Here is a 62,205-nt window from a genome sequence, read left to right as displayed (position 1 = left end):
TGGGCTGTATGGCCGTGGTCTGGTGGGTTTTGTTCCTAACTTTTCGCCTGCATCTGTGGCTGGCATCTTCAGAGATGTATCACAGAGAAAAGTCTGTTTCACACTGTGTCTAAGTGAGAAGGGAAAGTTTAGTGTGGTATATTGTCCATGTCTCAGGGTGGGGAACCAATCATTAAGTGTTTGGGTGGACAATACACTAGTACCAAATGTTTGTGTAAATGGAGACTAGATGCTTGAGCTTTGATAAATACATAAGCCTTTGGGAGGTTCTGAAGTAGTGTAATAATCCCTCAAATTGTTTCCCCCAATTCATATATTGAATATTTTGCAAAGTAAAACTTGAGTAAACTTAATAGTGTGTTTCCTCCCCAGATATTCTCAGGTTTCTAAGTGTTGCTTTGCTTAAATTTGTGCTGTTTAGTCTTCATTCAGTCTTTTTCTCTGGGTTTCAGAAGTTTCGTCAGCTGCTGTTTGTGTTGTAGTCATGCTGCAAATTTAACCACAATTAAATTGAAACATTCATGAACCTAGCTTATGCCTCTGTCTTGCTCCTTCCCCTTCTGTGGAATGCAGTGAAGGAAATCTACTCCAACCCGTATTGATATATTAATTCTGTTTACTGCAATAGTTTCCTATTCTTACCGGGATTTTGTATCTGAAATGCATGTAGGGTTTAGAATGCCAGATAGTGGTGAATTAACTGGTCAATAAAAGGATGTGCATTCCTATGTCATAGGGAGCCAGAATTAATATCTAACTGGAATTACTTTATCACATTCTGCATGAGATGGGAAGGAAAGGAGGAAAGAGCGACGTGCACAAGCCTGGCAACAAGCAAGGTAGGTTGACATTTTTAACTGTCATGGTAAATGTGTCACTTAAATGCATCCAAGATGAGAGTGTAGTGCAGGGGTGGCCAACCTATGGCACTCCAGATGTTCATGGACTACAATTCCCATCAGCCCACCAGCCCATGCCAGCATGGCCAATTGCAGTCCATGTACATCTGGAGTGCCATAGGTTGGCTACCCCTGGTCTTTCCCACATTTGAATGCTAATACACTGTTACAGGGTTTTTTTAAAGAACACAGTGAAAAATCTAACAGGACTGTGTACATGTACCATACCAAACAAATTTATAGTAATGTGCCTCAATGGTCATTTCTGCTGTGAAACATCTTGAGGATGTTTTAAAAAACAGTTTTGGGGAAGGTTCGCACAGCAGTATCTCCCAAAATGTCTTTAGAATGTTTTCTTTCAACCTGAGTTTTTCAGAAATTGCTAAACTAGGGATCTTTTCCTCCCAACCTGGGTTGAAGATGTTTCCTGCCTGCTGAGCGAACAAAAGCAGGCAGGAAATGCTTTATTTTCTCCTGACCGAACCTCTGACTTTAATTTTCCCTGTTAACAACATTATTAAGCATTACCAAAAAACCATAACAGGAAAAATGAGCAAATCAGATGAAAATAGGCTTTACATCTCTTACAATCAGGACCTGCAATAAAAACTGGGCTGTAGTCTTTAACACCATAGGATCGTTACTATTCAATAGTTTTACAATACTCGCTTTAGGAGAGCAGTTATGTGTAATCCCTGATAGTAAAGCATCCCAGAAAAGATTGTATTTTGGGCAGCTAAATAATGTATGTTCAAGTGTTTCAGTAAGTGTTTCAATTTGGACAGACTCTATCCGATAGAGGAATATTACCAAATGGGCTCTGTAATAGAGCTGGAGAGACCACATTACATCTGGCCCTAGTAAGGGCCCATCACTGCTTAGGATCAGATAGCTGCAATAAGTACCTAACCATCTTGCAAACAACCATAGTAATACCAAAGTATAAAGGGGAGCATGTTGTTCTTGCTTGGCTCAGTAAAAGTTGTTGCTCTTGATCAAAGTGTCTTTATTTAATTTCCCTTAATATTTCTTGGGATTTGACCATGACAAGGACCTCCATGATAAACCAAGAATGGTGAGTTTGCCTAAAATTGTCCTCCACCCACTCAGAAACTTGAAGGTCTGGTAAGGTTCTATAGAGTAGGCTACTAGACTCAGTAGAAAAATATAAAATAACTCAGAACTTAAAGGTAATTAACCATAAATAGCCCTAGTTATTAAAAGGTGCAAACCAGTCTCTAGGCACAAGACCACATATGACACACAGTGTGATACCCCGAACATTTTTATAGAGAAATTATGATTGAACCCTCTCTACTGTATTGCTCCATGAGCCGATCCATAAAGGCACCTCATACAGGAGATGCATAGGAAAGAAAGGGGGGATATAAATCCAACTCTTCTTCTTAAAATGTCCGCAGGACAATTTATTTCTGCTGTGCAGAAAGGACCCCTGATTCATATCCTATACTAAGAAAATCTGAGTGTTTGAAATTGAAAATATTTGCATTTTCCCCTCTTATTTATTAATGTGGTGGTCTGGTATGGGGGATTCAGGTGGGAAGTTAGCAATGGGTAGAGAAGTGCTATACCCAGTCAGGAAAAATCTCTGCAGCTGTTCAGTTTTCAGAAATCTTTCCAGTACTTTATGGTTTCGAGAATTAAAATTAGATTAGAAACTTGGTTGTGTTTTTAAAAGAACAAAAGCTGAGATTTCTAAGAGCCTGAATTCTGCCTCCATTGCTCATTCAGTGTTTCTTTCTGGGTTGCTGAACAACAGTATACAAACAGCCATGATTTATTTACTGTCCTCACCTATTATAGCATTTTTATAGCTACAGGGAGATCTTGAGGGATACATTGCAGAGATGCTTACAGTAGTTTTAGGATGGAACCTGGCATCAGCTTCATAAAGTATGTTCTCTCTCTCACACACACATATCCCTTTTACATTTTTTCTCTCTTTCAGACATTTTGTCAGGAGGTGGGCAGTGTGTTCAAAATTGCATACCAGTGGGTTGGTTTTTTTTAAAGAACTAGAGAAGGAAAACAGTGGTGACTGGATCTGAATATAAGGATGAATTGATTCATCTTGAGGTTTAATTTTTTACTTACATTTATATTCTGTCTTTTTTGTATAGTGGATTTTGAGGCAATGTACTTACATGTATATAATTATCCCAGGTGGTGTCTTATCCAGGTATTGACCACCCCCAGACCTCCTTAGCTCCAGCAATTTTCATATTATATAGCAGGGCTTATAATATGAAAGCCCTGAAGCTTTAATAGTGCAGGATTTAAAATAAAAAGCATTAAAAGAAATAAAGTATTTACATTTGCCTTGTTTTATTGTGATGATTCTGTAGTGAATGATACAGATAGCTCCATTCTTTGTTATTGGTTAATTGATTTAAGCCATCATGAAATCTTGTCATAAAGAGTATGTGGAAGCAGCATTTTCCAGGTTACTGGAAAGAATGTACATCAGAAATATTTTTCCCCTAAAGCTTGGTAAATTTCTAGTATTCTGAATGAATTCAGTATCCTACAGTTTTGTAGCTGAGTAGAGGTATGATTTTCATTACTTTTGGGGCAAGACTAGCTATTGTCTTGCCCTCCCTTTTACTGTTGCCACCACTCCCTAGGATAAAATCCAGCTCCCCTCTCTCTCTGGTGGGTCGCCCGAAGACAGATCAACAGGAATATATAACTATAGCATGTCAAGGTGGATAGGGACTTGTGCAGTCTCTCTCTAATTAAACAACTTTATTTCTACAAGTCACAAATTTGGTTCTACAAGAAACACAACTAGGTGTGCAATGGACATAAAAAGACCTTTACTAATAGGAACTTACAGCCCATGTTATGTATATTCTTTGTTAGCTGCATGATGCCCCTGCCCCAGGCACATCTGCAACCCTCTTTAGAATAATTTCCCTCTTGTCATTCTTCATGGGTAAACATCCAAGACAGGCAACTCCATGATGGCCTCCAAATTTCGAAAGCATACTAATGTATACTCTCAAACAAAGGAACAGCTCCCCTTTTCAGAACCCACCCAAGCCCACCAGCCGTGGACTTTCCAGTCAAGAGATGTTAACACATCAGAGGGCCAGCTTGTTTCCTTCTCAATTGGAAAAGGATGGCCTCTTTGGCAAAGAGCACCTTCTCTCTTTCCTCTCATCCACAGATACACCAGGGTCCCTTTCCATCGCTATGACTGTCACAGCATCTCTTGCTTCCAACCACCTCTCATCACAATAGGTGATCTTGGTTTTCAGTTCTATGAATTGGATCCAGCCAGCTTTTTAGTTGGTGAAAAGGGGAGGGGGGACCCCTTACCGCCAGGAAAGTCATAACAGGAATCAAGGAAGCTGCTTGGACAAAAGCCATTTGAGGCAGGGACTGTTGTAAGGGAGAATTGGGCACGGCTAAACGAAATCTTGGCTGGATAATCCATAGTTAATTTCATTTGAAGAGCTTGAATTTAAATTAAGTCCAACAGAAGTTTTAAAAAATTAAACACACCCTTTCACTCTGGGTCAATGTGGTTTCTCCAGTCCTTCAACTTGTGTATTAGGTGGCAGGATAATAACCAGATTCTTTTTAAAAAAATCAGATTTCTTATTCAGGCAGACTTGAGAAAATATGTAACTTACATCTGCTTAAAGACTAAATAACATACTAAGCATTTTGTGATAAAATGTAATGAAGACATTGGAAACAATTTTCTCTAAACCTGAACATATTTGATAAATATTTAAACTTGGTTGAACTTTCAGATAAAGTACCTTAAATAGAATTGCTTAAACACAGCCTCCCTATCCACAACTTTCTACGTATCTCTTCCATTTTTGAGCAATCTGTGTTTGAATTAATTACATAGAATAGTACTTAGGGAAACCTGAGTAGCAATTCAGTTACAACAACATCCATATACCACAAGAAAGCTACAGTTCCATTGTAATACAACTGGATGTGTAGTAGACATGATGAAACCTGAATCATGCTTAACGTGTGCAAAGTAATTGTAAAAAGTTACTAATTCAATATACTTGCACAAAAGAGAGTGGGAAAATTGAAACCACTCAATCCACATAGGTTAAACACACACAGGTTTGTTCATACAGCCCTGTTGTCAAATGGATGTTGCTTTTGACCCTGGCACCAGGGGGACATATGGTGCCTCTTCACTCGTGCCTATGTACAAACCTAGTTCATAAAGCAATAAAAGAACATTCAAACTCACTAAACACAAACTTGCCAGTTACAGACTTATTCTTCAAGCCCATAACCAAAATTATGCAAAATATTCTTTGTCAAAAGTGGTTCCGATTTTTTTTGTTCGCAAGAATTTTGATTTCAAATTAATCTAATAAACATTGTCAGAGCCTAGCATTTATACATATATATTTATTCTTTTCTTAATAGTTTGTAAAAGTTTGAAAATGTATGCAGGACAGTTTTTCCCCTCAAAGCAAGAAGTTCCTTAAACAGTACTAGTAACGTAGAAATCAACATAACCAAGCCAGTCTTTTGAAATCCAACTTTAGCAGGCTGGTGGGTTCTTTGATAGGAGTGTGAGTTTGACTATTAATGAATCAAATAATTAAATAAAAAGCAATAATTGTTATTCCAGTCTCTGGCTGTCTAGTGTACTTAGGGGTTAAAGGAAGGGGAAGAGGGTGAGATAACATTAAGGCTTTGCTCATGCCCTTTTCCACTTACTGTATGCTGTGGGTACTATAGCCCAGCCAGGCTGATCTGGACTAGCAGGCAGAGGATTTATCTCTCCTTTTCTAATATGTCCAGAATGCCACACTGAATTATGGAACTACTATGTCTCCTTCAGTGCAGAAAAACGCAGTACTGTAGCCATGGTATGAGATGTTAAAGGAAGCTGTAAGTAGAAGAGATAGTAGCCCTCTCACACACTGCACACTAATTGGGAGAGGAGTAGAAGGACCTGGTAGATTGTATGTGTGTGTGAGGAGACTAACAGAAACAACAAAACTGTTTTTGAAAAGAAAAAACAGACCACCACCACCACCCACCCACACAAACAAACTGCCTTAACTGGTTGGTTGAAAAGATAAGTATTTTCCAAAAGGGCTATTTCCCCTTTTAAAAATCTAATGTATGTTCATAATCTATCTTGCCTGCAAATAACTCTTCCTAAAAGTAGTTCTTATACAAATGTTGACAATGCGTTTACACCCACATATTCACCAAAGCATTCTTGAAATCATTACTGACATTCTAAAGAATTTTATATGGTAGAGGAAATGTTATCTGAGATTATATTACTTTTAATTGGAAAGGATATTTAAGTAGCTACCAGAATTTAATGCCAGGAGCAGCTCTGTATTTTCTCTATATACATAAACTTGATGTCAAGTAACTTGAACTATAAACTTTACTGAGAGATATTAAATATACATATATGAGGGCAGCTTTGGGACAAGCTCTGCAATACTTATCTGAGAAAACTTCCATTTATTTCAATAGAAGTTTTTCTTGAAGAAGGCAGAATAGTAGCCCTTTGTAAGCAAACAAATTTGCAACTTTGTGCAGTAGAACAAAAGAACATTTGTACCATAGAGGACTTGGTTTGCCTGGTGAGATTTAAAATGATCTCCTGGAACCTCCCATTCACTGATTGGAGTCCAAGAAATCTCTGCAAATGGCTCGAATAACATCCGGAACAATCTGCTCAAGTCCTGTGAACTCTCTTGAGAAGAAGGTGTGTGTTTCCTTTGGTTCAGATGCCATATCTTTTAGATCATCCATTGGGGCCCAAGCAATACCGATGGGGAATACAGTTATACCTGTGACAAAGTGGTCAAGGAGTATTGTTTTAAAATGTATTTGAAGTTCAAACAAATATGAAAACTGTTAGTTCAAATTCCACAGAACTAGCTGTGTTAGTCCACTACAATATTGTGGCTTCCGAAACACAAACTTAAAATATGTTTCTATGCCTTATGAAATTGTTAGTTTATTTAGGGTGCCACAAGACTTTCTAGATTTGCATTTTCATGAAGTCTCTGTCAGACTTTAGTCCTCTGTTACATGTTAAGAGTGAAATGATGTTTCAGCACCACGAAGCAAAAAATATTTTGGATCCTAAATTAGTCTTTATGACTGCAGTGTCCAGATATGTAGTGAGGCACACTGACCCAGAACACAAAAAAATGTTTGTGACCTTCAGAATGATTGTACAATAGTGTATACATAGAAACTAGTAGGTTAGGGGCAGGGATGCAGTTTAAAGGGATCTGAAAAGCAGGCTCTGAATCATGCTAGAAAAATTTGGCATGATTCAGGTCACTTGGGACCCATTTCAGACCCACTGTCAATCCTGAGAAGTAGCAGGGATTTTTCAGGTTTTGAGCTAAAAGACCCCCAAATTTTTGAATAACCCCCCAAAAGGCAATATTAGGGATCAGCTTTGGGGGATTTTCCCCCCCAAAATTTCCAGTTCTATTAAAACCAACCAACCAAATTAAATTAAAAATTGGGTCTACCCTTGGCAATTAGGAAGAAATTTCCTCTAATTCTCACAGCTTCAGAAACAGGATTTTACAGAATACTACTTCTCTTACCCCCGAGCATCTTGGGCACTTTAGTTATCTCAAACTTCTTAACATACTAATACCAAATTAGGCATGAAGAAAGCCACAGCAGTCAAACTGGTTTAAAACTGGCTTGATAGGTTTCATACCTGGCAGTATGTTCTGTGAACACTGAAGAAAAGTATTGACTTATTTTTAATCCGTAACATTCGTTTACCTGCTTTTTGAGCAGCAGCAGCAGGCCCTCTGACATCATCATAAGACTGGCCATCAGTCAAAATCACCAGGAAGTTCTTGTTGGGTCCATTTCTCACAGGTCCAAAAATATTTCTGGTTATGTATGTAATGGCTTCTCCAGTAGCAGTTCCACCACTCATATAACTAACTCCTCGAACAGCAGCAAGAACCCTCTCTTTTGTGATGTAGTCTGTAAAGCTGAACTCAGTGCGCTGATCGTAAGTGAACTGTACCACTGCAATTTTGGAACCAATATCTGTGATCTCGAACGCTTTGGCAACGTTTCCAATAAATTCAAGCATGAGACGGAAGTTACTGTCGCCCACACTGCTGGAACCGTCAATCAGGAAAGCTACGTTGACTGAGTTGTAGCAAGTCTTGCTGCAGAGCATTTGTTCATGAGCGCATAGTTTTTGAATGAGAGGTTTCACATATTTTGTTGTACCAAACCAGGTGGGTATGCTGTAGGAGAAGAAACCATTGTTTCGACAGACAGCCTGTTTATGAAACAAAACAGCCATGAATTGTGGGACCTCTGATTTTATTCAAGATAGTATTTATTTGGGGGCACCAAAATGTCCCCACAGGATCTGCACACACCTCTTTTTGCTTTGCCTGATGTTTCTGTCACTCCCTCAGTCCTCCCCCTTTCCTCTGCAATGCTCCTGCAAAAGTGCTGTATAGTGCTAACTGCCAGGCTGCCCTCAGCCCAGAACCCCCGTCATGCCTTCCCCTCCCTGTCTCAATCCAGCAGTGTGGTGCAAGGATACAGCATAAATTGACTGGGAAAGTGAAAATGGCCTTCAAAAGGCTTTCAATAGGATAATGTGGAAACAGTCAACCTCAGAGGTTTGTGTATGTGTCCACACACTTTGTCTGCTTATGTCTTCCCTTTTTCATTTTCACAGCGTTTAAAGCACAATATTTAGAAAACATGTTGCAGTTACCTGTAACAGTTGTTCATTGTTTTCTGTGCAGGCACACATTGGGACTGTGCATGTACAGACCAGATCCTTGGAAGATTTTTTTTAGCTTAAATGTCCAGCCTAGAGACACAGCTGGGAAGCCCCTTCCCTCTGGAGCATTCTAGTAGTAACCATTTTCCTGTTCAAACACCCATGTGCTCCAGAGGGAGGTACATCCCTTCCCCTGTTCTCCTGAGCTGTTGGGATAAACTGCTGCAAAGGAAGGATTAAATGAGAACTCACAATGGGGTTAGAGGCAGAGAATGTGTTCCTGCACAGAAGACAACTTGATGAATAACAGTTACAGGTAAGTGTAACACTGTTTTCATTGTCATTAGTCTGTGCAGTCCCATATTGGGGGATTAGCAAGCTAATTTACCAGGAGGTGGAGAGCTTGTAGCATTTCTGTCCTTACTGATGTATCCTCTCTTATGTTGATGTCCACATAATAATGTATCAGCAGGTGATCATGTAGCAGCTTTGCAGAGCTCTGCTAGTGGACTGCCTCATGAACAAGCAGCTAAAGTGACCTGTGCCCTTCTAGAATGTGCACTAACCTGAAGAGGACAAGGAAATCTAACTTTTTTAAAAAAAAAATTAGATTTGTATCCCACCCTTTCCTGGCTATATTCAGGCTCAGGGCAGTTAACTAATAAACCAGTTAAAATACATATTATGCAATATATAAACCATTATTAAACCTTATTAATGGTTAAATTCCAATTAGCACCCTTAACATTAAATACAGTGATGAGGATAACCAGTCAGGGAGGTGGGGAGATAAAGGGAAGGGAAGGCAGAATCAAAAATATCAAAAACAAGTGAGGGAATCAAAGTAAGAGTAGGGGTAGGGAGGCTAGCTAAGATGTAACTGTCACTGCCTCAACCATAGGCCTGGCAATCTGATAGGGAAGATGGTCCATCTGCACAGTGTCTGTGATAAGGCAGCCTTCCCCTTTGAGGGACCTGCAAAACTAGCAAATAGTTCTGGAGCTTTCCTGAACAGACTTGTTCTCTTTCAATAAAATAACAAACTCTTTTCAAATCTAAAGTGTGCAAAGCTCTTTCAGCCATAGCAGAAGGAAAATTACAGGAAGTGAAATATTCAGTGTCGCATAAAATCTTTACACTGCCTTGGAGAGGAAGTGTAGTCTGGGTCTTAAGATTTTGTTTATGAAAGTTGAGGTCTGCCTTAAAAACTGCAAGCTCCTCCATCCGTCTACTTGAAATAATAGTTGAGAAAGAAATGTAAGGCTCAAAGGAGGCCTGCGCTAGGTAGGTTAACACTACCATCAGTGGCTGGGAAACAATGGAAGTCCTGGGAGAGGGGGGGTAGAGATTGCGTGACTTATAGGGAAAAGTATTGCCCTAGGTCAGTGGTGGCGAACCTTTGGCACTCCAGATGTTATGGACTACAATTCCCATCAGCCCTTTCCAGCATGGCCAATTTGGAGGTGGCCAATTTGCCATGCTGGAAGGGGCTGATGGGAATTGTAGTCCACAACATCTGTAGGCCAAAGGTTCACCACCACGGCCCTAGGTGATACCAAAAGACTGTGCCATCAGTCAGTTCTTTTTAATTTGTGGCAAGATTCATCAGCTTTGACAGAAAACAATGAGGAATCCTCAAAAGATAAGTTTACTCTGGATCTGGGGTCAGATGGGAGCACCATGGAATGAAGCTGTGTGTAAATTCTCAAAATGAATACATACGTCATAGCCCTTGCTGAAGAATCAGTTGCATGCTAGTGTTTACATGCTGCTTTGATAGTCTCAGGGCGGCAGTCTGAATGAGCTTTGCCAAAGATTTCTCATCATCTGGTAATTGGTCAAGGTGGCAGAACAATCTTACGTTGTTAGAGATAGAATGGAATGACATCTCTGTCACCTATTAAGCAACGCCGCACATTTATGTTAGCACGCCTCAACAGCTTCCCATCAACGGATACTTCTGGGAGATACCTCCAAATTCCCAAACAACAGAGACTATGCCGTTGCGGATATGGATCTCCTGAAACCATATCTCATATCCTCCTGGAATGTCATCTCATATCCTCCTGGAATGCGCATGATTTTAATCCACCCTTTGTTGCTTCCAAGGCTTAATCACTCTAAATTCCAGACCACTAGCTTTTTGTTAAATGATTGTAGTCCATCGATTACCTTGGCAGTGGCTAAGTTCTTGGAAAACATTTTAAATACCAATATTTAAATGATCTGAATTGTAAGTGTATTTGCAGTTTTGTATGCCATTAAAGGTTGAAATTGATAGAATGGAAACAATGAGGAAATTCTCTACTCACCTTGTCAATAAAGCCAACATCACGAACCATCCCAAGTTCTTCAGGTGCAGGTTTGGCAATGGACACAATGAATACATTAATACCATATTCTCTGGCCACTATGCCAGCTTCTTCGATATCATCTGATGGCCAACCATCTATAAAGACTACGATGATTTTAGGAATCCCTTTACGTACCCCATTTTCTACAGAAAAGAATCTTTGTGCTGTGTGTTTCAAGGCTTTTCCTGATTTGGGAGAAAAAATGTAGATTTATATAATTATTTGTTTTCATCATTATTGTAACCACAGTTTTCTCTGAGATTTATTCTCAAATTGAATGGCACCAAGGTATTAAAATTTTATGGTAATTGTATGGGTTTTATAACATTGTTATCATATCATAAATTATTTGCTGTAAACCACCTTGAGTCCTTTTGGGGAAGGGCACCCTAGATGTTGAATGAATGAATGTGATCTTCCCTTACCAATAGCTTGGCACAGAAACCAGTGCACATTATCTAGCCACCAAAAATGCAAGTTTATTAGGCAGCCCCCCATTTTCATTAACAGAAAGCAGAGACTCTGAAAAGTATTCTCCTTACTGAAAGCCACAACCTGTTTAATAGATTAGGGAGAATTCATAAACATAACACTCACAGCTCTTAGTAATTTTTTTCTCCAAGCAATTTACTTTTGTAATTGAAAAACAACTTCCCAGTTGTTAATAATTTAGTTTTTATTTACTGGCAGTTATATGGAATCAGTTGGAAAAGACCCCAAGGCCAATCAAGTCCAACCCCCTGCAATGCAGGAACACACAATCAAAGCTCTCCTGTCAGCCTCTCTTAAAAAATCTCCAAAGAAGGAGACTCCACACTTCGAGGTAGTGCATTCCACTGCCTAACAGCCCTGACTATCAGTCCCAACTGAGATTTTAGATTGTGGGGTTTTTTTAATAGTTGCTTTCTCTACATTGTAAACTGTCTTGAGTAGAAAGGTGGCTAACAGATGTTCTAAATAAATAAACTTCAGAAAGAAAATTTGAGGGGTCTAATCAATGGTTAAATTTTACTTACACTCCCATGTTGGGTCTGTCTGTTTAAAGCTGCTATTGCTGTTGTAGAGGATGAGGAGGGTGGCAGGAGAAATCCTCCTAAGCTCCCTTATCAGGGAATGTTCCTTCATCTAAACAGTGGAATTGCCTCCACATGGTCTGTGTAAGCAGCATCTTTGATTCTGATGTGAATAATGGCTGAAGCTGGATTTCCCCCCTTTATCCACTTACAGTTTTAAAAACGGGAAAGTCTGTTAGGCGAGGTAGGAGGATGGACAATGCAGCCCCTGCTTATTCTTCCATCCCACAACTCATGAACCAATCTGGGAGGCATGAGGGCAAGATTAAAGCATGCTCTGGAACTGAGAAGATTTAGGAAGGAGCAGCTGTGTAAATCCAAGCCTTCCCTTCCCAGAAGGCATCCTGGAATGACAGGAGAATCAGATGGTGGGAAATCAACAGGCCTGTGGGTTGCTGTTTGAGGACTGAGAAGGGCAGGCAACACAGCTGGTACTTCATTTTATCATTTCCTAAAAGTGTATGTATGTTTAGCATAAGTAGTGGGTTGAAGGCTAACATAATGCTTACGAGTTCCCGTAAATGTACATGTGTAAAATGTTAGGTCTAATTAGGCTCTCTGGGAAGCAGGGGCGAACCTGGGCAAACTGGAGCCCGGGGACAAAACCTGAGTTTGGCGCCCCCCGCCCCCTCCCCCCAGTAAATGGGCGGCCACCCTCCCCCACCATGAACAAACAATGATTGTTTGCACCAGTTCACAAAACACCTCCCACTCCCAGCAAAACATACATGGCTCTCTCCCCACCAACTCTTTTCCTAATTTCCTAATCACAACAACCCTATGAGGTAGGTTGTTAGCCTGAGAAACAACTCCAAGCCAGTGCAAGTGATTATCAAGCATGTAAATCTCTCACAAATCACCCCCACCAAAACATTTACCGAACAAATGTCAGCATCATCTCTCACAAAACACCTCCAGCGGAATCCACCCCCAAACAGCATCACTTTCAGTGGTGTTTAAACTAGGGAGCTCAGATTCTTCTTTTAAATCCACCTTAAAGGGAGAATCTGAGGTCCCCGGTTAAAACAAAATTGAAAGTGATGCTGTTTGGGGGTGCATTCTCCCCCACCCTGAAACAACATCACTTTTGAGGGTTGGAGATTTAGATGAAACAAATACCAGATTCAGCCGGAATCTGGGCAAATTTGGACAAAAAGTGTCCGATTATGTCCTGCCCAAATATGAACAAATGTGCATGCAAGGTATTTGGGCTTTTGGGGGGGGGGATATTTTTGGTGTTTTTCGGCCTGCAGGGAGGGCATTTTTAAAGCTAGCGGCACCATGATTTCAGGGCATCATCCAGAGACTGCCCTGATGATACCACCCAAGTTTGGTGATGTTTGGTTCAGGGGAAGCAAAGTTATGGATGCCCAAATGGAATACCCCCTTCCCCATTGTTTTCAATGGGAGCTAACAGGAGATGGGGGCTGCCCATTTGAGGGACCATAACTTTGGTCCCCCTGAACCTAACTTCACCAAACTTGGGTGGTATCATAAGAATAGTTACCAGATGATACCCTGAAATTTTGGTGTCACTAGCTTTAAAAATACACCCCTTACGGGCACCCCAAGAAATTTGCCCAAGATTTTTTGTTTTGCAGTGACTTTGCTCCATTGTAGCCGATGGGGAATTTCTGAGTGTGTAGGCAGGCTGCACATTTCTGAAGATAGAGGCACCAGACTTTCAAGGTGGCTCTAGGAAGCCCTCCTGGTAATAGCATCCAGGCATAGAGACCTTTGCTTCTGAGGGTTCAATTTTATGGGCCCCCAAAAGGCTTATTTTGTTCCATGCTCCTGCCCATGAAGCCTGCGGGCTGAGTTCTCTCAGAACTCTCTCAACTCCCCCCCCCTCCACTCCAGAAGCAAAGCTCACCAAGCTTGGATGCTATTACCCAAGGCCTCTTGGAGCCACCTTGGAAGTCTGGCGCCTTTATCTTAAAAAATGTGTGGTCAGTGCTTACACACTCAGAAACACTCAGAAAACATTATTTTTCCCACCATAGACTTCAATGGGGATTTCTGTTATGCCCAGCTGGCGCTGTGGTAGAGGTTTCAACAGGAGGCAATGTGGTAGTGGTCTTGCTCTGGGTGGGGGCACTAAAGTTTGCCTGGGATGGCCGAATCAGGCATCAGGTTCACCTTCAACTTGGTGCCCACAGCATTTTAGCAAATTTGGTTGGTTCCTTTTAGGAGACACACACCAGCAGCCCTGCAGGAAATGCCCCCACCCAGAGCAAGACCCCTACCACAGTGCCTCCCATTGAAACCTCTACCACAGAGCCATCTGGGCATAACAGAAAGCCCCATTGAAGTCTATGGTGGTAAAAGTAATTTTTCCCACCACAGAACTTGCTGAAGAGCCTGGGAGATTCTGGGGAATTTCTGAGTGTGTAAGCACTGACCACACATTTTTTAAGATAGAGGCGCCAGACTTTCAAGGTGACTCCAAGAGGCATTGGGTAATAGCATCCAAGCTTGGTGAGCTTTGCTTCTGGAGTGGGGGGGGGAACGAGCTGAGAGAGTTCTGAGAGAACTCAGCCCGCAGGCTTTCATGTGCAGGAGCGGGGAAACATAATAAGTCTTTTGGGGGCCCATAAAATTGAACTTTTGCTTTGCTTCCCCTGAACCAAACATCACCAAACTTGGGTGGTATCATCAGGACAGTCCGTGGATGGTACCCTGAAAATTTGGTGTTGCTAACCTTAAAGATGCGCTCCCTGCAGGCCAAAACGTAAAAAACACTAAAAAAATTTAAAATCACACAAACGACCCTGAAATGGTGGCGCCACCCCACGTAACCAAATGGGGGGCGCCCAGGGACAAAGGGTACCCCCTGTCCCTAGGCAGGAACGCCACTGCTGGGAAGCATGTTTCCTTTGTCCCTTGTTAAATGGAGCTATATATTGTATGCCAGATTGTTTCATGTACAAATGTCCTTTGTTAAATATATTGTATTCTGTAAATTACATAAAACATTTTCCCCATCTAGAACAGAAGCAGTAGGTTTTCCCAAGTACAGATAGGTAAAATGCCATATCATGATATCCCAAAGAAGATAAACTGCATAGTTCTTAACATTCTTATCTTTCGTTTTCATGGGCTTATAATTACCTGTATTGGAATTGCCTCCTCTGAAGCCTATCTCTCTTATGGCAAACAAAGCATCTTTTGCTAGAGTGAAGTTTTTCAGGTAAAACTCAATTTTTGGATGCTCACTGTAAAAAAAATGACAACGAAACAGGAAAAACTGTCAAGATAGCCCACACTTTCCTTTAAGAGAAAATATTCAGTGTGTTTTGAATTCACGTGTTATTAAAATATTCTGAAAACTAATTTAATTATATATTGATGAGACTGTTTTCTTCTGCTTTCTATATACTTTAGCAAGGGATATTATTAGCAAATGAAACACACCAGACCTAAAATCATGTGCCTATTTTTATGCATATTTATTCAGAGGTAAATTCCACTGAGTTCAATATAATTTGTACTTAAATAAATAGGTGCTTGCCTGCCACCTTAACATCATGCTTTAAAATAATTCAACTATGATTCACTTCTATTGTGGATATAGCTCCCCCCTGGAAGGTTATAATCAACAAGGAATTTGAAGGAACACTGAGGGGAAGAGAAGTGTGTTCAATATATATCTGTAATAGTAAAATGTGTCCCCACATGCAGACAGTTTAATCCATGAATTGGGGTCAAATTGACATTTTCCTGCAGACTTGGAGGACCCAGCTCCCTCCAGGTTTGTAGAAAAATGTGATTTTTAAACAATTACTAGTTTTAATTCCCTCTGAAATGAAAGACTGTTCTCTGTGCAAGCACAGAGAATAAACCTTCCAGCATGGCTGCTGATGAGTGCGGCACAACCTGGAAACTGTACTGGGCTTCACAAGCTGTGACAGAACCCAGGAGCTTCAGCGGGCCCATTGACAGCTATGACAGTGCCTGGGAGCCATGGTGGGCCTCACAAAAAAGTGTGTGGGGAGCTGGGATTTCCCCTCACAAGTCTTGCAGACCCACACTTGTTCTTCTCTATTTCTATCCAGCCGCTTTCAAAGTCATTCATTCTCTAAGCATAGGTAAACTGCACAGACAAAGCAGGAGGGTTGGAAAAGGATGGACAAACAGTCCATTCATTTTAAGGACCTATTGCAAGACCTGTCCATGTTCACGTAAAAAAAACAAAGTTCAAACACTTGCACTTTTGAGCTCTCTCAGAATCCTCAGTAATGCCCATGAGAATGCGGCTCAGATATTGTACTTAATAAAGCTGTATGAAATTTTTCAAACATATCAAGAATAAATATAAGTTCTTTCATTTTAAGAGTCTTACTACAAATTAGCAAACAGTGTTGTGTTCTAGATTGGCTCCACTGGCATACCATAGTGGTGGGCAGAGGGGGCCAATCTCCCATACACCACTTGCAAGGGTCACATGGGGGGTGCATTCAGTCGCTCCTTCCCCACTGCGCCACAAGCCTCTGCCCACCCCCCAGGTCTGCTGGCTGTTCTCCAGCCTGCTTGCCACCTGCCCAGCTCACTCACCTGCTTGCCGCCCGCCAGTTGGAGAGGTAGGCAAGAGGCTGAGGGCACCCTTTCCTCCACCCCTCCCCCAGGCTGCAGTTTTGGGGGTAGGGCACAATTGGGGGAGGTCAATTTCAGAACTTGCCTAGGCATCATTTTCTGAACGTACGCCACTGATCTCCTACTGTCCTAGGTGAAACCTGATACAAGTACAGTTTTGGTGAAGTTTGGTTCAGGGGGTCCAAAGTTATGGACTCCCAAAGGGGGTGCCCCATCCCCCATTGTTTCCAATGGGAGCTAATAGGAGGTGGGGGATACACCTTTGAGGGTCCATAACTTTGGACCCCCTGAACCAAATCTGGGTGGTATCATCAGGAGAGTCTCCTAAAGATACCCTGAAAGTTTGGTGCTGCTAGCTTAACAATTGCACCCCTGACAGCAGGCACTCCCCAAATTCCCCCAGATTCTCCTTTTAAATCCATCCACTTCAGCATGGATTTAAAGGGAGAATCTGAGGTCCCCAGTTTGAACATTTCAAGTAATGCTGTTTCAGGGTGGGGGAGAATCCACTCCCAAACAGCATCACTTTCAATGTTGTTTTAACTGGGGACCCTAGATTCTCCCTTTAAGGTGGATTTAAAAGGAGAACCTGGGCTCCCTAGTTTAAAAACCATTGAAAATGATGCTGTTTGGGGGTGGATTCCAGCATCACAGTGGCCACCCATGGGGGGGTGAGCAAAAGTCAGATTTTGCACTGGGCTCCATTTTCCCTAGCTAAGCCTCTGCCCAGAGGAGAGGGCAGAAGGGGCCGCCGGCTGCCGGCTGGGAGCCCATCCGGCAGGGAGCGCGGGGCAGGGGAGTCTGCTGGCCTTGGAGAGCTGCTTTTATAAGCACTGAGGCTGGGGGTGGGGCTTGGGAGGTGTGGCCATGCCCCCAGGGGCGGGTGAGGGCATGCCCCCCTAACTCACCCATAAAAAATCTATACCTACGTTCCTGTGCAAGTACCAAATAATTTCACTAGGAAATACTGTCCAACTCCTTATTTGACCTTGTATTTTCAATGTTAGTCTTTTAAACTTGTTGAGGGCCTGTGGCGGAAAAATCCTTCCATTCCCCTTTAGCATTTTCTGCCTGTGAGCTACCCCTTGGTGACTCATAACTATACCTAACAGTTGCTTTCTTTTCCTACTACTCACACTGGGCCTATTCTCTGCATTCACGATCTGTGTCAGTAGAATAAATACTGTGTGAACCTTTAGGGTAGAGGTTTAGCTGTACAATCTGTGTTGATCATTGAATATCACAGGCACAGGGGGATGTTAGAACTTATGTCAGTTGAAAGGTAGTGCTACCACATAGATGATTTTTTTTAAGCAACTGGAAGTTCTGTAGTCAATAAACTCTGGGTCAAAATGCTGAACCTCTGGTTGTGGCCCACCCACCATGGTAGAGGAAGGGGAGGGCACTGATATCTGGTTGTGGCTCACCCTGGGGGGCTGGCATCTGATTGTGGCCCACCCACCCTGGGGGGAGGGGTTTATATGGATATTTTCACAATTGCCCTTCATCATTCATAGATTTTAATAAGCTTTGTTCATACACCTTGTAAGTTTTTCCATTTTACCACCAACCACAAATAAAATGACCATATCATTTGGTCCAAGTCAGAAAGGCAATTTAACTAATTCAAGGTGCACTACTTCCAGTTCAAGTCCTGACCTGCCTTAATCTCTTGTATATTTTTTTCCATCATGGCTGACCCTTAAACACAAACACTTGCCTTGGCTCTGCAAAAGTTTTCAGAACAATTGCTCATTTTTGGAAAATAGAAGACACTAATTCCCTAGAATGAAAAGTTTGCAGTACAAATGTGGTCAACAAGTTTATTTGGGATCATTATTTTTGGTTAAAACTTTTATGGGGCAACTCATCATCAGCATAGTAAACAGGCAGTATAAATTCTTCCAGATGTTTTGGACACTTTTATTCATGTATTTCTTTAAGTGTTCATTTTCACACTTCATTCATACAGTAAACTATCATTGTTTTGTTGGCAGGCACTGAACATAGCAGAGTTCATTACTTAGTAAAACATTTTGACAAAGAGAAAGCAGAAAGAAAGCCTCCACTTTGATTCTCACAGATGTTTTAACTTTTAGAAGAAAAAGATTTATAGCTGCCTTTTTTCCTCTTTACCCCAGAAATGAATGCCAGAGTAGTTACAGCATTCAGAATTTGCCATCACACAAGACCAGATGTAGGGATGTTAATGAAGATCCCCAATAAACTGAAGTAAATGTTTAAAGCCAGCAGAGTTGATCTGTAATGCTGTATTCCAATCCAAACTATTACACAGATCACAGATTTTTTAAAAGTTACTTTCTTTGGAAATGTCATCTATAATAACTGACATACCAAAATGAATAAACCTTCTAAGTATTATCATACAATGCAGGACAATCACAGCTTTGAAACATCTGTCTATCGGCGCATATGATGGCGGATGATTCTATACTATAGTCTGGCAACTGCTTGTTTAAGTGAAATATAGAGTTATTTCTTCCTGTTTAGTTCAATGTTTTGTCTAATTTGCAATTCCAACTACAAGCAAGCATGACATCTGTGTGTATGTGTACATGAGCAGAATTTGGCATTCAGTTGTTGTTAAATAGCAGCAACAATAACAAGTGGTAGTTCTTCCAGCTGTGCAGAACAGCTTGGAAAATGTGTGACCAATGTCTGGGAGAGATCAAAAAACAAAAGCAGACCTGGCAGAATATGTAGTGGTCAGGATGTGGCTTCAGTAAAGTGCATGGTTACCTGGTTTCTTAGATGGCTATCACTTTATGTCCCTGTCTGCTACAGCTTAACTTTATACTCAATCTGCACATAATTCCTCTAAAATCCTGCCCCTGGGTTTCTGCTCTTGTTAACACTAAAATGAATCTTAGAGACAAAAGATCTTTTAGAGTTCACAAACCAAGAGCCATATTCTGAGATAATAATGTCTTTGGTTCTTTTGGGTAGTGTATAACTATCCCACACTTTATAGAATCAATAGGTTGCACTAAGGTCACAACAGCAATTTTTTTTATTCTTATTCTTTATTTGGAGTTACTTGATGATATTTTTCTCATGCACTGCTTGGATTTCATTCAGTCTTCAATGGGTAGGGCACAGTTAGGCACTGAATATGTTTTGAAGCATAACAGCATTTAAGAGCTTTTTGATCATGTTGACTGCAATTGCCATATCTGTATTACTTGCATCATACCCTAAGCACAACAGGGTAAGCTCTAGCACCCGAGAAGGAGCGATCTGCCAAATAGGATGTATTTCTGGTACCTGGCTTGTACAACTCCCACATGTGGTCCTTCAGATCCAACTCCCAGCATCACCGCTAGTTTCCCAACAAAGTTCTTCTGCAAATTAAATCTACGCTGCCCAATATTGTAGCTTCCATCAATCAGAAAAGCAATATCCGCTTTACAGTCTGTGAACACCCAAGATAGTTAGATTAACTTATGGGTAAATTAACATGGGGGATTTGTTTTGCATGGTATGCCTGTACAGTCTCCTACCTTGGTTTCCAGACTTTTTCTCAAGAGGCTTCTTAGGTCGTTTACCTAAAAAAGAAAAAGAAGAAAGAGGAACATCGTGAGTTATTTACATGGAAGTAACTTTAACAATACAGTGGCATGACATAAAAGCTAAATGCAGAGGGCATTAAACGCTGGATTAGATTTGTATTTGCTTTTTCTCCAAAGATCTCAGTGGCTAACATGGGACTTTCCCCATTCTATTCTCACAACCAAATGAAGCTGAATAAAAGATAAGCTACTGGCCCATAGTGAGCCTTTTTACAAAAGAGGGATGTGAACCAAGTTTCCTAGTTCAAGGTCAACTCGCTATGCCACACAGGCTGTGTATACGTTACACTTTTAATGCTTGATATAATTGTGTTTATTATTAGTTTTGCTGATTTTAACAGTATTGTTTTTGTTGTATTTTTAAAATTTTTGTAGTTTGCTTTGAACCTTTACAAGAAAGGAGCAGTGTAAATGAAACAATGAAGAAATAACTATATAAAGCCTTACAATCAGTAATTGAATGGAAGTCAGAAAATAAGTCTATACTGTTGATACTGAAGAAGTGAAGAAGCTCTTTTCCCATTCTTTTATTTGCTGAAAGCCCCCCCCCCCCAAATCTGCAAAGCTTTTGTCTGTGAATGCCCTCTGACCTCCTGAAGCCTTGTTTGTGGGTCATAGGATGGTAAACATGGGGGCCCCAGCGGGTTTCCCACCCAGACACTGACCAGACCCACTTAGCTTCAGCAAGGATTCTGTGTCATGTTACCTTCAGATCATGCCTTGGAATCTTTTTTGACCTGCTGCCTCTAATCCCCAACTTTCCCTGCCCCCTTGCACTATCTTAACACATTGCCCAGTGTGTGTGGGCATTTGGAATAATTACATTTTGTGGGATTCCAGTATTCGGTATTCTATGCATGTATGATATCCTGACTGCTTAAATATATTTCTATATTCCTCTGAATAGATCTCTGTTTTTCAACAATATAAAAATCTCAGTTTTTATTCTAAACCTATTCTGAGCTTTGTCTCTTTATCATAGATCCCTAAAATAGAGAATGATGGTCTTAATCCAGATCTGGATGTTTCCTCTAGACAGGTATTAAAACTAAGTCAATAGATTCTGCCAGGAGTAAGCAACAGCAGAGAAGAGGTTTCTTTCATCTACTTGGATGTTTTAGCATGACTCTGTAGGGACTGTAGGGCTCATTCACACATCACACAGAAAAACACTTCAGGGTCTGCAACCTGCGGCTCTCCAGTTGTTCATGGACTACAAATCCCATCAGCCCCTGCCAGCATGGCCAATTGTAGTCCATGAACATCTGGAGAGCCACAGGTTGCAGACCCCTGAGCCCCACAACCAGCTCCTCCTGTTGGAGGTGGGCTTTCACAAGTGACACTATTGTTCATTGTGGGATAATAGTTAATGTGATACAGATAGGATTGCTAATTCCAGCTTGGGAAATTTCCGGAGGTTTGGATGTGAAGCTTATAGGGGGTGAAGGGAGCTAAGGACATCTGATTCCATACAGTCTGCTCTGCAAAGCTGCCTTTTTGTCCATGGAAACTGATCTGTAGTTTGGAGATCAGTTGCAAATCTCTTTCTCTGTCTCACACACACATACACTCTCACACTCTTTTAATCTGATTTGCAGATAAAGTATCCCCTTTGTGACAATGCTAAGATGTGTCCAGAGGTCAGAATCTTGCCAGGCTCTGCTTTCTGCAACACATGGTACAGTACTGGCAGAAACTGCACTGTGTCCTTCTATGCAGTTCTTAAATGTTCAGAAGTCTTCTTACCCAGACCTCAGCAGCAATCCTATTTATAACTCAACTTTCAGAGACAGACAGAAGCCTTTATTGGCATTATCTGGCATTATCTGGTGGAACTTGCAGAGTCAGATTTTATATAGTACAGTTTGTTCTGAGTTCAAAGCAATCATGTGTGTGTGTGTGTGTGTGTGTGTGTGTGAGAGAGAGAGAGAGAGAGAGAGTGACTGAGTGAGAGAGAGAGAGAGAGAGAGAGAGAGAGAGAGAGAAATATGGTAAGACAAAGACCCACGGGAATTCATGTTTTTGTTCAGGGGCAAAACATGCAGATTTGATCGGACTGCAGGCAAAGCAAAGTTTACCAATAGGCTCAAGCTACGATATTAGGTTGCTTCTACAGTGTCAGATTCTGTCATTTTTGAACAGCAGATCTATTGTGCCTTGAAACTTTTAAAACTTAGAGTGACCTTAGGTAGCACAGAGCGGATGGGGATGAGGGTGAGAGAAGAAAGTACTGAAGATAAAGTCATCTTATGTCAACAGATACTGTTGTGTACTTTCTATGAAAGTTATACCATATAGGATGCATACTATATAATAATGATAGGCATAATATTTCCTTACTTGAAAACTCTTGATTGGAAAGATCATCTTTTGAGGGAAATATTTTACCTGCTGATGGGCGTGCTGTTGAAACTGGCCGTGCAGCTGCTTCAAGGATTCTAGAACTTGGTCCTATTGCCGTAATGAAAAAGAAACCCATCTTGTTACCTTAGTATCAAATGATTTTGCATTTGAAGTTATTTGTTCTGTTGAATGGACTAGTGGTTAATTAATGCAATTCACTTTAGGAGAACAGACTTGTTAAGCGGATTATGTAAGTGAACAAAGTGACTGACAAAGCAGATATAGTTTTAAAATTATTCAGTTAAACCTTTCAGATATAAATTCTTTATTATCCTATTTGGAAATCCTACATCCTCCGAATATCCCCATCCTGAATTCTTAGGGCCTTGACTAAGGTAATTCATCTTCTCTCTCCCCTTCTTTTTCTTTACAGAACGGCAGCTTCTTTCAATTTTCCATCCCTCGTGATGCATAAATAGTCTTCATTAGGCTGTATTAAGAGTTTTATTGTTTTTCTTTTGTTTATCTTTTATTTTCCTGAATTTCTTTTGGAATTTGTTTTCAAAGGAATGTCTTGAAAACATTCCTTAAAGAAAAAAAATGTAAGCTGAATGTTTAAACTGTACTTTATCTAAATTGTATTTGGGATATTTTAATGTGTTTTTTGGTAAGCTGTTTCATGTCCCCATTGGGGAATAAAACAAAGTAGAAAGACTAAATAAAAATTTAAAAAAATCTGAACTTGAGAGGGACCATTAAGACTAAACAGTATTCAGTGCCTCAAAATAAGGATCAGAATCCAAATTTTAATTAATATATTTATGAAGACCTCTAGTGTCCTATGGTTTATGGATTACAATTTGTATTAAGTTGTTGTTCAAGTGATTTTCTGCATGATGGGTTAGATCCAGTGATTTGACAGCAGAAGGTGCTGACAGTTGCAGATTGTCCCAATTTCCTCCTGCCATCAGGGACAATTTCTAAAATTGGTTCTTGTGATTGCAGGATGTCTGTGGAATAACAGCCATGCATATCAGTGGGCTATCATAAGGAGGAGAAAGGGATGAACCCTCTTATGCCAGCAAACCTCCATTGAAGAAAGAGAGAACAATTTTGCCTCCTCACCTCACCTTAGCCTCATGACCCATATTGCCATTGTTCCATGTGGATCCAATTCTATGTGCAAACAAAAAAATTTCTAGAAATATTATGTACCTGTATCTATTTTTCTTCTTTTTTTCCCAAAAGGCAATACTGTAGTCTTTGAAGTTTGAAAGCATGAAAAGAAACCATAACTACTTTAACTGACTATGAATTAGAATAGTATTATGATTAGAGGTTTGGATGGCTTATACAGTAAATTTTGCATAATTAGTTAACATAAATCAAGAACACAAATCCAATATGTAAAAAGATTTGAAACTCTTGTATGTTTGTGTAGTTTATTTTTGGTGTTGCTGGTTTACTCTATTTAAAGCATTTGTATGCTACTTCTTGACCCAATGTAGGATCCCTTAAGCACCAAACAATCTCAATTATTGTTCTAAGAACAAGCAACATTTTGGAAACTGCATAATCAACTGTTTGCATTTTTTACCATAGGCTGCTAGGAAAAAAGGAGATTCCTACATGAAAAATACAGTTGTCCCTTCCACAACACAGGGGTAAGGAGTGCAACACCCCCTGTAACCTGGAAAATTGGATAATTTTTTTAAGGAGTTCCTTTGTGCAGCTGTGTTCCTTTGTGTGGCAGGGCAATGTGGATCAAAGAATGTCAGGGTGGCCAGGTGGTATCTGCCACCTTTTTTCATTGTGCTTGTGTTGGGGGTGAGGTCTGGTGCTGACTGACTGTGTGGAAAGTTGCAATATGGAAGGGAAAACTGTACTGAAATAATGAAGCTTAATTTGATTAGTACTCACATCATGCATTAAGTTAGTCTGAAATTCTCCTTTACAACATATTTACTGTGGCTAAAGAAAGCAGAATTTGAAACTATGATGAAAATCACTGTTAACTGATCTCCGCTTTTCCTGTGATGATCAATTCAAAATAAATTGGCAAAACAGTAAAACCTTCTTACTCACTTACTGGAAACTGAGAATGAGGATGACCATTTGCCAAGCCCTTGGGACTGGATTCCGTTAGCGTATATTGCAGAATAGCTCTCTTGCCCTGCTAACTTTTGCATTATTACAGGTCCACCTGAACTAGTAATCACACCTCTGGGACAAACAGAAATAAATTAGTTGTTATTGTCACCATTGTAATTGCTTTTAGACACATATTTCAATTTTGCAAAGACATGTTGAGCATCTAGCCTGAGCATGTTATTTTACAAAGGGTTTGTAAAACCTTGATTGGGTTGACTTTTAAATGTCTATGAGTAAGCAAGATATATTACCACTGTTTCAAGGCTATAATATTATAGTAAAAATAAGTCCTAAATGTATCTACTCGGTAAAAACGGGACTTTTCTTCCCAACAGTTTGGATTTGATACTGTGACTTCCCTGGATTTACTGGATAGTGATGTGCAGATAGTGTTAAAGTGAAATTCTGTGCATTTTTTACTTGGGAGTAAGTTCTACTGAACTCAGTTTGACAAGCTCACCAATTATATGATTCACCAAGGATACAGAATAAATACACTGAAACTGATAATTTTGAAGCATGCAAAATGTTCTCAAGATCTATTTTGGAGCAACTGCACCTTTATATAGTGGAACTCACTCCACAACTCGTGGATAGCCACATTTGCAATTACCATCAACCACATTTCCTTCCATTCCTGACGTGAGGCCTGTACCTTAGGAGGCTTTCCAGCTTACCTGTTCTTCTGGTAAGGGCTAATTCAAGGTGGAAACCACCTGTCAAGCACAAGCCCCACCAAGCAAGGACCCTACCCACTTTCCTGAAACATGGGGAGGTGGCATACTGGGGAATGGTGTTCAGAAGGGTCATAGGTAGCATGTCAAGGAGCCACATGTGGCTCTAAAGACACTGTGTGAGTATCATTACCATTACAGCTCAACCATAATTACTATAGGTGCACAATTGCCTGAGCAATCAATAGCCTCTGAGGTTTTGCAGTTGTTTACGTTTGATAGTGCCAATGGTATATACTTTTGAATCACCGAATCATTAAATAAGCGTGTAGAACAGTTGAGTGAACTGTGGTACCAGCACATCAGAGGTTCTGGTGGTGTTCCACATACATAAGTAGGCCATTGCATTCATTAACGAGTTCCTTTTGCAAGCTATGATTTGGTAGTGTCACCATAAAATCATAGTGCAACACAGTTCTGAGTACAAATGAGCTTTGATAAAGCAGGCAGTTTAACTGTGAAGCTAAGCATCCTAATGTGTATCAACATGAATAAGTACAATTAATGTTTTCTGTTTACTATGGTGGGATTGCAACTGAAGGGTAATGTAGCAGATATCACTAAAATATTTCATTTTGTAAATGCTAATTTAGATGTCTTCCATCTTTACTGTCAAAAATAGATGATAAAAGATCTGTTTTATATATTCTAAATCAACATATTTGCTTTGTGGAATAGTAATAAATAATTTTAAGCATACATCATTCAAACTTCTCAAGTAATAACTTGCAAGTATTTGGCATGTTATTTTATAGGGGTAAAACTATGAAACATATTAAAAGGAACTCCCCCGCTCCTCTATGTAGAAAGAACTAAAATAAATTATATTCTCTGAAGCAGTTTCAGATAGAGAAAAACATAGTTGAGGTGGACAACAGTAATGCAGTAGAAGGAAAAGTAAAATATGGATTTTATGTATATGTAATATATATCTCTTTTACATACTATTTAAAAAAAACCATTGTTTTTTGCAAATGCAAAAGGTTTTTTTTATAGCCACAAACCTTTTGTAACATTTAAACCCTGAACCTCTCTCTAGAGACCAGATTTACATAAATGAAGACAACCGCCAACACACAGTGTATTCAGACCACTCAAACATGTTGGCATTTCTCATGAATTGAATTATCATAAGTGCTGTGGTCCCCAAAGTGCAAGTGCCTTTAAACTGCCTGGAACCAGACTACTTGTGGAAGCGCCTTCTATCATATAGACCAGTGATGGCGAACCTTTTCGAGACCGAGTGCCCAAATTGCAACCCAAAACCAACTTATTTATCGCAAAGTGCTAACACAGCAATTTAACCTGAATACTGAGGTTTTAGTTTAGAAAAAACAGTTGGCTCAGAGGCGCGTGTTACTTGGGAGTAAGCTTGGGGAACCAACCGTGCAACACTTCGAATGGGTGAATCACGACCCTAGGAGGGTATTCTCAGAAGCAAGCTCCATTACCAGCAACCAAGCTTACTCCCAGGTAAAGGATCGTGCTCAGGCCAGCCTAGATGTGTGTGGGGGGGGGGGTTCCGCCCCTCCACATGATGAACTGTGTGCACGTGTGCCCACATAAAGGGCTCTGAGTGCCACCTTTGGCACCCGTGCCATAGGTTCGCCACCACTGATATAGACTAGCCCAGGTGCTGAAGTCATGGGGGTAGAGGAACCTGCTGGTAGTTCCTTCCACCTCTGAGGTGAGGGGGGTAGGAACTGCATGGAGGGATTTCTCTGCCCTAGGCTCCACTTTGTGGAATACCCTCCCGTTAGAGGTCTGACAGGTGCCAATACTGTACACCTTTTGGCACCTGATTAAAATGGTCATTTTTGCCCGGGCATTTGACTGTTTGACATCATCTACCCCCAGACCACTGTGTTTTTTCAGAAGCCCTCCACCCGTACATGGTGGGGGTGGTGGTTAGGGAGGGGGGTGATTAATTGCTTCCAAGTATGTTTTTAGGAATTTTTATTTGGTTATGAAACTGTTCTATTACATTGTTTTACTGTAAATGTTGAATCACTTTTAGATTGTTGTAACCTACCCTGGGAAGGAGGGGGATATAAATAAATACATGAAATTGTTGTTGTAGTGATAGTTTATAACCCAGCAAAAACTAAATTATGACTTGGATCCCAAGACATTGCTTCCCTCATGCTTCTGAACAGCTTTTCTCCACTGTGGTACTCACTTCTTCTGCCTCAGCACTTCTATGTGTGTAAGGCTCTTTAAGAAATGTTTATCCTGTGCACATGGAAATACAAGCAGAAGAAGAAGACAGCACTGCAGCAGAGGAAAGCCTCTGCAGCCACCAGAGAGAAGCATAAGTGGAACAGTGTCATAGGATCCAAGCCAGTGTATTGTCTCCATGCCTAATATTGCAACTACATGAGTTCCATTTTTGCAGCTGTGTTATTTTGAGATGACATGAATACAAGGTAACAGGTGAATCACAATAATTAAGAGTATGATCCATGAATCAGAAAGTTAATTTTGTTGCTGCTGAATTTGACAACAGTTCACCATTCATTATAATGTCTACCAACATAATTTTTGCTGTATTGTTGAAGGCTTTCACGGCTGGAATCACTGGAGTGTTGTGTGGTTTCCGGGCTGTATGGCCATGTTCTAGCAGCATTTTCTCCTGCCGTTTCGGCTGCCTCTGTGGCTGGCATCTTCAGAGGATTTTCTGAAGATGCCAGCCAGAGATGCAGGTGAAACGTCAGGAGAAAATGCTGCTAGAACACAACCATACAGCCTGGAAACCACACAACATCCCAGAATTTTTGCTGGTGCACTCTTCACTCTTCTAAGATGCCCTGTGATTTCCCATAATTTTTCATACTCCTCTTCTGTTTTGCTATATACTCACATTCATATCTAATGGGAAGTGACTGGTCCTTGTGTCAATCACATGAGCAGCAAAACTAGGCCACCAGCAGACAAGATAGGGGAGTCTATGTACTTCAGAGACTTCCCAATAATTTATTAAAATAATATTTTAATTAATAAAAAGACCCACCACCAGAGGCGTAGCTACCATGGGGACATCCGGGGACAAGTGCCCCGGGCGCCACCTTGTGGTGGGCGCAAAAATTGCAGGTTCGTTAGTGGCTTTTTCTATTTTTCAGGGTTTTTCCCATTTTTGGCCTGCAGGGGGTGCAGTTTTTAGGCTAGCAGCACCAAACTATCAGACTATTATCAGGTGACTCTCCTGATGATACCAGCCAAGTTTGGTGCAGTTTGGTTCAGGGGGTCCAAAGCTATGGACCCCCAAAATGGGTGACCCCATACTCCATTATTTCCAATGGGAGCTAATAGTAAACGGGGCTACCATTTTGAGGGTCCATAACTTTGGATCCCCTGAATCAAACTTCACTAAACCTAGGTGGTATCATAAGGATAGTCTCCTGCTGATACCACCCAGGTTTGGTGCAGTTTGGTTCAGGGGGTCCAAAGTTATGGACCCCCAAAAGGGGTGCTCCATCCTCCATTGTTTCCAATGGGAGCTAATGGTAGATGGGGCTACCCTTTTGAGGGTCCATAACTTTGGGCTTCCTGAACCCAAACTTCACTAAACCTGGGTGGCTTAATCAGGAGAGTCTTCTGAAGATAACCTAAAAGTTTGGTACTGTTAGCTTAAACATTGCTCCCCTGACAGGCACCCTCAAATTTTCCCCAGGTTCTCTCTTTAAATCCACCTCCTTTGGAGTGGATTTAAAGGGAGAATCTGGGCTCCCTAGATTAAAAAAACATTAAAAGTATTGTTGAAGGCTTTCAAAAACCAGATTCAACTGGTAGTTGTGAGTTTTACAGGCTGTGTAGCCGTGGTCTGATAGATCTTGTTCCTAACATTTCGCCTGCATCTGTGGCTGGCATCTTCAGAAGTGTATCACAGAGAGAAGTCTGTTATAAGAGAAGGCTGGACACAGTGTATAATAGACTTCTCTCTGTGATACACCTCTGAAAATACCAGCCACAGATGCAGGTGAAACATTAGGAACAAGATACACCAGACCACGGCCACACAGCCCAGAAAACCCACAATAACCAACATTGAAAATGATGCTGTTTGGGGTGGGGAATCTACCCTGAAACAGCATCACTTTCAATGTTGTTTAAACTAGGGAGCCCAGAGTATCCCCTTAAGGTGGATTTAAAAGGAGAATCTGGGCTCTGTAGTTTAAACAACATTAAAAGTGATGCTGTTTCAGGGTGGATTCCCTGCCTTCAAAAAATAGCATCACTTTCAATGTTGTTTAAACTAGCGAGCCCTGGGTGTGTTCAGATTTGTGTGTTGGGCCATGTTCTATAATGCAATGGTGACTTTGAGATGACCTGGTGCAAAAAATGTTGTTTGGTCGTGGTGGGGGAGGGATGCTGCCCAAATGGGGGGGGGGGCGCAAAACTCAGATTTTGCCCCGGGCTCCATTTACCCTAGCTACACCCCTGCCCACCACATTCCTCACAAAACCTCACGAGGAATGAATGAAAGCAGCTAGGTATAAGGTAAAAAAAAAACAGAGGAGAGGAGGAAGTGGCCTTCTCAAGTGCTGATTTCCAAACTGTTTTCCCCTCCAGAAGACCTGTGGTTCCAGACTGTAGTCCAGTAAAACAAAAGAGACATGAGAATCACAGGCAATAGAAGCAACGAGGGCAACCTCCAAGACACAGGTTTGGGATTTGAGAGTTAATGAACACAATAGAACTGGAACAGAATCACACAGAAGTAACTAGGTTGTGAATCATTTTATGTCACCACCTGGGTGATGCTTCTTCCATTATGCAGACTATGTACAGGGCATTTGCTGTGGAGGCGTCAAGGCTGTGTAGTTCCTTACTCAGAGAAGCCCACCTATTCAAGCACCTTAGCTAGCCTTCAAGATTTACATTAAAAACAATGTTTTCTAACAGGCAATTAGGACTACTTTTTGGGGGGAGGTTGGTGTTTTTAGTTGCACTAGGCCTTGAGATTTGTATATTGTGGACTTGGATATCATGTTCATTCTTAGATTATTATTTTATTTGGTAATATTAGCTGCTTTGTAAGCCAATAGGCAAAAAAGTGGAATACAATTTAAAAATACAATAAATAAATACAGAGTCCGGTATTTATCTGATGTGAACTTACCACATCATCTATTATTTTAGTGGCCACAGCACTGCAACAATGAGAAAAGTCACCTCAGGCACGGAGCCCTTTTGGAACAGACTTTGAACTTGATTCAAAAGAAAGAAAATGATTTCCTTCATGAAACACTTCTTTGCTATTCACCTTGGCATTTCAGTATTGGCACCTTGGCTTACTGCCACCTTTCATATCAACATTGCTTTAAATTACATCAATAATTTTCCAGCATGCCTTTCACTTTGCCAGTCATCTAATTGCTACCACATTTCCTGATACTGCCCTACTTTTCTGACAGGGACATGGATATGTCAGTGCTTTTCTTTATGCCCCACTGCATTGCTAATAATAGTACTATTTTCATGATTTCATAATTATCTTGCATGCCAACTTCTACAGAATAGATCAGTTGAATTAAAGGCTAGGGGAAATGAGCAGAGAATATTTAGACCAACAGTCCTAAACCTTTTGGACTTGAAACACACCTTTTGCACCAACCTGCAAACAGATCCATCTTTTAATATTTTTCTTCATGTAATTGCTGCTCTCCTTTTGTTCTCTCTCCCTTTCCTCCTCCTTTCCGTCTCTTTTTCTATCCTGACTCAAACAGACCATTTAAAAAATCCACAGGAATTATTGTTGTCAGGACACTACTGCAACTGACTTCAGGTCAAAATTAAGTTGAAAGCTAATGCTTTAGATTATCGTGGTATGTTATTATTACCTTCTCTTCACTGAACGGAAGAGACTAAACTATCAAAGGTATCTTATTCTCTAAGAATATAATTTTTTAAAAATATAATTTTTAAACATATAATAAATAAATGTAATGTAGTTAATAGATCCAATATTATCTAATGTGAACTTACCACATCCTATTATTATTTTCCTGGCCACAGCACAGCACTTGCTCTGAGAATAGGAAGGTTTCAGAAAGTTCAGTTATTCTAGTTATCCTTTATTGGACTAATATCTGATAGTGGACATTATTATCCCATTCTTCCTCAAAGAATTAAGAATAGCAGACTTGTTTCTTGTTTCCTCATTTTATCCTTGCAGGAGCTCAGTAAGGTGAGCTAGGCTGAGAGAGACGGTTCCAAGGCTCCCCAACAAACTTGATGGCATAGCTGGACTCCCGGGTTCTAATGTAACACTGAAACCACTATCTCGTACTGGCTCACATTGTAACGTATTTCAAGCTGTACTTACACAGATTTTTTCCATATAAAAGAACAAAACATAGCCAAAATAATGGCCAGATATATACAAATCAATGTTTTCTTAAAAAAAAAAAGTTTGTTTTGCCTAGACCAGAGGTATCCAACTCTGGCACTTCAGATGTTCATGGATTGCAATTCCCATCAGCCCCTGCTTTCCTCTCTTGCTTTCCTTGCCATTGAACTCAAGAATTATTAATTTTGTTTTTAGCCAAGCCAATTGGCCATGCCAGCAGGGCCTGTTGGGAATCGTAGTTCATGAACATCTGAAGCATCAGACTTGGACACCCCTGGCCTAGACCATGCCCAAAGTTTGGGTACTGTAGAGTGAGGCACATGCATACTCAGTATAACTGCCTTTTTCAAATCAGTCTTGATGAAAGGCCCATGATTAGACATAGCACAACAATTAAAATCTTTACAAATTAATGTGTATTACATATAGAAATTCTTTTCCTTAGAATTTAGAATTTCTACTATCAAGGGGATTTTCCGTAGTTTCAGAATTTGTGGAAATACCAACAGATTTTTATAGACAGTCTTCTTGTCCATACTCACAAGCCACTTGTGCACAGATCAAAAGTGCCAAGTCCCTATTCTCTTGAATGATCTTAGTGCTGTCAAAATAATGTAATAATCAGCTTAGCACAATTGTCCAGGGAGAACAAAATGATGCCAAAATATTGTCCATTCAAGCTGCCATGCAAAGACAGGAAAAAACATGTCAAAGTGAAGGAAAATTGCAATTTGTCTTTAACTACAGAGACTACGTTCCACTCTGATGAAGGAGGTAAAAATAAGGAGACAAGTTGTGGCTGGAGCCTTATAAGCAGTAAATATATTATTCAGTCCAGAAATCCAAAGGAAAATGATTTCTCCTTTGAGATTCAAATGCACACCAGGATGCTATTATTTTACTATCTGTGTATACAGATGGGAAAACCACATGTGCATTAAACCGAAAGCAAAATACAGATCTCCTGGCCTACCATATTACAGAATTCCAAAATTAGAAGTTAATTTGATGTGACATGATTTCATGTGCTAAGCAGAGGCATATCTGCCTAAGGACATGGGGTAACCCATGTCCCCCGGTGCAACTAATCTGGTCATGGGGGGGGGGTGCAAAATCAGCTCTCCATGTGACCAGATGCCTTCCAGGAAGGTGACGAGGCAGCAGGAAGTCCTGCTGCCTTTTATCTTCGGGATCTCTCCATTCCACCCATGTTGTTATGGATGTGGGCGTGGAGGAAGCCTGAAGACCACGCCCCCTCCCGATGCCCTGGCTTCTGGCCTCCCCCCTCCCACAGGCTCCCTGTAGCCCGGCTTCTCTCCCAAGAGCCTGGGAAGAGAAGCAGCATGGGCTCCAGTAACATGCTTTTAAAAGCAGGGAGGCTGGGTGAAGGGCCTTGGGGGTGTGGCCCTGCCCCCTAAGTCCAACCCCCAGTGTGGGGCTTGGGGGCTTGGCCCCACCCCCAATTCCTTAACCCCGGCCTACCAGCTTTTAAAAGCACATTGCTGGAGCCTGTGCTGCTTCTCTCCCCAGTCTCTGGGGAGAGAAGCCGGGCTCCAGGCTTATTTATATAATAAATAATAACAGATTCCAAACTCAACAGGGTTTCTTTTTGTCCAATCTATATATATAAAAATCTAAACGTGTGTTTGTCCCTGATGGTCTCCTTCAGAAGCTGCTGGACGGATCGCACCCAAATTTTCACAGGACGGCCCTCCCTGTTGCAGGCAGATAATTGGACCTTCAAATCACCGAAAGTCCATACCTGAGCCAGGTAAAACATCTTTTTCCTGGCACACCAGGCCATGAAGCTGGCTGTGTTTAACTGTCACCCTGAGAATGTTCATGCAGCCTGTCTGTGGCCTGAGGGGTTAGTATGAGGGCTTAGAATGTTCGTGCAGATGGGCAGAGGTGAGCAGTGAAAACAGTAAATAGGTAATACTGTTAGATCATACGAGTGGAAGTGAAACACATACACACTTTGCTGTGTGAGACGTCAGGTGGGGTTCCCCCCCCCCCCACATGCAGGTAACTTTCACTCTCTGTGCCTCACCCACTGCTACCACACAATACACATCCAGCTCATCCTCACACACCTCACTCTGTCCCCCCTCACATCCAACCACCACTTACCCACTTCCTCACCCATATTCGCCACAGCTCTCTTTTACTAAAAGCAAGCTGGAGTTTGCCTTTTTCTTCTAAGAAAATCCGCGGGGTGGGGGCGAACCAACACTACTGGCTCCACTTCTTTTGCACGTTGCCTTTTAAGAACCCAGGGAGCTGGCCTCAATCTGAGCGTCTCACCACCCTGCCTTTGCTGCCTGACCGGGATAGCCTCCTTGCCCCAGTTCTGCCTTACCCAAGCCACGACTGTGCTTGTCAACCAGCCTCATGGACAGCGGGATTCACACTCTGGACAGTTCCATTGTGGAATGAAAAGGGTTACCTTATACTAAAAAAAACAAGAAAGCACCATATAACGATGTGCATTGAAAAGGGAAAGAGGGATTCCATTTGACCACCCCAAAAGGCCATGCTGGGGATCATTGGACCTGCATGGACATCTGTGTGGGTTGCAGACTGTGATGAGAAGGACAATTGCCACAGCAATGCGTGGCCGGGCCCGCTAGTTTGTTAGAAAAAGAAAACAGAAGGCACAATTTAAATTTGACTTTACTGGCGTGGACAATCTCCTGTTATCTCTTATGATAACATCCCCAGAACATTATGTAGGGAATACCATTAAGAGATTTGTCTGATAATAATCATAGTTGATGCACTTGGGTAACTTTACTGTTTCAGTAGAAACCGAGGAAGACTCCACAGGTTCCCCAAAGAACTGATCCCAGCCACTAGTAAAGAAATTTAACAGGTTTGTTGACAGTTTGGGCCTATAGACCCCAACTATAGCAACCCTTTCTTAAATGGAAGAACAAAGTTTCTTCTTTCCAGACACCACCAAGAGACTGATGGCCTCATCACCTTCCTTAACTGTATCATCCTTTCCCTTAAAGAGTTACCCTTTAATACTTTTACAACCAAAGGAAATATACATAATATTCCAGACTGTAGTAGACAAGGATGTAGGTAAGGGGGTTCTTGGGTTCAAATCCCCCCATTACATGTCCGAAGCTCCCCCACACCTGTGGGCAGGGCAAGACTCTGACTCCTCCCTGGAGGCGGGGTTCCACCCCCGCTGCCTCCCACCAGCTGACCCCACCCCTGGCCGGGTACGGTAGTCTCTTTTGCCCCTGCCCCCCTCTGGCTGGGCTCCCAGTCAGCAGCCATCCCCGCCTCGGGAGCTGTTTTTATAAGCAATGAGGCTGGAGCCAGGGCTTGGCGGGGCACACCCTCACCTGCCCCCAGGGTGTGGCCACACCTTCCCAAACCCCACCCCTGGCCTCAGTGCTAATAAAAGCAACTCTACGAGGCTGGGACAACGGCTGGATGGGAGCCCAGCTGGTGGGGGGGCAGGGGCAGAAGAGGGGGTGGGGTTTGGGGAGGTGTGACCATGCCACCTGGGCTCCCATCCATGCATGGCCCCACCCCCTGAGCCCTGCCCCCACAAACACATCCCATTAAAAATATATACCTACGTCACTGGTAGTAGATCATGTGCATGGACTTTTGCATTTTGCATAGTAAGTTTACAGTGCTTAGCAGTACTAAATTTGTAGTAAGTTCATATTATTACTTGAGCCAAACCACTGGTTATATTATGTAGTACTGTACACTGACCAGTAATGGTTTTCAAAGATAAGAAGTCTTTCCAAGCCCTTTTACTAATTATCATTTTAATTGGAAATGCCAGTGATTAAACCTAGGGCACTACTAAACTATGGACTCAATATATTATTTCCAAACTTCTGTCTTCCCATCCAGGATTTTCCCAGAGTTAACAGATTTCAGCCATCTGTCACTTCTCCCACATTCAACTCACATTGCAAAATTAAGAAAAGATATGATCTCAAACATCTTGATTTTTTTTCTTCTAAAAAAACCAGTTAGTGTTTGTGCCTTTGAAGGACAACAGAATCATAGTTCTTCTCTTTATATGTCCAACATTACACATTCTTAGGAAAGAATACAAAATGATGTAATGAGTGGTCAAGCTCTTTTTGGAAAGTATAAGATGTCTGGAATTTATAGGGTAAGATGTGCACCATTAGAAATGATTTATTCCTACAGGTATTGTGCAAAAAGAGAATTCTCTTTACGTAGTTTACAGGCCACATAGGGGCAGCATGAGTGCTATTTTCTCTGTATAAACAATGTCTGAATGTATCCATATTATAATAGCCAAGTCTGAAATCCAGAGACTAGACCCAACAGATGGGACAGATCTTTCTACAAACCTGAAAATTTACCCCATGTGCAGAAAACACTGATTTTTTTTTAAAAAAAAGCATTAAGGGTTTTTAAAAACCAAAATGATAAAAGGATTTTAAGAAAGAAATGCCTTAAGTGGCTTATGCAAACCAATTTTCTCTTCATTTGGAATTTTGTAATATCTCTTGTGAGCAATACTAAAACACATTCTATGCCAGGAATGCCTTCTTTAGTGGCATTTGTCCAACATTTAGGGGTTATGGCAAGGAACAATATAATCATTAATGCACTTGGCCAGAAGAGGTTATATTATGCAAGGTTTGGGGACAGCACTTTTTCTCTGTGATAGTCATGAAACACAGATAAAACTTTATATATATAGATAAGAGATTATACTATAGATATCACATTTGGTATTTGTTGTATTGATCTGTAAAATACTTTCCTAACTTTATTTTTCAGAAATGTTCCTACTAGGCTCATTTATTACCAAACTATCAGTTACAGAAGTCAGGATCTGAACAAATAATTTTAAACTCTGTTTTCAGCAGACTTCATATATGAAAAGTTCATATTATTTTTATTTTATAAGAAAGCAGTTCTAAAATCTGCTTTTGTAAAAGGGTAGATGATTTCACATGTATTCATGGGTATATTCAAATATATAAGTAAATACTCAAAGCTCAGAATGATAATAAATCATCCCCCCAAAATGTAGCTATCTATATAGTAACTGATAAACTGAACAAAAAAGGGGGGCATTCTGAACTTACCCAAAATGGAAAAAATAATTATGCATTTGTGGTCTGCCTTGCATTGAAAGTTCATTCCCTTCAAGTCAAATTCTCTGTTATGACACATTTCCCCACTCCTGAAAGCACTCACTATGTCACAGAACAGAGAATCCCCAAGGTTGCCAAAAACAAGTAAAATGGGACTTTCCCCCTGTCTTTGCAGGGACAAGGAAGGGGATGGCCATGCATTAATCTCTCTTTAGGTTTTCTCACTCCCCTCCCCTTTTCCAGCCCTGATTCCTTCATTTGAGATTGATATGAAGGGCCTTTAATTTTTTTAATGCTAAAGGTCTAGTGATAGATCCTGCCAGCAAAATACTGTAGAAGAAAAGATAGTTAACACCCCCCACCCCCCAAAAAAGCAGCAGGCAATGGAAACTAGAAAACAGCAGATGGGCAGTAGTTCCACCATTACATTACAGAGCAATCAGCATGGCTTTTTTAAAAAATTTAAGAGCAAAGATCTATCACTGCAGCAATGAACTCTTTAAATCCAGTAAACTGCAAGGAAACAAGCAAGGTAGTGGTGGGTGGGGAAACTGGCAGATTGGCTTGGCTCAGGACACTGTGACCACAATAAACACAGTCCATTACAAAACTAACATTTAATATAAGTAAGACCTATTAACATATAATGCATGCTTTGATCTAATGCTTTTTGACCAGTTGGTCTTCATCAGTGACAACAGTATATAGCAGGAACACATTAAAGCATTCACATTCAATAATCTGTAAAAACAAAGATGAGACAATGAAATTTACAAGTAAATAAATAGGTTAAATAATTTAAGAGATTTTACGTCTTATTTTAACCAGTTTAACTTATGCTGAATGTGTATGCTTTTAAATTCTCTTTTCTGTACTATGACTTGCTACTGTGATGTCAATCCATTTCCAAAGAGTAGTCAATTATGTACGGAGTAAAACCACCCAAACCTTGAGGACCCAATTTATAAGTTCCAATAGTGAAGCAAATTCTTGGGAGGAATTCTTAATTAAGGTTATGACAGCCAACTATAATTTGCTTAAAAAAATTGTCCACAATGCACATGCCCAACACTATTTTCCACTGCCTTTGAGGCAGATTAAATGACATGTATCCATGACCAAAAACTGATCTCTGAAACATCCTTATTGTTCTTTAGTGGAGTTATCGCCCAAATAATGCTACTTAAGGTAAATTGAACTTGAAATATAGCATTCAGTGAACACCAAGTATAATATTGGACGAGGCACTCCCTAAGGCTGTTCCAGCTGCAAGAAAGGATAATGTTTAGCAGGTCATTACCTAAACAGAGCATCATATCTTCACTAAAAAGTTCTCAGAGCATTCATGCTCAGTGTGCTTAATTCACGATTGCTTCTGAATTTCAGCTCTGCCACAAATGGAACAGACTGGGCTATTTAATCAAGTTCCAATCTGGATAATTTACCATTAATTTCCATTGATTTATTGATAAACAGGCTTACCTGTGAACAGCAGCTCCACAGACACTAGACAAGGAGGCATACACAACATTTCCAATGACACTGTACTGCCATATAGGACAGTTTGCTGGGCAGAGGAGGTGTGCTTTCTCGTTTTTGATATCTACTCCTCTTGTATGGCACATAATTGGAATAGGAGCTACAGAAGAAAAGAAAGAACATGAAATTTAAGTCTCACACAAAACTCAGTAAGACACTTGCAGTTCCGTCTATTGCTATTAATACACTAAAGTAAGCATAAATAAAAAATACTCCATACATTTAAATTTAAATGTAACTGCCTTATTCTAAATATTTTTGCATCATGTGTGCACTCACTACTTTAAAAATCAAATTTTGTTCACAACTCAAACAAAAGAGCACTAGAGAGCAATCCTAAGCAGCTCTACTCAAAAACCTACTTAGGTTTATTCAGTGAGTCTTATAGTAAGGAAACTGTTCTTAAAATTACACTGGTAGCTTTCTTCCATTTTTGTATAACACAGGCAATTGCATATCTTCTTTCAACTTACAAACAGTATGATTTCTGGTGAATAATGTGACTACATAGATAGCATATTTATGAAAACTTGCACATCTCAAACTAGTGTTGTGCAAGCATTCGGTATCTGAAACATTTAAAATGCAGTGTAACATTCTTGTTGACAGTTTTAGGCACTGCAGTGAAAAACACTGGCATTCTCTTTGATTCTTATTATTTATTTATTTTATAGGCTGCCTTTCTCACCAAAATTCAGGGCAGATTACTAACTTTAAAACAATGAATAGGAACACTATAAGGCATACAGTAGGGGGTGGAAAGAGCCTTCAGTTCACAGGTGATTTATGGCAACCCTGTAGGGTTTTCAAGGCAAGAAACATCTGGAAGTGGTTTGCTATTGTCTACCTCTGTGTAGGCTGAGAAAGTTCTGAGAGAACTGTGACTGACCCAAGGTCACCCAGCAGGCTTCATGTGGATCAGTGGGGAATCACACCCAGTTCTCCAGGTTAGAGTCCACTGCTTTTACCTACTACACAATGCTGACTCTCAAGGCATATAATAAACAGTGTAATAAAACAACATTACAAAGTTAGCAGACAATGTAGTAAAGCAGGAGCCATTAAGTATAAGAAATACAATTACAGAAAGTAGAAAACAACACAATTAGAACAAAATGATGTATATAATAAAGCAGTGCCATAAAGTTTGCCCCTTGACCCTTTGTAAAAGTATCCTCCTGAACAATTCAACTTTTCTATAAATATATTCTTATTATAAAAATGCTTTCCTGAACAATTCCATACTACACATTCTGCAGCGTGACAGATGTGAAGGAGACTTCCTGACCTTCTCCACGTCTTCCAAAAATTGCGAGCCTCAACAGATAATGTTCTGGTACAGGTAACTGATGATCTTACCCATTTGTACAGTAATGTCATATCAGAAACCAGTGAGGTTTTGTACTGGTATATTTATTTCTTTATTTAACCTATACCCCAACTTTCTCCCCAGTGGAGGCCCAAAATGGCATACGCCATTCTCTAATCCTCTGTTCTTCAACAACCATGTGAGATAGATTAAGCTGAGTGTGTGTGGCTTGCCCAAGGTTACCAAGCATACTTCCATGGCAATGTGGGGATTTGAACCTGAGTCTCCCAGATACTCTGATACTCTAACTACAACACCACACTGGCTATAATGATCATTTTTAAATTCGTGGGTCTTTGCTGCTGGATTCTCAAAGTTTGTGACAGGGTTCCATGTCCTTTTTTAATTAAAAAAAGCTGTCGTGTTTGCAGTTGCAGTGGAGCCACTGATTTCCACTGACTCATGGGAATTCATGATGACTTTACTTGCAGTGAATTGTATAGATCCTTTGTGTATAACTGAAGAAAACTATACAACAGAAACCTTGGTAGCTTCAGATATAGAAACTGTATTTGTTATATGAGTGGAACACATGTACTAATGTATCAAGTTTTGACATCAGCACAGGGTCACTGCTAATTGGTGTAACCAGAACATATGTTCTGTCTATTACAGTGTTTATCCTACTCTTCCTCCACAGAATCTCAGTCAGGATACGTGGTTTTCCTTTCCTTTGTCTCCATAACAACCCTGTGAAGGAGGTTCAGCTTGGAGAAAGTTATGTAATTGGCCCAAGAGCAGCCAGTGAGCTCCATAGCTGAGTAGGGATTTTAACCTAGCTCCTCATAGTCATGATACCATAGTTATTTTCAATTACTGAACATATTTTTGATATATAGGGATATGTGGTGGCACAGAACTAGTTTGTAAATTATCATATCCTTATCCTACATTTGTTTGGTTTAATAATTCTCTTTTGGCTTTTAATCTAATGTTAATACTGCAGTGCTATGTTAGTGATTCAATAGCTATTGAATAAGTATTCTTCTTACCACAATGTTTAGATAAGAAATGTAAGCTTTGATGGGAAATGTTAAACTAAAAACCATAATATGGTACATTACAGAAATATGGCACCATAAAGGTCAGCTAAATAAATTGTTAGTAACCTTAACTATATTTTCATTTTTAAAAATACTTCTTCTTGTAGGGGAAGACATAATTGGTATTGTTAATTAAACCAATCTGAAACCCCAAATAATAGGGATTACACTTCAGAAATAACTAAAGGAAATTCAGCATTATTTCCTTTAGCCTAAAACACTAACATACTACTACTACTACTACTGGGCAGGTTCTAGTTGGATGAATGGATCTCTCATATCTTCACCCTTCCTGCTGCAACAATTCAGGAGATCCTTAACAAGAGAACCACTTTTTAACTACTCTTTAAATATTAGTTGGGAGTGAGGAAATGGCAAAGACTACTTTTGTGTGTGTGGTATTGTCAAGTCTCAGATAACTTATGGGAACCCAGTAGGGTTTTCAAGGCAAGATAATAAAAGAGGTGGTTTGCCTCTGCATTAACAGCTGTGGTACCCCTTGGCTAGTCTGGGCTATCCAGGCCAGGGCTTGAGAGTATTTTTAGGGGGATAAAATTTTTGCTATCAACATGAAATGCACACTTTACAGAACAGAAGTGATTAAAAATTTGGTCTATGCTATAGGTGTCACTGAAAGCTGGGTGTGTACGTAAAAGGGGTAATGGAAGCTTTGGGGGAACACCTCCCCTCCTCTACTGAAGAATGGTATGGGTTGCAGCATGGATGTTTGCACTGGTGAGGGGAAATCAGAACAAATTCTCTTGACAATAGTAGAAGTGCCCTTCCCCTCATGAAACGGGTAGTACAGACTCAATCCAATATTCTTAATGATAAAGAACTTAACAGCCCCATTAAAAGGAAAGGCGGCAAATAGTTCAATCTGGCAAAGGTGCCAGTGGGTGGGCAAACTGGGAGGTGGGTGGGTGCTGTGGATTGCCACAGTGCCTGACCCAGAGTGGATACTGGTGTTCTGAACTGCATTGGCATCTGCTCAGATGCCACCACAGAGAGGGGGTGGTCTGTGGTGTTTCTGGGGGTGAAGCATAGTCAGCTCCCACCTGTTGTTTTGCACCACAGGTTCCGTGGTTTGCCCCTGGATTTATGCCACTTTTGGCATCAGTCTATTTAGCCCCATGGAGGGGTTTTGGGTGGCTGGGAAGGTTTTTTGCTTTTTCTCCCTGTGCTACCCAAATGCCCCCTAGAGACAGCAGGTAGTGGCACCATCTCCAGCTGCTTGGGGCTACTAGATTGGACTGTAAGTCCTTTACATTATCCTTTGGTACTTAAAATTCTGTCAAAACATTTTTTTTGTAATCAAGTTTTTTGCTGTCAAGTCATATCTGACTTATTGTGACCCCCTTCTGTGCAAGAGGCATTCAGAGGTGGTTTGCCATTACCTGTCTCCTCACCACTCTGGTAATCCTTAGAGGTCTCCCATCTAAGTACCTGCTACGGTACTTAGCTAAGGTACTGCTTAGCTTTTGAGATCTGATGAGATAAACTAGCCTGGGCTATCTGGGGGAGAAAGACCTCTTCTCTGCAGGGGAAGTCCATCGCTGGAAATGTCATCCTTTTTTGGTGGTGTAAGGCTGCGTCACAAAAAGGGGGCATTCCTGAGCTGAAACTGCACTGAAGGCCATCTAAAGTCCTTGGAACAAGCAGGCGACAGCGTGCCCAGCAGGTTTTGGATTCTGGTGTTGCACAGTTGGGCAACGTCCTGCTGTTATCACAATAGCCCCTCTGCCAGTGTATCTGCCCCTTACGCTGGCACAGTAAGCACATGTGTCGGCATGACCCTGCGCTGCTTCCAAGACTCCATGTGCACTCATAGAAGTTACATGCTCTCATGTATTCTTCTGCATTCTGTAAAGGGATGCATAAATAAGACTCGTGTGAAAGCGTGCTGCATTATTCACATAGCACAGAAACACACCACTTTTAAATATGGTACTTTTATGAAAACTATTTATTCCTATTTTATTCATGTAAAAGAAATTATTTAAGGAATGTAGAATGACATCAACTGTTCTGAACCTATAAAAGAAGAAAATAAAAAACTACAAGTAAACATGAAACTTCATTTGAAAGATATTTATATATTAATTCCTTGATCAAGTAAGAATGGTATAAGCCCAAAGAAAATGTCATTTATGGGAAAGAATATCTGTAGCCAGCTCCAGGAACTATGTGCATGGTTCCAGAAATGCACTGGAAAACTCATTCACAGTGGTAAGCATATAATCGGCACTGCCCAAATAAGAACATAAGAACAAGCCAGCTGGATCAGACCAAAGTCCATCTAGTCCAGCTCTCTGCTACTCGCAGTGGCCCACCAGGTGCCTTTGGGAGCTCACATGTAGGATGTGAACGCAATGGCCTTCTGCGGCTGTTGCTCCCGATTACCTGGTCTGTTAAGGCATTTGCAATCTCAGATCAAAGAGGATCAAGATTGGTAGCCATAAATCGACTTCTCCTCCATAAATCTGTCCAAGCCCCTTTTAAAGCTATCCAGGTTAGTGGCCATCACCACCTCCTGTGGCAGAATATTCCAAACACCAATCACACGTTGCGTGAAGAAGTGTTTCCTTTTATTAGTCCTAATTCTTCCCCCCAGCATTTTCAATGAATGCCCCCTGGTTCTAGTATTGTGAGAAAGAGAGAAAAATTTCTCTCTGTCAACATTTTCTACCCCATGCATAATTTTGTAGACTTCAATCATATCCCCCCCTCAGCCGCCTCCTCTCCAAACTAAAGAGTCCCAAACACTGCAGCTCCTCTCCCTCATAGGGAAGGTGCTCCAGTCCCTCAATCATCCTTGTTGCCCTTCTTCTGGCACTTTTTCTATCTCCCTCAATATCCTTTTTTTGGAGATGCGGCTGACCAGAACTGGACACATAGTACTCCATGCGCCCGGCCTCGCACCACTGCTTTATATAAGGGCATGACAATCTTCTTGCAGTGCCTTTATTATCAATTCCTTTTTCTAATGATCCCCAGCATAGAGCTTTCTGCCTTTTTTCACCGCTGCCAAGCATGCATTGAGCTTGACATTCTCATGGAACTATCAACTAAGATGCCTAAATCCCTTTCCTGGTTCTGTGACTGATAGCACTCTGACTCCCTGTAGCGCGGTATGTGAAGTTTGGATTTTTTGCCCCTGTGTGCATCACTTTACATTTTATTACATTGAACTGCATTTTGCCATTTCTGGAGCCTCCATACCTACACCTAATTTATCAAGGTCCGCTTGGAGCTCTTCGCAATCCTTTGTGGTTCTCACCACCCTACATAATTTGGTATCATCTGCAAACTTGGCCACCACGCTACCCACCCCTACTTCCAGGTCATTTATGAATAGTTTAAAGAGCACTGGTCCCAAAACGGGATCCTTGGGGGGACAAAATTCACTCCCGACATCTCCTCCATTGTGGTAGAAATCCCCTCCCATTTATCCACCCACTAATTTTGCTCTTCCTGTTTCTCAACCAGTTTTTGTAACTGCCATAGGAGGACTTCCCTCTTATTCCTTCATTGCTGAGTTTCTTTCTCAACAGTCTCTGTGCAGGAACTCTGTCAAAGCCTTTGGGAAATCCAAGTAGACAATGTCCACCGGGTTCACCCCTCGTCCACATGCCTGCGTTTACACCTCTCAAAGCAACTCTAGTAAGTTTGTAAGACAGGATTTGCTCTCTGCAAAAAGCCATGCTGACTCCTTTTCCTCAGCAGGTCTTGCGTTTTCAAAACATGTTTTATAATTTTATCTGTAAATGATAGTGATTCTTACTAATTTACCAGGAACAGGATGTCAAACTGACTGGCCTGTAATTTCCTCGGTCCCCCTTCTAGATCTTTTCTTGCAAAGATTGGTGTGACATTGGCCATCTTCCAGTCTTCTCAGGGATGGAGCCTGATTTCAGGGATAAGTTGCATATTAAAAGTGAGTAAAAATCCGCACCTTCAGTTTCCCTGAGCCTTCTTTAAGCAACCTCTTGGGTGCAATGCAATCTCGTCCAGGGATTTGGGTAACATTTGTAGCTTCTATCACTCACTGCCAGAACGGATCAACCTTGTCTACCACTATCTCTTCGCTAGTTACCGCGGATTCGCCTCCTAAGAAGCTTGGTTCAGGTGCACCACCTCACCTCCTCTTGGGTGAAGACAGATGCAGGCAATAAATTCAGCTTCTCTGCAATCTCCCTGCCATCTTTTAGCACACACCCTTTGTTCCTTTGTCATCTAACGGGCCTCACGCTTCCCTTGCTGGCTTCCTGCTTTTGATGTAATTTGAAGAACTGTTTGTTGCTGGTCTTGATGTTCTGCAGCCATGCGCGCTCTCTATAATCAACTCTTTTGCCTCCCTTTACAGCCATAACTTGCTTCTCTTTTGCCACCATTTGTGTGCCCTCTCATATTCTTCATCGTAGCCAAACTGGACTTCCATTTTCTAAAAAAGACATTTTCTTTTTTTCTGATAATTTCCTCAACCTCTTGTTAACCGTGGGTGGCTTTCTTTTGGACTGGGTGCTGCCTTTTCTGGAACCCAGGGAACACATTCCAGCTGAGCTTTTATTACTGTGTTTTTAAATAACCTCCAAGCATCCTGGACAGTTTTGACTCTCTTGATTTTCCCTTTCAGCTTCCTGCGCACTATCCCCCTCATCTTTGAGAAATTTCCCTTTCTGAAGGCGAATGTAACTACATTAGTAGTTGCCACTTGTTCGCATGCTGAGATACTGAATCTGACAGCATTGTGGTCGCTGTTCCCTTATATTGTAAATAACTGTTGAGTTGGTGCTCAGTTCATGCATAATGCACACAGTAATTCACAAAGCTGACTGATTATAAATTTGTAAGAAGGCTATATTTGTAAATACATATATATAACATGCTTGGGCTGCCTCATAAAATGTGACAAAACATTAAATAGCATAAAAATAAGCAACTTAAAAAACCAGCATTACCCCTGTCCAGTATTTATTGTTATTTTTATATAGAAGTCCAGTGCTCCCAAACTATACATTATACTGTATTGTGGGAAATATAAAAACAGCTCAAATTTGCACTCTGCTAAAACTGCATTATGGTTTGAAGACAAGTACTACTTTTATGGGTAGAGAGATGTTACTGAATTTTGTTATAACTTACATAAGCTGAAGGTTTTAAATACACGCAACAGTAAAATCCTAAATAGATTTAGAAAGGTATAACTGTTTAGGATTGTACAGGACGATATGTCTTTCATGGAACTGTGACAACTTGAGTCAGCTAAAAAAGTAGAAAACTTTGACTCCTCTTCTGGAGTTACTACCCTTCTTCTAGCTGTCACTGCACTGAAGGTGGAAAAGAAATCATTTTTACTAGTTTGTCTTGCTGCTTTCCAGAGCACAAGACTTCTTTGTGGCAAAGTTATATAGGTTCTCTAAGTGCTGCCAATTCCAACTTCTGATGAGTTTTTAGATCCTTATATTGTAAACACAACACTTGTACACATACTAAAGATCTCACTCACCGTTTTGGAATGAGTCCTGCATTCATCTTCCCGTTCTGATGGAGATTAGGCACAAATATGGCTCTTTTCAAGTTCTCTTCCGTTGAATGATATTTAAAGATTCTTCACTGGGAACATGATCCCTTTTCAAAAGGTAATTTGATCTCTTTATGTTGATGGATCAATTCATTTTGGCTTTTTCTGGCCATCTAGTGCTCTTTAGAGAAGGTCTGTGGTTTCTTGGGTGCTCCTGTCCATAACTATAAAATTCCCTTCGGTAACAACATTATGTTGCTCATATCCTTGCTCCTATCAGGTACTTGCTCCAATAATTTCTGCATTGATTCCATAACAGTGGTGAAATATGTATAGTTTTTTGTGTTTTTTCTTGCAGTCATAAAATGTTAATACTAAACAGGCTGTGCAAATTTCAGGTCTATTCAGTTTATGCTGTTGGCTGTTTCTCACTATCTGTTATTTAGACTGAGTATTGAAAATATGTTAATGTCCCCCCCACCCCCAAAAAACACTAATGGATACCAAGAGCAAAACCAAAACCCACAGTTCACCTAGCCTCCAAGTGTTAACTTAGGCTAGCACAAGCTGATGTAGAATATTGCTAAATGGCCATATTGGACATCCTCTCTTCAAATCCTTTGTGAGAGATGGCACCAGTAAGAAAGTGAATATAAACTTAAGGAATGATTTAGATGGAGGAAAGAGCACTGGGAGAAAAGATTAAAACTTACTCTCTTGCTAGTGCTCCAACTGAATTTGGACCCTCTGGATCAGTTTTAAAATGAACAACAAAATCTAATCATAAATCTTTTGAATTGCATGTGGCTTGATAAAGAAGCTTGTTTCTCAAATTAGCTGTGGCACATCACAGAAAAAACAAGATGCTATGAAACTTAGGACAGTTCTGTAACTTGGAAAAATATCAAAGGCAGAGAGTTGTGCAATAAGAGCACCTGCTGTATTCCAAAAGAGAGGGAGAAAGTCCAAAGTGGGTTTGTGCCCACTTAGGCATGCCTAAAACCACTATTTGGATTGGGTTTCAGGAATATAGCTAATGTTCTCTGCCCCCAACCCCCCGGCTAGTCTACACTGAACTTTAAGATGGTTTCTATCTGCTACAATGTGTGGCATAACTGCCCATAAAACCATGCATTTGTGTAAAAAAAATGTTAATATTGATTTTTAGCTTTCTAAAAGCCACACAGACACACAGATGATTGCTTGGTAAAACCTGAGTACAGTCACTTACCTGATGAATTTTGATATCCATTGAGATTTCACTTGGATTGCAATGTTTACACCACCCTTACTACTCAGTGTTACTGATGCTTCTAAACAAAAGGCACCTTCCACGCAAAAACAATGGCACAGACAAATAACAAATTTTCAAACCTTACTGTTAACTGCAAGAATAAACTTTAGTGTGAGAAGGGGAACCTCTAGCACCAAGTGATACACTTGACATGAGAACCACAATACATAATTTATTTTCAGATGCTGGTGGTATACAAGTACATTTTTAGACTCCCTTTCCACCATGAGCATTTAAAGCAGGGTTTGGGGGCGGAGGGAGAGTGTAAAAGGCCACAAAACATATGCAAAAGATATTCTAGAAATAGCCCATAATGGAGCAAAGAAAATACCTTACAACAGAACATCTCTTCCAGCATACATGTACTTTCCCAGGCAAAAAGATAAGATATCTGAAGGGAGGTGTAAGATTCTGCTGCCTTTCTCCTCTCAGCTATTAGAAGCATATGTCTGATTAATGGATAAAACAAAAAAAAGTAATTATTAACCAAAAAAAACCCCTCACCTGAGCTCTCGCCCTTGGCGGGACCGGCCAGACAGAAAACACCTGAAATCAGAGAAGGGGTGTGTGTGTCAAAGGTAGCCGGGAGAAAGCAAGCTGGGCACTGAGCAGCACCCAAAAGGCAGAGTGGTTGCATCCAGAAGCCCACCGTCCTTCCCCAGGGCATCATATGCGCGCGCGGGGAACGCAACCCCTCTGCAATTGTGCAGGAGTCCCATACGCACCTAGGAGGAGCAGAGCAGGATTCGGACCCATGGCTGTACCTAGGAAACACAGACGACTGCCCATTAATTACCAGCGGATTCAGCAAGGAGATAGGCTCCCGCTCCCCACTCCACCACGCTGGAGAAGACCCGGGGGGGGGGGGCGGGGGCGCCGGGGGATACCTTCGGTTAGGTGGCTGGGGTGAGGTTGCCTCGGGTGCCTTGGCGAGGGTCGAGGGCCAACCGATGTTTCGGTCCTGCTCGCTCTTTGCGAAGTCGACGCCCCGAGCCAGGCTAGGAAGGGAGCTTTTGTTGCTCTGAAGAGGATGCCCGAGATAGCTCCGGCCGCTGGGATGCCTGCCTGGACCAGAGCTGCGAGCCGGAGGGACCGCGCTCCCGGGCTTTAAACCCTCCCCAGGCGCATGAGCACTAGGCAGGCAGCGGCTGCCTGGGTGGCCCGGGAGGGCGGCTGACCCGCGGGGAAAGGTGGGGGGAGGGCGCGAAGGAGCACCGGGCGGGCCAGCGCCTTGGGCGGCTCTGGCTTCCGAGGAGGAGGCAGCTGCGCCTCAGCCGCCAACAGGTGCGCTTCTCTCTGGAGCGCAGAGCTCAGCGGGCGCCGGAAGCCCGCGCTTCCCCTCGGGCAAAGCAAGCCTCCCCCACTTTGGGTGGCTGGCCGGCCCCTTGGGCTCTTGGCCAAAGGAAAGAGGAGATGCCACTCTGGTGGCTGACACTGCGGCGCGCTGCAAGACCTGCGCCCGAGTCTGGTGCCCTCTCTCCTATCCTAGGGACAAGTTGTCTCCTCCTTCTCTTCCTCCTCCTGCACTCGGAAGGAAGTTTTCTCTCCTTTCAAATGCCGCATGGTGCTGGTTACCGGGAGGAACTGGGAAGTGTCCCCTGAAGAGGGTGGCTTGTCTTTACCCTCAGGAGGACAGCCATGCGGACTGCACAGATCACGCGGTTCCCTGTTGGCTATTTGCTGTCAACTTGTAGGCACTCTTTCCAAGTGGTTGGGCATCAAGATTTTAACAATGATAATTTAATGAAGATTAATGGAAAGAAAAGGCAAAAGAAAGTCAGAGTGCTTAGACCGTTTATTCATTCCCATATTGCCACAGCCCTTGGTCCAGTGGACAGGTGCAAATCTTATCTTTTGAAGTGGTGGGGCAAGGTTGTTTGGGCTTCCTCTGTAGATTTCTCCCAATGTCTTTCTCCTCTGCCAAGAAAGAAAAGCAGGAGAAAATACATGGGGATAGTAGCATCCTGTTCTTTCTCTATCACTTTTGGATAGACCAGTAGCGATATAAACAAGCTTTAGATTCTCAGTAGCAGTATGTTGCCTTTCACGATTCTGGAAGTAGTGTAGGGAGCTCGAGTTGTCAGTAACTACCCTGAAGCCTTGCATGGTCTACAGTCTGTCAGATACCTTGAGTTGTTCCCATGTTTTCCCCAGAGACTAACTGATGCAAGAGTGGGGAAACCAGGGGACCAAACAATAAAACAAGATTTAGTCTTGTAAGGCACAGGATGAAGAGCTGAAATCCATATCCTTACCTTACAGCCTAATCCAAAGGTGGCCAGCCACAGTGCCACAGCAACTTTCCTGTGCTATTTTCCCTGGGATTTCAGGTGGTGCAGAAAGGGGGAAAAATAAAAAAGCTATTATGGCATAGCCCCACCACCATTGAATTGAACTTCCAGGTTTGGGTGTCACAGCAGCCAGCTGCTGAGGTAAGTCCTCTACGCCGATGTCCATGCCAATTTATACGGCACTAGTGGCAGGCCCAGGCACTGGTGTAACCTTTCTGCTGCTTCCAATGAGGCTTTGGTCCCCCCTTTTAGATTTCACAGTAAAACTCTCCCCCACCATTGGTGTGTGAATTCTTAATATTCTTTAATTCCTGTTCTATTTTCAGGCCCTACCTATACAAAAAACATACTTCTGTTTGCATGAATCTTAGCGTGCTTGAACTTCTGTGTTCACACAGAGAGAAGTTAACACACGTAGGAAGTAGCAAGTGCTGTGTAAAGATGAGTACACTTCTCTTGATCTGTTTATTCATAATCTGATTCATACCACGTTGTTTCTATCCATCATAGAAAGAGTAACTACTTTTCCTCCAAAAAGAGATATTCTCACTTACCTTCCATTGGTTTCTCTTTGCAAGGATGTAATCCGGTACAGATAACATGTGAGAAGACTAGAGTACATAAAATAATTGCTCAAGAATTACCCATACAGAAGTATTCACCTTTGTTTGAGTGAGCATACCTTGGAGATGTCTTTTTATGTTGGGGGCAGAATCTCCAGAAAGAGGTTGACTTTAGGGGCTGCTCTGCCAACCTGTTTTTTCTTGAGAATGAGAATTTTCCTTCCTCCTCATCTGTTTGTTTTGTTTTTGAAAGCTTTGTTATACTATACTGTACTGTAGTTGGTAGCGTTCTCTTGTTTTAAGTTCTGCAAAAGATAATGGGATGCCTTTTTCAACAAGGAACAAACAAGAGAACTATTTCTGGTACAATATGAAGGCAAATATGTAAATCCTTTTTAATACCTGTTTTGTGCAACTAGATGGAATCAATGTACTGGTTAGAAAAAAATTGATATTGGTTTTGATATATTATTTACAGATCCATATAGGACGTGATCTATTTACTTCCAGTGCATCTCCCTCCCTAAATATGCAAATGTTGGGGTGTTACTCAAAGTAAGATGCTGGAAGATGGGAAGGTATAAACCAGGGGTCTGCAACCTGCGGCTCTCCAGATGTTCATGGACTACAAATCCCATCAGCCCCTGCCAATTGGCCATGCTGGCAGGGGCTGATGGGATTTGTGGTCCATGAACATCTGGAGAGCCGCAGGTTGCAGACCCCTGGTATAAACAAACTGCCAGTACCCTCTGCTAGCTTGATGTGTCACCTGGAGAAAGGAAAAACACGGTTCTGTTAAGCTCTCTATGGGAATCCTCTACATGTGGGAAATTTACCCATGCTATGTGTAGATTGGGTCCATTATGTTTCTGTGGCATTTATTTAGTAATAATTGTCATTCAGCTGTACAAATGGACTATGCTTGGACCTTCCTCAGTGAATCATATGTAGTAAATTCTCATTGTGAGGAGAAAATAATAACTGGAAAAGACAATAATGTTAGGAAAAGTTGCAGAAGGAAAAGAGGAAGACCCAGCGTGAGATGGGTTGACTCTATAGAGGAAGACACATGCCCCAGTCGGCAAGACCTGAGCAAGGCGGTTAACAATAGGATGTTTTGAAGGACATTTATTCATAGGGTCGCCATAGGTCGGAAGTGACTTGATCACACTCAACACATACTCATACACAAAGGCTAAAATAAGCAGCTTCATGTTGATGTGTTTCGGGCTGTGTAGGGATGGGTGGAGGAAGGGGAAAGTGAGGATGGGGTATGAGTCTTAAATTGTGTGCATCGAGGAATGCTGCTGTAAATTTCGTTGTGCGTGCACAATGACAATAAAATGCTTATGCTTAAGTAGGAATGCAATCTAAGCTTTTTTGAAATTTTTGAAATTGTCTGCTGTGTCAGAAAGCGATAAAACATAGTATATATGTATGCATGTGTTTACATCCATTCATAAGTTCTAAGAAATGTAGTCTGAAAACATTTGATTTTAATTGCCCTGGATGGTGCAGAGTAATTTATATGATTACTATTACAGTATTAATCTTTACCTCCTTTACAAATGTTTTATGAGGAGCATAATTATATCTACCATGTTTGATCATGTCTCCAAGAGATAGAATTCTTAGAAATATGGTTGGCCCATTGTCAAAGTCTCTGTTGTAGAATAAGGGGTCTATGCTATGAAACTTATTATTTCCCATCAAAATTTCACCCATCATTGTCTAAGATTTTATTACAGGAAAAGCAAACCACAGTGTTGGGTTTCTTAACTGTCCAAGGAATAACTAAATGATTAATCACATTCACTTTAGATAACAATGGTTAAACAATTTCATGTTTACTGGCATCTGGCATCACATTAGTAGAAAATTGATATCATCTGTGAAGCCCAACCTTTTTTGTGAGAACATAATTGTTTATGACTGAATGTGCTTTGAGGAGCCAGCAAAAAAATTCACCTCAACATTTCTTTTTTAATGCACTTATTAATAATTAGAAATGTTGCATGGTATTTGAGCTATAGTTTTGAACAATCCCACCACAGTGCAGTCTCTTATTAACCATAATTTAACCCTAGCTGTGAATTCAAGTCAAATTTAATTTTTGAAGGTACCAATATTCAGACATTATAACAAACTGGAGTCTTCAGAGAGCCAGTGTGGTGTAGTGGTAAAGAGAAGTGGACTCTCATCTGGAGAACTGCATTTGATTCCCTAATCCTCCACATGAGCTGCAGACTCTTATCTGGTGAACTGGATTTGTTTTCCCCTTCCTACACCTGAAGCCTAATGGGTGACCGTGGGCTAGTCACAGTTCTTCAGAACTCTCTCAGTTCCACCTGCCTCACAAGGTGTCTCTTGTGAGGAAAGGAAGGGAAGGAGTTGGTAAGCCATTTGTACACTTCTTATGGTTTAGAAAAGTGGGGTATAAATCCAAACTCTCTTTCTTCGACAATCTTTAACAAGAGATTAGGAAGGTGAAAGAGATAAGGAACATATGAACTAACTGTTAATGCTGTTTGTGCTTGTCATGAGCATACTGTACCTCTGAATGGTTCTGACAGTGTCATCCTGAGCATAGTTACATCTTTCCAAGTTCATAAAGAATATGAACAGAATTTTCACAGTAGAGTATACATTAAAACAATCTACATAATAGTCTTGAACTATGTATGAAGTTCTCAAAGACCCAAAACTGTGACATCTGTGTTATACAACAACGATCACTAAAGCTAAAACTCAGATTTTACATTGTAACAGTTGAAGTAAAACTTAAATGTCTCACATTTTTCTAAGCTTTGATTTCAGTTACACCAGGGAGAAGAGGTATCCCCAGAGGCATAGCTATAAGGGTGCGGGGTGTGTGTGCGCGCGCTTTGCCCTGCCCCACCCTGCCTCACCAAGCCTGGCCCCGGCCCCCGCCCCACCAGCCTGGCAGAACGTTGTTTTCAGCTGGCAGAAAGCTGTTTTCATCCAGCAGAAAAAGGTAAGGGGGGTGGGGGCAGGGCCACCGGGGGTGGGGTGGGGTAGTAGCCTGGTGTCATTTTGCCCTGGGCACCATTTCCCCCCCTATACCCCTGGGTAGCCACATCTGGATCATATTCTGAGGGATGCTTGATAGGGCAAAATAGTAATTCCAGCAAAAAGCAATTGAAGTCAGCAAAATGATGTGGTTAAACTCTCTTCCTCCATGTCATGATCCTGACCTAGGTCACCTTCTCTTCACAGGTACTATTAAATCTAATCCCCCCAAAAAATGTTTTTTAAAAAGTTCTGGTTTTTATGCATGGTTTCTAGATCAGTGTTAATTACATTCAAAATGGGGAGAAGGTGGAATGCTTACACAATCTGGGCCATACAGATATCTTTAGTTAAATTGCAGCCCCAGGTTTCTGTCTTACTGATTTTACTGTCTTTTCTGTTGCCCCATTGTGGTTGTGTTTTGATCAGTGTGAACCATCTGAAGGTCTTTTTTCTAAGAGCCTTTCCGCACAGCGGAAAGGGCGCCTCTCCACCGGCAGAAATTATGCCAGTGGAGGGGAGGGAGCCGTTCGCACGGGAGCGTGCGAGTGGCCCCGCAGAGACCACTCTTCTGCATCTCCCCCTCTTCTGTGTCCTCTTCTGTGGCCCCGCAGAGACCCCGCAGAGACCACTCTTCTGCATCTCCCCCTCTTCTGTGTCCTCTTCTGCGTCCCCCCCCACTCACCTTGTCCTCCAGCATCGGTCTGGAGGGCTGCAGGGACCTGCCCATGCTGCCCTCCAACCTCCAGGGGTCAGAGGGCAGCATGGGCGAGTCTCAGCAGCCCTCCAGACCAACGCTGAAGGACAAGGTGAGTGGCAGGGGATGGGAAAGTGGTGCCTTCAGCGTGGTGCGGTTCACACCGCGCTGATGGGAAGGCGGCGCTTTCCAAAAACCTCCCTTGGGAAGGGAGGTGGAAAGCAGCGCCTTCACGCCACTCGGGGTCGCACAGGACGGCGTTGTTGCGTTGCAGCAGCGCTGCCTGTGCGAACAGCTGCCCAGGGACGGCGTTTTTGCCGTCCTTGGGCCGCTGTAAATGGCCTGTGTGGAAAGGGCCTAAGCTTCATACTCACACTCAGTTGTATTTCCAAACAGCAGCTTTATCCATGGTTGCTTCTTCTATATTGTTATGGACTCCCTACTTCACCAAGTGGTGAGAAGTTCCTGGGGCAACAACGTGTGTGTTAGTTTCTTGTAAATGAGAAAACATTAGAGACTTATGATACCTTTGTAATACTTGCCTTATACATGAATATAGAAGTAGAATACAGATGGAGCCAAACAGGAGCACTTAGGAAAAACTGTATAGTGTATCATGCTTTTTATGGGGTGCTCAGAACTCAAAAAAGCACGTTTATCATTACAGATTCTAACCATCTTCAAAGAAATTCTGAATACAAAATTTTAAAAACTCAGCCAGGAAGATTACATAAATGGCCTTAGAAATCTGTGGGTTTTTGTAAACTGCGCTAATGTCCTAGTGTCAAAAAAGCAAATGAACAGCCGAACTCTGTGTTTTATAGATAATCTTACAGGACATCAAACTGCAACTCTAGGGTAACATCAGAGATCTGTTACCTTTTATGTCTACTTTCCATAAAATATACTGGCTAAACTGTTAAATATCTAATACCCAGTATTTCACACCTGTGGGTATGGTTTTGAAAGATGTACCATGGTACCAGTTAGAAACTTGTTTACAAGATTTTACTTGAAGTATTTGGTCATATTAGTGAAAATATAAACACAAGTAGACCACTGGTAAAATGAAAACTGTTGATTTAGAAAACATTCTGAAGGACATAAATATTTGTAAAAACATGACCATTTGTTGTTGCATTGCATGAGCCAATCTTCCTCAGGTTTTTTTCCAGTCTCCTAATATTGGGTAGCCCTGACATGGATAGCCAAGGATAGCCCAATCTTGTCTGATCTCAGAAACTGAACAGAGGTGGCCCTGGTTAGTATTTGAATTGAGACAACTGAGGAAGTCCAGGGCCACCACCCAGAAACACGCAATGATAAACCACCTCTAAATATCTCTTGCCTTGAAAACCATATGGGGTCAACATAAGTCAGCTGTGACTTGGCAGCATTTTCCACCACCATTAACTGGATAATGTTGATTCCATGGATGGTAAGGATTGTAGCTACTGCCTAGGAAGATACAGATTGAAAGAATTTTTAGGTTATATATGCAGCTGGAAGTTTAATGCAATTTGGAATGCAGTAACATAAATAGATATCCTTCAGCAGTTTGACTCACTTCATTAATAGCCTTTTCATTTGAAATCTGTACATGTCACACTTACTTTCTTGCCATCTTAATAGGTGTGTCAAAGCACAGTATACATCAATGTTGACAGAATGTTTGGCAGACTCTTTCTTAGGGTCAGTTCCATCATGATAAAATTCCGTCTTCTCTACCAGAAATAGTGTCCAACCCCTGTGGTGATAGACCATCATGGGGGGCAATAGCTCACATGGGTGTCCACTGCATTAATGTATTCTTGGAAGTTGCAGCTGGTTTTAATGCATGCACTATACAATTGTAAAATATGATAATCTATATGTGGATTGCATGCAGTTTCTTACCAATTGTAGGCACCTGGCCATTAACTACCTAAGATTTCATATTATTCAATATCTATAGAGACTGAGAAGCTTTTTGCTGAATTCTCACTGGCAATTTTCATACATGTCCAACAGAATCTCACAAATCTTATCACTTCGTAACCTGCTCACATACACCGAACCGTTGATTTATTAAGACAGCAGAAGGAGCATACCTCCATTTTCATAGGATTATACCTGAAAATAAACTGAGTAAAAATGGACATAGATACCAGCTTAGAATTATATTGGGGAATGGTGAATGCAGATAACTATTATGTTTACAATTTTTACAGATGTGTTCTAAACAGCCATAGACTGAATGTTTTTACTGAGTTGCGTAAGACCTTTATACTATTTGAAGAATAGTCTGTACTTGAATAGCTTTGCAAGCAGTTCTTAGAGAATACTGGAATTCAATCATACTTACAGTGTTCTGGCAAATATCAGAGCAATAAATCTAACATCTATGCTTTCCATTGTACAGGTCTTTACATGTAGCTTTTACATGTAGCTTTTAATATCTTTAATAATGGCCTCTGTATGATAAATTCTGATGCAAAATTGAATGCAGTATTTTTATATTTAGATATTCATTTTCAACTGGATATTTCAGGATTGAATATACAGTTGTGCTTTGAGAAAATATATAATCTCCATGATTAAAACTTACATTTGGATTAGCAGTTCACAACCTTAAAGAAAGCATTTTATGAACTAGAAAGGCAGGTCACTTGTACATTCTTTAATGATTCAGCAGAGTCTTAAGCAAATATATGATTTTTTTTGAAGAGCATAGATTATTTTCTTCCCCCCAAATTATATTAGGCTGTTGTCCTGAACAGGAACATGTAGTTCCTTCCACTTCTATTTGTAATGGTATAATGGTATAGTAGATATTTTCAGGGCCTTCCAGGGGACCTCACATATATGGAGAACTTTAACACAACAACTGGATTTAATGGGATCTGTAGAAATTAGTGAACAAAAATTGTTAACCAAACAACATAATTTTGAATTCAGAAACAAAATCAGTAAATGGATGGCATGAAAATTAAAAGAGACAAGAAAATTTAATTTTGAAAACTATAAGGGAAAATAAAATGATAATAAATCAAGGAACAATTAAAGGGGAATTTACTAATTTTTTTCAAAGAGTATGACCTGGAAGCAATTAATTTTTTTTTTGATAATGCAAATATAGAAAAAATTAGTGAAATGGGAACAATTAAATTAAATGAAGAAATATCTAAAGAAGAAATTTTGGAGGCTATTGAAAGGTTAAAAATTAATAAGAGTCCAGGTCGGAACGGTTATACAAATTTTTAATAAGGTTTTCAAAAAGGATTTGGTAGACCCTTTATTTAATTTATTTAGGAAAATAGAGCTTAGAGGTATTCCACAATCTTGAACTCAAGCTAATATATTTTTAATCCCTAGAGAAGAAAAAGATAAAACAATAATAGAAAACTGTAGACCCATTTCATTAATGAATACTGACTATAAAATTTTTGTTTCTATTTTAGTAAACAGATTAAAAAATTTGTAAATAAAATCCACTCCAATTAAGCTGGATACCTCCCCAATAGATTTATTAAAGATAATGTAAGAATGATAGTAAATATATTGTAATTGATGGAACAGAAACCAGATAAACAATTAGCTTTATTCTTTATTGATATGCATAAAGCTTTTGACTGGTTGAAATGGAACTTTATGTTGGAAATCATCCGTAGGACAGATTTGGGAGAAAGATTTCTTGGTTGGTTAATCAAATATATAAAACAGAAGAAGCTAAATTAATAATAAATGGAGAACTTGGGGACACTAGGCAATGTTGCCCCCTTTCTCCGCTGTTTATTTTTTCTTTAGAAGTATTGTTGAACTTCATAAGAAATAATAATTATATTAGAGGAATTAAAACTAAAGAGGAAGATTATAAGGTTACAGCGTATGCTGATGACGTCGATACTTGAAAATCCATCTGATTCCCTTTCACATCTTAAAAATGTATTAATTAATTTTGGAAGTGTATCCGGTATAGAACTTGATAAACATAAATCATGTTTTCTAGTCAAAAATATGGATAATGAAACTAATTAATTAATTAATTTTGGAAGTGTATCAGGATTTGAACTTGATAAAGATGAATCATGTTTTCTTGTCAAAAATATGGATAATGAAACTAAAAAACAAATCGCAGATGAAATGGGTATCAAATAGATAAAATATTTATCCTCATCTAATGTAGTGTTATACAAAAATAATTATGAAAAATTAGAAATAAAAATATATGGGTTATTAGAAAAATGGAAAAAAAAACTCCATAATCTTTCTCTACTAGGAAAGAATGCAGTAATCAAAATTACTATATTTCTGAAATTTTTACTTTTGTTTCAATGCATTCCAATAGTGAAACAAGAAAGATTGTTTAAAAAATGGCAAACAATGATCAATCAATTTATTTTGGGGAAAAAATCTCCCAGGATAAAAATTAAATCACAGTTTCCCAGGTCCCAGTTTTTCATTCATTATCTATAATCAGATGAGGGGAGAATTGCTCTCAAAATATTATACCCTCCGAATCTTGACCGTCTCTAAGATGCTCCTGAACTCAATTTTAGCAGTTCCACAGCAGACCAACAAGGATACCCTCTGATACAGATTGTAGTCTAACTATTATACCAGACTTGTGTGTTTTCCCTCCTCCGTTCCAAATGGCAGCTGTTACTGGGACATATCTGACCAAGTTGCATTAGTTGCATTAGGGCGGGGGAAGAGAAACGAGATTGTGAGCTCTTTGAGAAAGGGGGGATATAAATCCAAACTGTTATTATTATTTAAACTAATATACTACATTTATTGTAAGAACTCAATTTCTAGATAGGATAGAATGAATATAGGTTCCTTATATAGTCTAATTGGAGGATGGAGGGAGATATAGGACCTGCCTCCTGCCCTCATGGTGGGAAGATGGAGAAGTGTGCAGACACTTTAGTGGAGGTGTGAGAAGAAGCAGGAAGGAAAGATATTTTCCCCAGAGTAGCAATCTACACATCAAAGGGATAGTGTTAGAGCTTAGAAAAAGCATGCCCAGTGCCTTGACACTTCTATTTGTCTGACTTCCTAGTCCCCCTCTGAAGTTTGCTGTTAAGAGACAGCACCAAGTTCTTAACTTCCAACATCTTGTTCATGTGTTTTAAAAGGGTTTCTCTCTCTCTCTCTCTCTCTCTCTCTCTCTCTCTCTGGCTAAGTAATAGTTTGCAAAAGGTCAATTATCTCTTTTTATCCCATCAGTCTACTTTTCTGTTTTAAATTGTTATATGTGATACCAGGTGCAGATTGCCATATACTGCTAATAATTACATTATTAGTTTGTCAGAACACGTCTATGATGTTCTTAATATAATTAAAAAACCTACTACACCCAGACTGCAGGCTACAAAAATTAAGCCAGCACAGCACAAAACTAGGCAAAAACATTCTTTATTTAATGGTGTCTAGTAACATATACATGTGAATAAAGTGCATAAGCAGGGAAGTCACAGGTAAGTTGCAGATGGGAAAAATCTAGAATTCACCCATTTCACTGCCAAACAACTTCATCAGTAACATGTTTATCCCAAACAGGGATAATAGAACTAAGCCAAGCATGACTATAAAGTGACTTGTGATATTTTCTCCAAAAATATTTAGAGGGCTAAGCATCAATAAGGTCCTCTTGTTGCATGGTTCTCTAAAAATTTCTTGCTTCTAATCTGCACGTGAGAATGCTTGTACGTTCTGCTTTGAGACTACTATTCCAGGACTGTTTGCGTTTTCATATTTGCCAGTTGGCTAGCACATGTGTGTTCATTGTCTTCTTGTATGTTTAATGTTTAATGCACTCTGTATGTTATGCACTTTATTAACATTAATAGGTTACTAGGCACCATTAAATAGAGCACACTTTTGTCTAGTTTTGTACTGTGCTGGTTTTCTTTTTGTAGCCTGCAGTCTGGGTGTAGTAGGTTCTTTCTGTATATTTTTTCCGCTACACCCCCTCTTTTTTAATTTCACTTTAATACAATTGAGCCACTATTAATATTAATATTTCTAGGATTGGATGTATTCAGTTTCTTGGCTAAATCATGTCACCAATACAAGGGTACAGAAACAGCAGTTTTCACAGTTTTCCCCATGGCCAATATATTCTGGGATAAGGAGGTGAAACATCCGGTTCGGCCATGACTTCCGCATAGCTTCCAGGTCTAATGGGCCCGCCCTGCGAGATTTTCCTTATCCTGCGCCTTTCAAAAAATGATAAAATTGGCAGTTCTTTTTTTTTTAAAAAAACATGCTGATTCCACTCCCATGCAAACACTGTGGGAGGCAGACCAGATGCAAGGAAAAGAAAACTAAACTGGGGGCTATGCAAGTTCTTCTTCTCGGCCTTAACGCGCTGACGGAGTGCCATGCAGAGGGAGAAACCGAGATAGAAACATCCTGGTAAGTATGATCCTGCTTTTCCCCTGGGATATTTTGTCCATCTGGAAAACACCACAATGGGTTTAAAAGGTGGGGAGGTCTGTCCAGGTATTACTACATCCTTATATATTCCTTAACAATATTGGTCAAGATTCTGTCTCCAATTAAATATTTCTATTAGTTCATTGTTGTTTTAAATCATAATATTGATAATATTCAGAGTGCTGGACTTGGATATGGTATAATGAATCAGATCATTCTACTATGAGAAAAAACAACAGACGAGACATATAAAAATATCTTTGCCTGACGCCATCTGCACTAGTCATTAGCTTCATTTCAAATATCAGGCCAACTTAGGCAACATTAGAAAAACTGGAAAAAGTTCCAACTGTTATGTAGTCAGTTCATACACATTGTATAAAAGGCTAGTTTATTTATTTGTTTCAGGTTGATGAGGACTATTTTTTGAGGACACATTTGTTTGAAGAATATGAAATTCCTTTTGATTATTTATGTACCAAATGTTCCTTTTCCATTGTACTTGTTTGGGACTTTAGTTTTACTAGTTGAAGCTTAAGATGTTGAAAGTTATGTCTTGTTTTGTGAGGTGAATGGTACCACTGTTAATGTGGCGTGTATCTTGGGCAAGGCAAAGTTTCGGAGTCAGCTCTGCTTCTCTATGAAGTCCTTTAGCTCTTCCCCAGCATAATTCTGTAATTGTTCTAAATCTACTAAGAAAACCAGTTTTTTTTCACAGCTCCTGTACCAGTGTAAAGTAGTAAATTTTCACTGAAATGATTCAATCACACAGGAAGATTAACTCTTATAGAAAGGATACATCTTTCAATTAAAGCAATACAAGCATCTGCCATTTTTAAAGTAGGCTAAATATATTTTGTGGATTTTTATTTATTTATTTGTTTGTTTGATTTATAGGTCACTCTTTTCCATGATGGACTTAGGATGGCTTACAAGAAAACTGTATAGTTAAAACACAGTCGGCTTCCAACATATAACCCAATAGTGACAAAAGACCAAATCTAGCTAAGGGGGAATGAGTAGAACAGAAAAGAAAGGGAAGGGAAGGGAAAGGCAAGGAAAAGGAAAAGGGGCAGGGGAAAGGATGTGGATGGGAGAGGAATAGGGTACCAGAAGACATTTTATTTCTAGAAGTAATGGAGCAGGCTCCAGTAATGGAGCAGGTCTTTCTAAAGTTCAGTAATAGAGCAGGTCTTTCGAAAAACAACTCAGCAGTGTAAATACAAGTTAACTCCAAAGCAAAAAAAAAAGAAATAAGATAATAAAACCCTGTTAACAAAACCCTATTAAGTAATAACAAACTGGGTGTGATGGAGAGAAGGCTGAGCTGCCTATGAAAGGAAAAATAGATGAGCCAAGAGGCATGCTTCTCTAGCATCTTTGAGAATGAGGAAAGAATGTTGGAGGAAAACGCAGGAGAAGAGAGCTACGTTCTGCCTCAGGGAGAGAGTGGTCACAGCTGAGGTC

At 40.7% G+C, this 62,205-nt stretch overlaps 1 protein-coding gene across 2 annotated transcripts; it reads right to left on the bottom strand.

The window, feature by feature from the left end:
* Nucleotides 1–3,223: 3,223 nt before the first annotated feature.
* COCH (cochlin) lies at nt 3,224–48,909 on the bottom strand. 2 transcript variants are annotated; one of them, XM_048484723.1, is made up of 12 exons: nt 48,622–48,909; nt 48,460–48,498; nt 48,239–48,280; nt 38,448–38,604; nt 24,710–24,843; nt 22,666–22,728; nt 20,209–20,253; nt 19,973–20,120; nt 15,206–15,309; nt 10,980–11,206; nt 7,692–8,208; nt 3,224–6,727 (listed from the first exon to the last, which is right to left on the bottom strand). In XM_048484723.1, exons 2-12 carry the CDS (start codon nt 48,488–48,490, stop codon nt 6,552–6,554), a joined length of 1,644 nt encoding a protein of 547 aa, XP_048340680.1. In that variant the 5' UTR covers nt 48,491–48,498; nt 48,622–48,909; the 3' UTR covers nt 3,224–6,551. The 2 variants fall into 2 exon arrangements, with proteins under 2 accessions (XP_048340680.1, XP_048340681.1); XM_048484724.1 differs by lacking the exons at nt 48,239–48,280; nt 48,460–48,498; nt 48,622–48,909 and adding an exon at nt 46,426–46,902.
* Nucleotides 48,910–62,205: the final 13,296 nt, after the last annotated feature.

Source organism: Sphaerodactylus townsendi, linkage group LG02, assembly GCF_021028975.2.
Source record: "Sphaerodactylus townsendi isolate TG3544 linkage group LG02, MPM_Stown_v2.3, whole genome shotgun sequence".
NCBI lineage: Eukaryota > Metazoa > Chordata > Lepidosauria > Squamata > Sphaerodactylidae > Sphaerodactylus > Sphaerodactylus townsendi.
The sequence above is the reverse complement of the archived record's forward strand: the minus strand, read 5'-3'. Positions and strand labels throughout refer to the sequence as shown.

Excerpts from the sequence above, each read along its gene's own strand:
- COCH (XM_048484723.1), bottom strand. The coding sequence starts at position 48,490 with ATGGGTCCGAATCCTGCTCTGCTCCTCCTAG. Across the intron at positions 22,729-24,709 it reads ATCCTCATTCTCAGTTTCCA|GACCAAGTTCTAGAATCCTT; the intron begins GTAAGTGAGTAA and ends TTACGGCAATAG. Across the intron at positions 15,310-19,972 it reads GTGGGAGTTGTACAAGCCAG|TGAGCATCCAAAAATTGAGT; the intron begins GTACCAGAAATA and ends TTTTTTTTACAG.